Source organism: Pyrus communis, chromosome 13 (assembly GCF_041283825.1).
Source record: "Pyrus communis isolate YQ-2024b chromosome 13, ASM4128382v1, whole genome shotgun sequence".
NCBI lineage: Eukaryota > Viridiplantae > Streptophyta > Magnoliopsida > Rosales > Rosaceae > Pyrus > Pyrus communis.
In genome coordinates this window covers 1,552,357-1,621,426 of record NC_142577.1, presented here as the reverse complement: position 1 = coordinate 1,621,426, position 69,070 = coordinate 1,552,357, and the positions used below count along the sequence as shown (strand labels likewise).

At 40.4% G+C, this 69,070-nt stretch overlaps 1 long non-coding RNA gene and 2 pseudogenes across 1 annotated transcript; 1 reads left to right on the top strand and 2 right to left on the bottom strand.

Annotated features, from left to right (window-relative positions):
• The first annotated feature begins 3,578 nt into the window (after nt 1–3,578).
• LOC148691557 (uncharacterized) lies at nt 3,579–5,469 on the top strand. The gene is made up of 3 exons (XR_015954610.1): nt 3,579–3,906; nt 4,490–4,556; nt 5,402–5,469. It is a non-coding gene; the product is annotated as an uncharacterized LOC148691557 (long non-coding RNA).
• A 13,749-nt stretch (nt 5,470–19,218) lies between these two features.
• Nucleotides 19,219–23,008, bottom strand: LOC148691556 (uncharacterized; annotated as a pseudogene).
• Nucleotides 23,009–59,240: 36,232 nt separating this feature from the next.
• On the bottom strand, nt 59,241–62,207 carry LOC137736535 (pentatricopeptide repeat-containing protein At1g30610, chloroplastic pseudogene; annotated as a pseudogene).
• Between the last annotated feature and the right edge of the window lie 6,863 nt (nt 62,208–69,070).

The following is a 69,070-nucleotide window of genomic DNA, read 5'->3' as shown; positions in this document are numbered from 1 at the left end:
GGAGCCGACACTCCGTCACCTGTCTTGAAGTATACGCTGAGGGAATTCGAGACTCACCAATAGTTGAAGATGAGCACTCGAGAGCAACGCTAGGTAAGCAACCAGGCAAAGGTTCTGGGCAATCAGTTCTAGATCGAAAGTTTGATTTCGGGTTCCGACTGATTGCTTTCTTTCTCCTTGTTTTGCAGGCAAGAGCAAGGGCAAAGGAAAAGACAGGGAAAAAGCATGATATGAGATACCTTTGCTTTCGCCCTTGATGATATGAGATACTTTTGCTTTTGAAGAAGCAGCGAATGAATCAGCACATATATTTGTTGCGCTTGTCTCCACATGCTTCGATCTACCATTTCCTCCTGCCTCATCTGTACTCCAGACATCTGGTATCTTCTTTGGGGGTACATCAATAGTTGAAGATGAGTACTTGAGAGCAGGGCTGGATAAACAATCAGGGAAGAGATTCCAGGCAGTCGGTTCCAAATGGGAAGCTCGATTCCAAGTGCCGACTGATCTCTCTCTCTTTCTTTGTCTTTTAGGGAAGAACAAGAACAAAGGAAAGGACGAGGGAAAGGCATGCTATGAGATACTCTTGCTTTCGACCCTAATGATATGGGATACGTTTGCTCTCGAAGACTTGGTTGAATAGGTGTTCTCAAGGGAAGAAGAAAACTGAGCATATTGAGAGGTTTGGTTGCAGCTACATTCTCGGCCGAGAAGAAGAGTCATCCATTTTTGGATGTATGCCTTGCCATGAATGTTGACATATATAGGAATTTTAATGGCAAGTAGTAGTGCGGGTGCGGCTTTGTCACCCACGCTTGTCAGCAAAAGTGTGGTAGTTGGGATAATGACCTCCACGCGTTTTCAACTTTGTCAGAGATCTTTGACAAAGTTGCACACGTTATCTGAAAAGCTGAGATTGCGTCTGAAGAGCGTTGACGAACTTTACGTAGGAAAATCTGGCTTTTAAGATTTGAAGAGTGGCATCTCTTCGTTTTTTTTTTTTAATTGGTGGTTGTGTTGCCTCTCCTTTTATAGAGGTATCGATCACATCCAACGTGCACACTTTGAAGATTACCTGCTTGTGAAAATCATCTCCGGTGTATTTTTTTTTTTTTAGATTTTACTTCATCCCACCCTTTTCTTTTAACATCTTTGAAAATGGCTAACCCATCTAACATTTGCTTAGATTTGAGTCTCAGCGGTGATACAGGTGCGCCGCGTTAGGGTAATATATGGTGCCCGTCTTTCTTATCTTCTAGTGGCCCTCTTACAGGTGAAGACTCCGTTATGAAGGATGCAACAACGGCTACGGTAGTAGCTAGAAACCTCTTCACTCCTAGAGATAATAGGCTGCTTTTAAGACGGTCCGATGAGTTGGCTGCCCAAGAGTCCCTAGCTCTCAGTGTTCAATGTGCGGGCTCTGTGTCCAACATGGGCCAACACCTACTTGCTCTAACCCGTCAAGTTGAATCATTGACGGCGGAGGTGGAAAATCTTAGACAAGAGATCAAACAGCTTAAGCGCGAGAATAGTGATTTGTACATGCTTGCAAATAATTATTTGACGAGCATGAAAAGGAAGCTTGATCAGCTGCAAGAATCTGAAGGTCGAATTCAAAGTGACCGTCAAAGGTTTGTGGCTTTTTTTCAGAGGCACCTTTTGCCTTCGTCATCTAGCGTTCAACCAAGTATTGAGGCCTCGAATAATCTATCTTCGATGCCTCCTGCTCCTGGAGTTTTGCCAAGTAGTGGGGCTTCACGTGAGCAACCTTTGTGAAAGCTCCATCTTTTGTACGCAATTGTAATTTCTCGGAGATCAATGGACATGCTTTATTTCATTAAATGCATTGTGCTAAATACAGATAAAACATATATATCACCAAGATGTGTTATTTCCTCTTTTTTTTTTTTTTTTTTTTTTTTTTTTTTTAACCACACTTTTGCAAGTGGTGCCGTGACACCATCCTTCCCTTATTTTCTTCTTTGCAATAATTCTGTCGCCACCACCTCTTTTCCTTTTCCTTCTTGACTTGCTAACCGTAGCTTGCAATTTCTTTTTGTGTGCGTGTGCATTGTCCTGATGATGAGTATGACAGACTGGCACCGCTGGGTTCCTAGCTGCACTGCATGTGGACCATTTATTTATTTATTTATTTGCAATCATCTTATTACATTCTTCACTGCATGCGCATTTTTGTTTGCACAGTCATCTCAATTACATTCTTCACTGCATGCGGATTGCTATTTGCACAGTCACTGCAACATTGTTTGCACAGTCGTTGCACTTCATTCGCTTCTCTGGGTTCATGTGCATATATATATATATGTATTTATATGGGATTGAATCGTCATCGCACAACCATTGCACAGCCACTGCATTGCCTGCCTTCTTACATCCCGACTGCCCTGTCCTGCAATCCTGCGCTGCCGGTAACTGCACGCACCGCTTCCTTGCTACACTGCGTTCTCCACGTCTGCTGCCCGTTGAACTGGGTGCTAGACCAAAAAGGGTGGTTGCGAGCGTAGGTTTGAACTGCCAAGGCGAGTTGCTTTCCACTTCTTCAACCTTTGCAGCTCTCTGTGCTATTTGTGGGAGTTCAGTTGCTGTGGATAGGAAGGAGAGGAAACAGTCACTTAGCAAGTTTCTTTGCACAACCTTTGCTCTGTAAGGTTTATTCCTTTTAAGCTGAAGACGATTTTGATATGTACATATGTATATATATATATATATATGTATAAGTCCATGTCAAAATCCATATAGGATTTAACCATCAAGGATTTACAAAAAGAAATTAACCAAATTAAATCAGAAATTAAATTTTTAAAATCTGAAAATACAGAAATTCGTTCACAACTCAGTAGAGCACGTACACAAGCGCTTGTAGAAGAACAAGGTAATTCTTCCTCAAACTCTGATTCCGACGCTCACTCAAAAAAATCTTCTTCTTCAAAGGACCTTGTTTTAAGTCTTTTAGACAAAATTAGAATTAGAAAAGGGTATTCTAAAATCAAAATAATAATTGACGATTTTTCCTTAGAAACCATCGCTTTAATCGATTCAGGCGCAGATTTAAATTGCATTCAAGAAGGGTTAATACCTACAAAGTATTATCACAAATCAACTGAGGTACTTAGCGCTGCTAATCAATCCCCAATGAATTTAAAATATGAGATCCCCAAAGCCCGTGTTTGTCAACAAAATGTTTGTTTTAAAACTCCATTCGTTTTAATTAAAAATATTTCTGATCCAGTTATTTTGGGACTCCCTTTCATTGCATTAATTTATCCTTTTAAAGTTCATCACAACTGTATTTCAACAAAGGTTTTTGGCCAAAAAATTACTTTTGAATTTTGCATAGAAACAGATCTTAAAAAGTTAAAACAACTACAAAAGGATAGTGTTTCAAAAACTGTGACATCCCGTCCCGGAATTAGCAAAACGTACATGTGATTTGACCGTTTTACCCCTAGTTTGTCTTGTTATGTTATTTGGTTGTTTTGTGTGTGTGGCATGTGTTGGACCACACCCACACCTGCACACACACTGTCTCACTCTCCCTCTTCCTCTGTCACTTTCCCTGTCTCTCTCTCTCCCCCGAGTCCTTATTCTTCTTCTTCCTCTTCCTTAAACTGGTACGGACACACACACACCTACCATATTTCGCACAGATCGAGGAAACCAAGGGTGTAGTTGTGATCGTGAGGTCGAGGGGAGCACTGACGTACCATTTTCAGGTAGGGAAACCACCATTTTCAGGTCGATTCGAGGTTTTCCGATTTTTGCACTATTCATGCAAACTCATTCTTGCGTGTTTCTGTAAATTTTAAGCTTGTAGATGTCCTTGTGAGGTCCCAAGGAGCTTGGGAGTGTATCGTTGGACGGATTTGGACGTCGAAATCACGAACTGTAAGTTTAGCCGGATTTTCATATTTTTAGAAAGTTTGATTCCGTTGTTTTTAGGCTCTAAAACTAGTTCAACGTGGTAGATGAGGTTTGGGGCTTCATTTTGGTATAAAATACGTGAAAAATGGATGAAAAACGACGGAGAATAGTGGGTTTTAAACTTTCCCAGTTTTCCGGTGGCCGGAGTCCGGCGAGGGTTGATCGGAGAAGAAAGGAGAATATTTCGTTAGGGTTTAACGGAATATTCCTAACGGCAGTGACGGCGTCAGTTAGGTTTAACGGAATATTCCGTTGGTTTAATGGAATATTCCTGACGGCGTCACTTGACGCCGTCAGTGTGCCTGGCACGTGGCCGCGCGTGGGGGCACGTGGCCGCGCGTGGGGGCGCGTGGGTCCGTGCCTGTTTTGGCGCGTGAGGGCGCGTGGGAGGTCCAAAAATTATTTTAAAAATATGGGTATGCTCGTGAGGTTGTGTAGATCACGTTGGTATATTCATTTGTCCATTTTGAGCAATGTATGAGAAGTTATTTTGAACGGACGGTTATGTGCTTTAAAGTTAACGTTTTTATAGTTAATTCGCATATAGGTGACACGTATCCCGAGGACGAGCGTGCACATTCGAGGCAGGGGGGCTACGACCCTTCCACATACCAGTGAGTGGGCTTTTGTTTTCCGTATATACCTATATACATATTATTTCCCAGAATTTAGTATGAATGCTTCGTTATATGCCATTCCTTGTATGTAACTAGTGGTTAAGCATGATTAGTGGCATATATATTTAATTATATATTCGATTACGCATATGTCATATATATATATATATATATATGTTGGTGCTGTGGAGGCATAGGTAAGTGCCAGGTAAGCGTTAGTTAACGATTGCATTAAATAGTGGTTAGAAATGCTTAGAGAGCTCATAACCTGCACCCCCGGTGTTAGTGCTCCTGCCCAGAGTAGGACACAGTCCTTCACGTGTTGTTCACCTCCCGCACCACACGCTCAGCTTGAATCCAAGTTAGGTGCACAGTCCTGTCGTACAGATCACTATCGGTGGTTCCGACTCGTAGGTGACCCGCGATTATTCGCACAGCCTTCACGTGATCGTAGCACTAGAGCGTTCATATGTATTACACCCAGGCCTGTCGTACAGACCACTATAGGTGGTTCCGACTCGTGGGCAGGTTTAGTGATTGAGTTTGAGATTTGAGCTCTACATTCAGCCGTACAGGTCACTTAGGGGACTCCGGCTGTCAGATTATTATGCTATGGATGTGATTTATACCTGAGCACTTGCATGTTATTATGAGGTTTTGAGATGGCATACCTGTGAGCATGATTGGCATACCCTTGAGCATGACTTAGCATATCTACGTATATGTGTTTATTTTCTGAGAAGTATACAGGTTTTACGGCGAGGGGTTAGAATGTATTTTATGAAATGGTTTTCAAAGAATTTGTTTTTGCCCACTCACGCTTTTGTTTTGCGCCCCTCCAGGTTCTAGTAGCTTAGCGGGTTCGGTGGTTTTCCCCAGAGGACGTCCCGGCATTCTGACAGACACTCACCTATGTAGGGTCACCTTCGGGTGCACTATTGTTGTATCGTTTTTTTGGACTACTGTAGGCTTTAAGCTCTGAATTCAGCGTCTCACTTACACTTGCACTCGTATTTTCACTTTTATTTGCTAGTTTTTAAATTATTCGTACTTTTATATTATTTCCTTTAGCTTCCGCACTGTGCACATGGCTACGTCACTTCCACGTGACGGCCAGCATGCCCTGATCTCGGTTGGGGTGTGTCAAAAACTCTCAACCAGATTACTGCAAAATCCCAACAAATTGCTTTTTTACAGGAAGAAATTCTTGACAAAAGAATTGAAGAATAGTTAACAAACAAATCTTTATTAGATTCTATTCTCCACTTTTCTGATAAGCTCACCAAAGAAATTTGTTCAGATCTTCCAAATGCTTTTTGGCATAGAAAACAGCATATTGTTAAACTCCCTTATATTAAAGATTTTGTTGAATCAAAAATCCCCACCAAAGCACGACCGATTCAAATGAACCAAGAAGTTTTAGAGTTTTGTAAAACCGAAATTAATCAACTTTTAGAAAAGGGAATTATTCGTAAAAGCAAATCTCCATGGTCTTGCCCTGCTTTTTATGTCCAGAAAAATGCAGAATTAGAACGCGGCGTTCCACGATTAGTTATTAACTACAAACCTTTGAATGATGTTTTATAATGGATCTGATATCCAATTCCTAACAAAAGAGATTTGATAAAAAGACTTTCTCAAGCAACTGTTTTTTCCAAATTTGATATGAAATCAGGCTTCTGGCAAATCCAAATTCATGAATCTGATAAGTACAAAACTGCTTTCGTAACTCCTTTCAGACACTATGAGTGGAATGTAATGCCCTTCGGCTTGAAAAACGCACCAAGTGAATTTCAAAATATCATGAATGAGATTTTTAATCAATACAGCCATTTTTCGATTGTTTATATTGATGATGTATTAATTTTCTCAAAATCAATAGATGAGCATTGGAAACATTTGCATGCATTTGTTAGGATCATTAGGTCTAATGGGTTAGTCGTCTCGGCATCTAAGATTAAGTTATTTCAAACCAAAGTTAGATTTTTAGGTTACCATATTTACAGGTCTACCATTCAACCAATTGATCGAGTCATCCAGTTTGCTGATAAGTTTCTAGACCAAATTATTGACAAAACCCAGCTTCAGCGATTCCTTGGATCTCTCAATTATGTTTCAGAATTTTATCCTCATCTTCGTCAACAATGTAAACCTTTGTTTGATCGTCTCAAGGAGAATCCTCCATCATGGACTCAAAATCATACTTCCATTGTCAAACAGATAAAGAATCATGTCAAGAATTTACCTTGCCTTGGCATTCCAACTCCCGGCTCTCTCAAAATAGTCGAGACCGATGCTTCTGATATCGGTTATGGAGGTATCCTCAAACAAAAAACTTCTTCCGAATCTCCTGAACAAATTGTTCGTTTTCATTCAGGAATTTGGAATCCGACTCAAAGTAACTATAATACTATTAAAAAAGAGATTTTATCAATTGTATTATGCATTAGCAAATTCCAAGATGATTTATTAAATCAAAAATTTTTAGTTCGTGTTGATTGCAAATCTGCAAAACATGTTTTACAAAAGGATGTTCAAAATATTGCATCAAAACAAATTTTTGCACGCTGGCAAGCCATATTAAGTATTTTTGATTTTGAAATTGAATACATTAAAGGCAGCCAGAATTGCATACCAGATTTTCTGACCAGAGAATTTTTGCAGGGGAAGAATGGGTTCCAATCCTAATCAAAGAAGGCTTCCAGCCACTCTCACCCAAACCCCAGCACCAGTAAAACAAGAGTCTATTCCCGACTCTTCATCGGCCCTCGCCATTACAAACAGATTCACTCCATTAGGATCCACACTAGGAAATATCCGACCAAATTACCAAACAGCTTTAGCTACTCCTTTTGATCCTTACTCTTCAGTACGTTCTCCAACACCTTCACAACCCAAAACACCTAGCTATGCTAAAACCTCTCCATATATCCAAAACTCCACTACTGAAAAGCTTTTTTGCATACCTCTTGACATTGATAAAAATCAACCTCCAGAACGCATTGCTAAACTGCTTTTGCCCCCAAATTCTCACTATCTCCCAGCAACACCATACAAAAGCCTCAAATACTACCAAGCCATTCTCTCTGAGACCGAAAGCTTTGCCATTAAGCCAATTTACAACACCACTCACCAAAATAAAATTTTATACCATTCACTTCATATTGGAAAATTTCTCATTGAACAAGATTGGGGTCTCCCCCTTTATCATACCAAAACCCTTCACACCCAGCATGTTCTCATACCGAACAACAATTATAATTATTATGATTACATTCAAGCTTGGACTAATATTTTTCTTCATCAGACGGAAGATTTTAGTCATTCATGGTTCGTGACCTTTGATAAAAGTTTCAGATTGAGATTCCCAGCATGGTTTCCAGATTGGTGGGCCACTCATGGCCCAAATATTTCCCTTGTCCCTGATGATCTTCGTCAAGCACTAAACAATAGTTTCAAGACTGGTTTTGACCGAAGCCGTTTTGACAGCAGGGTTTCCTTATTCTCTTTATTCATGGCCAAGTACAAAGTTCCATGGATCTTAAAATGGAATTTCCAGTTAGACAACGGAGGAATTTTCAGGGTCCGGTGGGTGAAATGGTGGGACAAATTCAACTACCAAAAGATTATTGATCTAGTTCGTGCTGAATTTCCCCAGAGTTCGGCTCCAGCAATTGCTGCATCTTCTTCGCAGGCCTTGCCAGACACTCAGCAATTTCCTGATCTCCCGAAAGCTCAAGAACCAGTTCAATCTCTATCAGACATTAGTCCATCCTCCTCCCTCAAAGGAAAGTCCAAGTCAGCCAAATCCTTTAGCTCGAAGAAAGAAAAATCTGCAAAGACTACCCAGCTTCTAGACATGGCCCAGCAGCTCATGGCTGAAGCAGCAATGCTCCAGAAAAAGAAAGGTTCCGATTCGGACTCTGACGCTTCTGATGCAGAATCTCAACCTCCCGCCAATTGGGCTGATCAAGTGGACCTTTAAGACGCACAAGATCCGTTTGATTTTTGAAACTGTTTTTTTTGCCCATGTGATTGTATCAGCCCAACAACATCATCAGCAGTAGCTGCTTTCATCTCTTCCGTAAAAGACAAAGCATTATTCTCCAATAGTGAAAAACAAAAAAGTCACTGTTCATCCAGCTTTTGTAAAAGAATCAAAGCATCTTCACTATTCATTTAACTTTTGTAAAAGAATCAAAGCATCTTCACTATTCACTCAACTTTTGGAAGAGAAACAACGTGACTCCACAGTAAGGATTCTTCAATCAGCCAGCTTTGACAGTTTTCTCCTCATGCCAGCGAGATTCCCGGATCAAGATTGCATTCCTCAATCGTTCTCCTCCCTCTATAAAAGAGGAATTCATCTTCAGAAGAAGGACACGGGTTTTTTAACTCAATAGCTCAGTTCAAGAATACATCTCTCTCCTTATCCACAAAGGACAGAGATTATTTTCCCAAACACTTGTAATACATATATTATTCAGGATGCCTGCGAGCTCCACCTTGTTTACTTGTTTCATCTGCCATTAGGCAATACCTGTTTGTAATCTACATTGCAGTAAGTTTTCAATAAAACTTATTTTCCAAAAATATTTGCATCATTACATTTAATTCATTATTCTTTTTAATTCAATATATTGATATGTTTCTTTGTTTTTATATGCTTTACTTCCGCACTCTGAATTCTATGGAAGGCTTTGCCTCTTACAATATGGAAGGCTATGCCTCCTACCTTTAGTTCCACCTCATTTGGTATCAGAGCCAAGTGGTTGGTAATTGCTTTAGCATCTATTTGATCTATTTCTGATTCATACATTCTTATATTCTATCTGCATTTCTTAATCGTCGGTCCTCAGTTCTTCTTTCTTCCAGCCAAACAGTAAGACGTGGTCCAAATAATAAGTCCCAGGAGAGGCATGAGCGGAGCGCATGAGCAGGGGAAGAGTCTAGACATACGAGGAAGGTGAATCTTTTAAGTCTTGCATATAGCATATTTGTTTTTGTGTGCATCATGAGTAGATTATTTAGATTTAATTCAATAGCCAGCACTAGCTCTAGATCCAACTTAGGAACTATACTTGACATTGTCAATGAAGAACAAAAATTGGATTTTCAAACAGACGAAAGTATTGATTTTTCTGAGTGGAATATTCCAAAGGTTTCAACCCAAAATATTTACAAGAAAAAATGGTCTTTGACCTCTTTTAAATCAGAACATCACGTCAAAACAGTTGAGAAGGCTTATGCTCTTAGCAAAGAACATGAGACTTGTCAATTATTCTCTGGAACAAATCAAAGCGCATCGCAAAAATGGTCATAATTATCTTCATATTGGTTTAGTTCAAATCGCAGTTAAACCATTAACTCGAAAAGGTCTTAACACTTCTATCCTTTTATGTTTACGCGACGCTAGATTTACTGATTTCAACGATAGTATACTGGGAATGATTGAATCTAGCCTTTACAACGGACCTATCCATTTTGATTGTTTTCCCGATCTCACAATAAGTCTTTCCGATCCACATGTTTTAAAAGCTCTTACTCTTAATATCAAAACCTCCGGGTACCAAGTCCTGGAAGGAACACAACCTCTGGCACTTATTTTTAGAATTTATTACAAAGTCACTGGCACAAACATGAATTTTCAAGCTTTGAACAAAAGTCCTCGTGACCACACTCTTTTGATCCAAACAACCCAAGAAGGCGCAAACATAAGAGTACCAAGAACTATTAGGTGGTCAGACATCAGTCTCCCTTCATATTGGTGTTTAATTAATGAAAGTAAGCCGGTTTCCGTCCAAAACAGTCTTGTTAATCTTGACAACATTGAACAATATTTTGACAGCACTGTAAAAATCAATTTTGATAGACTAGCAAGAAAATCTTGTGAATCAGTACATTCACATAAATCTTTTACTCCAAGCAGACAGTCTTTTTCTGGATCCACGTCAACCGATAGATTGGGTCGAGATCAAGATTTAATCAAATCTTTAGTAAACAAAAAGTTAAAAGAGCAGGAAGCTGCACAACAAGATTTAATCAATGATTTGCTCAAATTAAAGTCTGTCGACACTTCTTCACAAGTTGCACATCCTGTTTATCATCCTCCAAACCAAGAAGAACCCACTTCTCCAACTGCTTCTGATTTTGAAACAACATTGGTGAATCACCAATTACTTGTTTTAAACAAACCACATAAAATCCGATGGAGGAAGCTTAAAACAGACATCGCTTCTGAGGAAAATATTCCCAGAAGAAATATTTTTAGAAAAAAGTATTGTGATGAAGAAAAGCTAGCCATATATGCCGAATGGAAAGCTTTTGTGGAACAATACCAATTTGAAATATCTTTCTTTGATTTTATTGAAAAACATTATGAAACCAAAAATAAAGTTACGGTTGTTACCAAAGAAAATTGGGTTAAGGAAGACAAAACTTTGGTTTCCTCTAGTCATCCTCCCAAAGAAACTATTTTAATTTCTACTGGAAATACCAACATTCCCGCAACCCCTTTCAAAATTCCAAAAGAGGATTCTGGTTTTAAACCTGTCATTGAGCAGAATAATTTTACAAACCAAAGTCTTCACACTATTGGAAAACAGTTAGATAAAATTGAAACAAAAATTGACAAATTGTCTCAACCAAAATCTTCTCAAAAAGAAAAACCTTTAGTAAATTTTACTGATACCGCTTCAAGTTCCACTGCTTTAAAATCTATGACTACTTTACAAAAAATTGATCATATATGCTCACTGAGCTCAAAAAAGAGAAAGTTGTTAATGTTTTGCAAAACAATGATGTTTCCATCGAAGAAGGCAACACATCTGATCCAGATTTTTCTCAGGACACAGAAACTAGTTTTGCTATTCAAAATATTGAAAATGCTTTTCAAAACATTGATCTTCAGCCAACTTTTGATTTAAAACGCATTCATACTCATCCTGTCAACCCTACTTCTCTTACAAAAAACTGGTATCCCAGGCCAACTCCCCCTGATCTTCAGTTTGAAGAAAGAAATATCCAAAATCAATTTTCAGTCTCTGCTGACAAACTCTATGAATGGAATATAGATGAATTGTCAGAACAAGAACTTTTGAACAAACTTCAACATATGTCCATGGTTGCTAATAGCTACAGTTCAAATCACAATTTTACACAAACACAAATCGTTGATCTTCTCGTCACTAGTTTCACTGGAATGCTTCATTCTTGGTGGGAGAAGCACTTAACTTCTCAGTCCAGAGATGAAATACGTTTTGTGGTCAAAAAAGATGAGGAAGGACTTCCCATCTTTGATGAAACGATAGGACAAGGAATACCCGACGGAGTAAATACTTTACTTTATACGATTATAGAACACTTTATAGGAACACCCAGCAACGTCACTACTCGTATTCACGACCAACTGAGTAATTTAAGGTGTCCAACCTTAAGTGATTTCAGATGGTATAAAGATGTTTTCATATCCAGAGTTATGCTTAGAGAAGATACTAATCAACCCTTTTGGAAAGAAAAATTTATCAATGGTTTACCAAATCTTTTTGCTCACAAAATCCGAAATGTTTTAGTAAATGAAGAAGGTGTCATACCTTATCATACCCTTACTTATGGTAACATAGTTAATGTTATACAAAAGGAAGGATTGAAAATGTGTATGACATGAAGATTTCAAAACAAGTTAATAAGGATAAATCTATTGCTAAATACGAACTTGGAACATTTTGTGAACAATATGGTTTACCTCCGATTGCTCCTTCGAATAAAAAGAAAAGAGCCCAACAAACCAGCAGATTTTCTAAATATCAGTCCAGATTTTACAAAAACAAAAAATCTTCCAACAAACCTTTTCAAACAAATAAATTTTATGAAAAACCATCTCCAAACAAAAAACCCTTTCGAAAGCCTAAAAAGGATTTTCAAAATAAAAAGGGAAAATGCTACAAATGTGGCAAATTTGATCATTATGCAAATGAATGTAGAGTTAAAAAGGTTATTAACCAACTAAAAATCTCTGAAGAAGAGAAGGTTCAACTTATTCAGGCTTTAGAAATTAGAAATACTGACTCTAGTCAATCTGATAAAAATCCCGATTTTTTCGTCTCTAACTCTAGCAGTTCTAGCGACGTCTCCTCGCCAAACATTAAGTTTGGGTGCACGGACACTTGTTGTAATAAAATTTCAGTGCTTAATAAGCAAGAAGAACAAGAAGAGTTTTTAATGGAATTAATTAGTAAAGTCAATGACCCTGATTTAAAATCTTTTTTCAAATATATATATATATATATATTGGTTTCGACATGCACTTTCTAACATGCACTTATATATATATATATATATTGATTTTGACATGCACTTTCTGACATGCACTTGTATATATATATATATATATATAGATTTTGACATGCACTTTCTGACATGCACTCATATATATATATATATATATGTTGATTGTCTCATCTTTGTGCGTATAAAATATGTAATGTGTGTACCCCACTGATGGTTTCTTAATTTTTTTTTAATTTTTATTTTTGGGAAGGCAGAGCATGATGCTAGGACCCTCATGAAGTTTCCAAAGGTGTGGTAGCTGGTGGCAGAGCGGGCAGGATTGCGGGTGTACATATGCTTTTTTGCTGCCTAGTTTTTGTGCAAGAGACTGTTGTGTAGTGCCTTTTGATCACAGTTTTTTCCCTTGGTGGTGCGCTGCTGTGTGGTGCTGTGCAAGAGACTGCAGCGGGGCTTCGCTGTGTAATGCCTTTTGGTCACAGTTTTCCCTTGGTGGTGACGTCACTATGCGGTGGAAGAAGCTGCTTGCGTAATCGCTGCGGGGTTGCGTAGTGCGATTACATGACATTTTGGTTTTCTTTGCCACTGTAGCGTGTCTTGAAGGACCGTTCTATGGCTGCCCTTTTTGCTGTGCTGCTTAAGTTTTGTGGCTGATTTTGCTTTGTTGTGGTCATGGTATTTTTCAAGTGTTTTAAGAGCAACACCATCACCATTCTTGCGAAGGAAAGTGATTTGCAAGATAGGGGAACAACGCTGAAGATTTACGCCCCACTGACTGACCCTAAGGCGCTTGCTCTTCCTATAAAAGACTACTCCATGCATATTAAGTCGTGGTCTTCTGAAGTATCTTGGGAGGTGGCAGACTTTGTTCGATCAAATATGAAGAAGAAGGCGTGCACACTGAGGATTCTTATCTTGAACCCTTCGCACCATGCTCGTGACAATCATCCGGCTTCGTTTAAGCTTCTTTGTGATCAAATCCGCAGCGGAGCTATGGCTTGGAATGATGCCTTGTCGACTACCGGAGAAGCTGTTTTTGCTGAGTCTTATTGGGAGTGGTTTGAAGATGTCTTGGGCCGATCTAAACATGTGCTTACTAGCGTGGGCCTTTACCATGCCGTGTACACATCTTTGTTCAGTTATGATCTCCATCATTCTGTCCTTCATGCGTTCTTCGAGCATTGGTGTTCAGCGACTAACACGCTTCATACAGCTCAAGGAGAGATGCCAATTTCACTTTGGGATCTCCACAAGATAGGGGGCTTGCAATCCAAGGTAAGTTTTATGACGAGGTCGTTCCTAGTGCGGAGGAACTTTCTTTCTGCAATAGCCGAGGATTGCCTGCGAGTTGTCGCTGTTTATTTTGGGCATATCACAAGCTTTCCCAAGATACTCAAGGTAAATCAGGCGTGAAGATTTCTTCATGGATCTGCTTCTGGTATTGGGAGGACACAAGGTACAAGAAGTCTTTGAAGAAAAGAAGTTGCAACAAAACCACGAAGCCAAAGGGAGACCCATATTCGTCTGGTGCTATTGGTTCAGCTAGGCGCCGCTCCCCTGCCAAGTTGAGAGTGTTTGAGGATCTTGGCATAGCATCAGAGCATGTGGAAGAATCTTACCTAGTTGCTTTCTTAGCTTGTTGGCTTTGTAAGTTTGTTTTTCCAACCGGCGACGTCAACTTTGTTCGTCCTGGGGTTTTCAAAGTTGCTAGCAAGATGGTTGCAGGTGAATCTTTTAATCTTGCTATCCCGGTCTTAGCCAACATTTATAACGGCTTAAGTGTTATTTCGAACTCGGCAAACACTGAAGATCGTGTTGCGGTTCTTCCCTACCACTACATGTATGGTTGGTTGGGTGAGTACTTTGGTACTCATTTTTTTTCTTTAACTCTAGACAAGTCGTGGCCTTTGATGACGAAGTATTCTGGCGTGCTTTCTTCGAAGAGCCTCAATGATTCCCAGGCGCAAGCATTATTTAGAAGCTGTGAAGGCTTGAAGATGGACCATCTGGCGAGAGTTGGCTCGGTGCGGCGAGCCATCATGGATGATTCGCATCTTCGCTTCTCGGACTTATCTTACCTTATAAGTCTTCGCTCGGGGTATGTTTCTTTACGGCAAGAAGACCGATGCATTGTTCAGCAGTATAGTCCCCACCGTTTCAGCAGGCAATTTGGTTTTGTCCAAAATGTGCCAGGCAAACTGAAGGAAAAAAAAAACAATTAAACTCCTTGCAAGCCGTGTATATGCATTAGGAGTCTTGTACCCGTGCATGTACAAATGCTTCTATCACCCTGCCGGCCAAAGACGAGTTCGAGAGTAGTCTAGTAACCCGTGCTTACGTAAGTTGGTGGTCAAAGGTACATTATGAGAACTTGGGGATGGCAAGTGGTACCAATTCTTCTCATTCACGCCTTGATGTATCAAGGGGGGGTTGTTCTGTGGTTCCTACGCAACTGATACCTTTTGATTGCGCGAGTGCTGCTACTTTACAAGATAGACCAGTGATTTTAGTCCTTCAATGCCCACGCTTGTCTTCTCAACATCTGGATGTATCTGAAGAGGCCGGTGATGAAGTTGATTCGCACGAAGATGGACTTGTTTTACGGCAGCCTCAACAAGTTTTAAACAAGCGACGTCTTGAAGGTGCTCAGGCCGATAGCGATGTCAATTTTTGTCATAAGAAGAAAGAAGCATTTAGGCTCCCTCAACTCGATGGCAGTGTGTCGTTTGAGAAAGATGTATGCATCTTCTTCTCTCTTATAACTTCTTCTGCTTTCATTGTTCTAGCTTTTGTTTATAACAGCTTTCTTTGTTTTCTTTAGGTTGGGCCTTCTTGTTCTTTTGACTTGGCGACCACAGGTATTTATTCTTATACGGAGATGCTATTTGGAGGCGACCTACCTACAGGCGGGGAGATTGGGGATCCACCTGGTACAGAGCTTGTCCCAAGTCCGTCAAGTTTCCCAAGTTTGCCGTGTGTAGGTGGAGGCATGCAAGATCCCGTCATGCGTTCTATACCTTTGCCAGCTAGCTCTGAGATCTCTCTAAGAGGGCCAAACCTTAGTGGTACTGAGCAGCTTATTCATCGCATCAATCTTCGTGCGGCAATGGATATCAAGAGCCATATTGAGGGGAGGATTTCAAAATGCCCGTTAGAGGACATTACGTTGCTTAAGGAGGACTTGTCGAGACTTGTTTCTGCAATTGACAATCTTAACATTGATTCTTCATCCTTGAAGATCAAGATTGCTGAACTTATGGCCGCCTCAACTGAGTATTCTTCCTTGCGTGTTATTTCCTCGAAGAAGTTGAGTCCAGATGTTAGAGCTCACCAACTTGCTGCAATAGACTTGTCACTAACCCAAGCTCGGTCTTCTCAGCAAGCTGCTTCGGGAGATTATCAATCCACAAAGACTTCTTTACCTTCCGTCCAGGTACGTCTAGATACGTTGATGCGAGAGAAAGAACAGCTGGGCATCGAGGCATCAAAACTTGAAAGTGTTCTCGGGGAGCAGGGAGCTACACTTTCTCAATGCCAAGAGGAGATTTCACGCCTAGAACAAGAGAAAGACATGGCTATGGAGTTGCCCATCATGTCTCTCACCGAGGTAGAGACTTTGAAGACTTTGGAAGGCTTGCTTGAAGATCGCCTCCGTAGTTTTAGGGACATAGTTTTCGAGTAGTGTCTTCTGCCCTTTTTTTTTTTTTTTTTTTTGTAATCAGACTTTTTCCTTTAAAGAAATAAAATGTTTGCATTCTTGAATTTGCTCTTTATTCTTCAAAGTGTTTGTGTTTTTTTGTTGATGATGTGACTGTACTTGAAGTTTTGAAGTTTCAAGTTGCCTACGTACCCTTGGTTAAGGAGGGATCAAGTCATGACGTAGTTCAAATGAGTGATGGTTTTTTTTTTTTTTTTTTTTTTTTTGATGATTTTGATGATGATTTTGCCGTACACAGTTTATGCTCTTGCAAGCCAGGAGTGTGGTGCGTTTGCTTTAAGGGTAGTAGCACTTCAAAAATCTGCCGTTGATGGGCCGATCTTCAAGCCGTCTTCTGCCATAATTAAGTAGGCGTCGTTGGTGTAGACCTGTTGAATTATGTAGGGTCCATCCCATTTTGATGTGAACTTGCTTTTTGTCTTATGAGTTGTGATGATAGGCCTACGCAATGCCAGCACGAGATCTCCAGCTTGGAAAGACCTAGGGCGGACTTTCTTGTTGAATGCCTTGGATAACCGTGCTTGGTAGCATTCCAAGTGTTGTTGAGCTTCGAGCCTTCTTTCATCCAGTGCTTCCAACTCTTGAAGGCGCAACTTTGCATTTTCTTCATTAGTCAAGCCTTCTTGTATAGCCATCCTTAGTAAGGGGATTTGACTTTCGAGCGGTAGAACAACTTCCACGCCATATACGAGAGAATAAGGTGTAGCTTGGGTGGGAGTCCTATGCGTAGTCCTATATGGCCAAAGTGCTTCACTTATTCTTTCATGCCAGTCTCTCTTTGTTCGACTGATTACCTTTTTCAGGAGGTTGCACAGCGTCTTATTGACTGCTTCCGCGAGGCCGTTGGCCGGAGCATGATACATGGAAGACTTATGCTGCTTGAACTTGTATTTGTCGCAAAGCTCGTCCATGAGTCGGTTTGAGAACTGTTTTCCGTTGTCAGTGATAATGTAGTGAGGCACACCATATCAGTGGATGATATGCTCCTTGATGAAACAAACGACAGTTTCTTTTTTGACTTCCCTTAAAGGTATGACTTCAACCCACTTGGAGAAGTAATCTGTTGCAGCTAGGATGTAAGCTTCTCCTGCAGATGACTTTGGCATAATTGGTACTACAACGTCCAATCCCCATGCGTCGAATGGCCATGAAGCAACTGTAGGGTGTAATGGTTCAGGCGGTTGATGTATGAAGTTGGTGTGGAATTGGCAGGCTTGGCACCTTTTGGCGTGTTCCAGGCAGTCCTTCACCATGCTCGGCCAGTAGTAACCCATTCTTTTAAGCTGGAAATGTAGCTTTGGTCCAGACTGATGTGCCCCACACACACACCTGAATGTGCTTCTTCCATGGCTTGATTAGCTTCTTCCTCGCCTAGGCATCTCAAGAGCACTCATTCAAAAGAGCGTCGGTAGAGTGTTCCTTTGTAGTAAAGGAAGTGAGGTGCTCGTCGACATATTTCGGCACGGTGTCTAAGATCATCTGGAAGCTTTCCGTGCTCTAAGTCGTTGATCAGCGGCTGTCTCCACTCGTCAGCATCGACTGGAAGTACTGAGATGACATTTGTAGCATCAAGTGACATTTCATTAACGAGTGGAATCACCCATCTTTGGCAAACTGGCACGTCTGCAGCTTCATTTTTTCTTAGTGTCATACTCGAGGCTAGATTGGCGAGAGAGTCTGCCATTTGATTTTCCTTTCTTGGCACATGTTCTAGTGTCACAGCCTCGAACTTTTGTAGCAGTTGAGTCGCTAGCCGGAAGTATGGGACGAGATCATCTTTCCTCACGTCATATTCAGTTAAGAGTTGATTAATTATGAGCTTGGAATCGCCATATACCTCAAGAGCTGTGATTTCCATGTTGATCACCATTTGGAGCCCGATGATCAATGCTTGGTACTCAGCAACATTGTTGGAGCATAGCTTAGTCAGTTGGAAGGAGTAAGGTAGTATTTGCCTTTGTGGCGACATGAATACTACTCCTGCCCCCGCTCCGTCTGCTCGTGCGGATCCGTCGAAGAACATCGTCCGTGTAGGGAAGATGTCGATGTAGAACACCTCCTCGTCAAGCAAGTCGTCTGAGATTTTCCAATCAGCCGGGATTGGATGATCGGCAAGGAAGTCTGCTAGCGCTTGTCCCTTGACGGCTTTAGCTGGGACGTAAATGATCTCATATTGATTAAGAAGCAAAGCCCATTTAGCGAGTCGCCCTGTCAAGACTGGCTTAGACATGACGTATTTGACAGGGTTGGCTTTAGCAACCAAGTAGATGGTGTAAGCATGCATGTAATGTCTGAGCTTCTGAATGGTAAACACCAAAGCGAGGCACATCTTTTCTATTGAGGAATAGTTCAACTCAGCGCCGGTGAGAGTTCGACTGAGGTAGTGAAAGTGCTCCTTCTTTCTGGGATTCATTCTCTTGTGCCAAGAGTGCTCCGATTGAACTTTCCTAAGCAGCAATATACAATATGAGCGGTTTTCCCGGGCACAGGTTCCCCTAGGACAGGTGGATTTGACAAATATTTCTTTATGCTTTCAAAAGCATTATGGCATGCTTTGTCTCATACGAATGGAACATCTTTCTTCATAAGACGACTAAACGGTTGACAACGCCCTGCGAGGTTGGAGATGAAGCGTCTGATGAAGGCTAGCCGTCCTTATAGACTTTTCAGCTCATGCAGGTTTCTTGGCTCGGGCATGCTTTGAATGGCCTTGATCTTTGATTGGTCCACTTCAATACCACGATGCTTGACGATGAAGCCGAGGAATTTTCCAGAGGTGACGCGAAACGCACACTTTAACGGGTTCATCTTGAGGTTGTATTTTCGCAGCCTTTCGAACACTATTCGCAGATCCTTCAAGTGGTCTGATCTTTTCTTTATCTTAACCACCACATCATCTACGTAACATTCTACGTTTTTGTGTAGCATGTCATTGAAGATTTTTTGCATTGCCCGTTGATACGTAGCTCCAGCGTTCTTTAGACCAAAAGGCATCACCTTGTAGCAATAGATACCTTTTGGAGTGCGAAAAGCTGTTAGTTCCTCATCTTCGAGGGCCATGCGAATTTGATTGTACCCAGAAGAGCCATCCATGAATGATAATGCCTCATGGCCAGTGGTTGCATCCACCATGATTTCAATGATTGGCAAGGGGAAGTCATCCTTCGGGCAAGCATCATTGAGGTCCCGAAAGTCTACGCAAACACGTATTTGTCCTGATTTTTTAAGGACAATTACGATGTTGGAGATCCACTTGGGGTATTGCACTTCTCAAATAAAGCCTGCTTCGATTAGCTTATCGATCTCGACCTCGATTAGTGGGATAAGCTCAGATCGATAGCGTCATTGAGTTTGCTTTATCGATCGCGTTCCAGGCTTGATCGCAAGATGATGAACAATGATGATAGGGTCCAGGCTGGGCATTTCTTTGTAGGTCCAAGCAAAGACATCTTTGTACTCTAACAATAGCTGATAATACTCTTCTATCTCATCCGTACTTAATAATGCACTTACAAAGATAGGCTTTGGTTCCTCGCTTGTACCTAAGTTAAGTTCCTTGAGATCATCAACCGTGGCTTGCCCCCCATCTTCGAGCTATGGTGGTGCAGCAGTGACATCTTCCTTGGGGATTTCGTCTTCTTTGCCTTCTTGAATCGTGATGTGGAAGACATTTTGGACCTCCTCTTCAGTGCTGTCTTCTCGAGCTTGTTGGCATAAGGATTGTCCGGTGTGGATGATAGTACGCCTTCTTACTTTCAATGGTCCATTTGTGTCAACCTCTAAGATTGCTTGGCGCTTCATCCTTGAAGGAATCAAGCTTCGAACGTCGCCTTTTTTTGCTAACCCATCGAGCTTTTCTTCCTTTGGTGTTGTCTTCCTTTTTCTAAAAGGCTTTTCATTATCTTCAAATCTTTCCGAAGCTGATTATCGCAGAGGAGAGATAGCTGTGTTGCTTTGTTTCTTAGGCTTTAACAACCTTTCAAAGACAGAGCTTTGGGATGTTGGCGCGTTAAGCCTCTTGAAGACAGAGGTTCGGTCTTGACCACCAATGCGATTAAGCACTGAAATTTTGGGGCTTGAACGGCTCATCCTATCGAAGACCGACGTCCGAGAGGCGTGTTTAGGTTCTTCTTGGTCTTGTTCAATGCTCACGCTGACGTATTGAGCGCTAGTATTTTTCGCTTTGTTTGAAATCATCACAGGTGCATTTGGTGTGAAGCCAAGTCCGGCTTTGTTGTTGTCTACTCCGTAACCATGCTCTTTCAACTTCTTTTGAGTTTTGGTGAGGTTACGTTCTTTGTCATTGACAGTGTTTGAAACCTTCTTTCCAGCCGTAGAAGAGGAAGCGAAGTCGTATCCGACCTTCGACATGAGTTTATAGGCGTTTGGGTCGAAACCTTCCTCGGTCCTCTTGGTTGGAAGAAAGCTTGATTCCACCTCCTTTGGTAGAGCTTTTATGAAGCCTTGTGGTAGTCTTGTGACCTTAGCACCCCCTAGCTGTGTCAGAGGCAAAACTGCATTCGTCTTGAGCAACTTCACATTATCCGTGTGCCACTGTGTATCGGTTTTTTTTTTGTTCCAGTTTCGAATGGAGATTAACCATTCTTTCTTCTTGACATCGGGATATACCAGAATATGGGTGTGTTTGGTCCTTTTGAAGGCATCATACTCCCTTTGGTTGTTGTAGGTTTAGCAAACTCGTCATCGTCTTTGCTTGAAGATGGCACGGCTTGCTCTTTTTGCTTTTTAAGCATGGCTTGCCACTCCTGCTTTTTAGGTGCTGCTTTGCCCGTGGACTTGATCTCTTCCGGAAGAGCTTCAGGTACCACGTCTTCGTCCATGTAGAACTTGGCATCTGCAAAGTGTGATTCGGCTTCGGTGAATGGCTTGGTGTCACCTTGGATCACCTTCACTCTTTCTTGGTAAAATTTTAGGCATTGGTGAAGGGTGGACGGTACTACCCCATTTGCATGGATCCAAGGTCTTCCTAGGAGCAAGCTGTAGGAAGTTTTTGCATAAATCACGTGGAATATCGTGCTTGATTTGAGCTCATCAATGGTCATCTCTACTCGGATCATGCCCATCGCCCTTTGTCCTCCTTGGTTAAAACCCTGGATCAGCAGACGGCTTAGGGATAGTTCATTCACCTTAATGCCAATTATGGTCATTGTTGATGTTGGCATGATGTTTATGGCTGACCCACCATCCACAAGCATGCGGTTGACTTTGTGTTCCCTTACGTACCCCGAGACGAAGAGAGGACGGTTGTGAGGCTTTGATCCCAGCAGTAGGTCTTCGTCAGTGAAGTTAATTGCGTCATGGGTGGTACAACATGTGGCTGAAGCTTCGAGCCTTTGTCGTTACTTTCTTGCACTTCATGGTCGCCGGGACTTGCCAAGACTGCTGCTAGTGCTCTTCGCATCTTTTTTGGCAATTGTAGCGCTTCCTCGATGCTAAAGTGTGTTGGCAGACCTTCTTCAGGTGTGAGGATCTTTTCTACCTCAGTGGTGATAGCTTTGCCTTTTGAGGGCTCTTCTATTTCTACTTCAACCATGTGACAAGCGACGGTAGTGCACTGTTGGAAAAAGTCATTCGGGAAGTACTCGTGCAAGGAAATGGGAATGCGTGGCTTCTGCTCCATAGGTTCCCTAGCATATGTTGTCTTATCATCCTTTATGTTTCTTTTAGGCTTCCCATTGTTGCGGCTGTGGTGATTCCTTCTTTGTTCCACCTTTGGCTGTATGACTCGTGGTCTTGGTTTCCTTGTCTTTTTGTAGGTTACCAATGTCCATCCTTCTTCATCATCGGCATGTGCATCTTGGTCGCTTCCCCCCAATGATGGTTATGTAGGAGGTGCCGTGCAGCTTAAGCATTCACGGGAATGGTCAGGTGTCGCTTGGAGAGGCACAAGATCGAACGATCCAAACACAATTATAGTGGTATGTGTTGCGGCCGTGTCCTCAAGGTCGAGCTCGATTTGCCCTTGTTATGCTAGCTTTATGATAAGTTCTTTAAGAACGAAGCACTTGCTAACAGGATGGCTCACAATACGATGGTACTTGCAGTACCTAGGATCGTTTATACGATTCATTTCTTCAGGCCGCTTGCATTCGGGTAGCTCAATCACCTTTTTTTCCAGCAAGTCATCTAACATGGTAGCCATGTCAGAGTCAGGAAAAGGGTACGTTTTCTGTTCCAACTCTTTCAAGGTGCTCTTGTATCTGTCTTGGGTGCGAGAAGGCTCACCTTTCTTTATCTCCTTCGCTTTCTTCTTGGAGGAGATCTTAATGGGCGCTGATGAGGTCTTGATGGGGTTAGTGTTGACGGTGAAAGCTTCCTTAACGGGCTTTTTCCCAGTCTTGTCTACATTTGGGGCGAATACTTTATCCTTCTTGAAGTTAGTAATAGGATCATTTTTCCCGTGATTAGCAATACTCAGCTCCATGTCGTGGGAACGAGTTGCCAACTCTTCGAATGTTCTTGGTTTTATGCCTTGGAGGATGTAATGTAACCCCCAGTGCATGCCTTGAACGCACATCTCAATGGCAGAGGTTTCAGAAAGCAGATCTTTGCAATCCAAACTTAAGGAGCACCATCTATTGATGTAGTCGACGACAGGTTCATCTTTCCACGGTTTTGTACTGGTCAGCTCTAGCATGCTTACAGTACGGCGAGTGCTGTAGAAGCGGTTGAGGAATTCCCTTTCTAGCTGGTCCCAACTGTTGATAGACTCGAGTTCGAGGTTAGTGTACCAGTCAAAAGCGTTACTTTTTAGTGAACGCACGAATTGTTTGACGAGGTAATCCCCCTCTGTCCCAGTATTGTTGCAAGTTTCGATGAAATGGGCGATATGTTGCTTCGGGTTGCCTTTTCCATCGAACTGCATGAATTTTGGGGGCTAATAACCTCTTGGCATCTTCAAAGCATCAATCTTCTTAGAGTAAGGCTTTGAGTACAGTATAGAGTCGTGTGAGCTTCCTTCAACTATGTCTTGATAGTGCTTGCAATCATCTCCTGTAGCTGTTGGATAAAGAGAGATCCTATGAACGCCATTGCATGGTCTAGCTTCAGCTTTTCTTCGACTTTCTCTGCTGGAGGCTCCTCTTCTTCGTCGACTTCTTTCTTTAATAGGCCAACATTTGGGTCGACTTTTACGTCGGGCCACGCATCTAGTTGGTTGACAAGTGCGGCAATCTGCAAGTCCTTCTCTTCCACAGTTCGTGTGAGCTTTGCGATTGCTTCATTCATCTGAGCTAGCTGCTCCTCGATTGAAGTTACTCCAATGGTCATGACTTGCATGGTTGTACTCCCACTCGAATCAACGTCAGAGAGTAGGGACTCTGAGTATTTCCTCGGGCTCTCCCCTCTTGACGCCCTTAGCGAGGCTAGGGTGATCACAGGCTCGTGCCTCATGTGTTCTTGTTCTTTTGACAGAGTTAATGCAGGGGCGGAAGCCGCGGCAAAAAGAGCTCTTGCCTTACTTCGGGTTGTGATGCCTGAAATATCACCACTTGCGGCGATGATGTTCTTGTTCTTCGCTTTGATTGCAGGAACAGCTTGATCTTTTCTCGATGCCATTTGCGTTTTTCGATGATTTGAGGATAGAGATGAGAGGTAGAGATATCCCACCGGGCGTGCCAAATTTGTAAACACAAAAAATTCCTGAAACAAGAAACAAGAATACGTGTACAAAATATATTTTTTGTATTAATGATTTTTGGGGTTACAATCTCTTTGTAATTTGATCCTCCGATTCTATCTTCGAAGGGTGTAGGTTTGTGGATGAGCTATTAATCCAAAGGGCCGTCGGGGCTTGATCTAGGGATGAACAGTTGATGAATGGATCTTCAAGGGGCGTTGGGCTTGATCTTGAAGAATAGGTGTATGGGTTTGTCGAGGTTGTTGATCCAAAGGGCCGTTGGGGCTTGATCTTAGGATGAACGGATGATGAATGATGAACACTTTCTTCAAGGGCCGTCGGGGCTTGATCTTGAGTTGGTGGAAGTTCTTCAAGGGCCGTTGGGGCTTGATCTTAAAGGAGGATTTGACGAAGAACAAAGAGTGCTTTCTTGATCCTTCGGGATTTTCTTGAGAGCTTTAGAGTTTCAAGGCTTCAAGGTTTTGGTGTGATGTAAATTTACAGGCCAAGAGAGTGAATCACCACCATCTATTTTTTTGGTGAAGTTAGTGGAGTTGGTAGGTGAAGTAAATGTATAATGTAGGTGAAATGAATGTGTGATGTAAGTGAAATGAATATGTGATGTAAGTGAAATGAATAAATGTTGTAATTTTAATACATTGGTTAACATTTATTTCACTGAAATTTCGATGTCTACAGTGATGAATAATAATCATCTCGAAAGACTTGTGGTGAGATTCAAAATTGAATAACCAGTCCTATAAGTATTATTGAGGTGGATGGTGGTTAAATTATGAAATATGTGGCAACTGGACCCTTGTGATTACGTGGAATTGATGATAGGCGAGTAGTGAGTCACAATCTAAATAGAATGACATAATAATATAGACGGTGATCACATTGACGGTTGATACAGTATTCAAAAGAAAAGTCATGCGTGGACATAGCACTACTTTTATGTTTAATCATTTGATTGTACTTATTTTCACATATGTTGTATTATGGTCACTCACACGGGCTTCTTAGCTTATTTGGAATGAGGATGCTTCGTTGGATGCGTGGGCAAACGATAAAGGACAAGATTAGGAATGAGGATATCTGAGGTAAACTAGGAGTAGCCGAAATTGAAGATAATATGAGAGAAAATTGGTTTAGATGGTGTTGACATGTGAAATGAAAACCTACAGATACTTCGGTTAGAAGTTGTAATTACGAGACAGATACTCAAAGTCAAAAAGGTAGAGGAAGACCTATGAAGACTTGGAACAAGACCTTAGGAAAAGATTAGAATACTTGAATCTAATGGAAACCATGGCACAAAATTGAGTTCAATGGCATTCTAGGATTCATATGGCGGATCCCACTTAGTGGGATATAGCTTTGTTGTTGTTGTTGCAATGTTGTTTTGAATGTGATATATAATGTTCTAATGCGTAGGTTTTATCTTATTTATTGCAACCTGAGGGATTACAAGAGTGGGTTATTGGTTGGAGGTGGTGGTTGTTACTTTAATCGTGAAGTTGCATAGGTTCTTTTTCGATGTGTCATCCTTTGTTTTTGTAAACACTCAACGGTGTTGTTCAAGCTAGAATATCCCTCGCATAACTCCCTCTGTCTTGCTTGTCGAGCGTCGGGCAAGGTTTACTGCCTGATTTTCTGCATTATAAGTTTGGAATTAGTATGAAAGGTGCATTTGTAGGGCCTCTGGCAAGCCCTTAGGCTCTCAATCAAAGCTAAAGAAATGATAAGCGTGCCATTGTTAGCTTTGTCTAATGGATTGAGTTTTTAGTATTTAAATAAGTTGATTACTTGCGCTACAAGTTACATAGACTTCTTAGTTCAAATGGATTGTTTACAGATGGGTTTAGTCTGTAAAAAGTTCTTTTCTCTAACTTGTAAACAAGGATTTTTGGTCAAAATATCATATACTCAGTTATAGGAAGATCTGTGTTTATTAAGTTTGTCGACTTTCTTGGAACCAACTTGATTAACAACAAGATAAAGGAAAGCAATTAGTTTAAAGTATCTAAACATGTGAAACTTTGAAATAAGCATTGAAAACCATTATAGAGAGTATAGAAAGTAAATAAAAGCCAGATCTACTTCACCAAAATGTAAATAAAGGAAGTTCAGGCAAGGTTTAAAATTGGTAAGCAAGGTTTGTCACCTTGTTGAGCACCTCTTCTTGTGTTTACAAAATAAACACTTTCTTTAAGGGAAATAATACTAAAGGTTTACAAAAGGGACTACACAAAAGCATGTAGCAGAGCTTCTAAAAATGATAAAGGATAGCTTTGCTGTGAAAGAGATACAAGGGAAATGAAAGAAAATAACAAGATTTTATGGGTTCTTGCTATTTTGTTCAAAGTGTTGAGAGTCTTTTTCACTTACTTTTCTCGCTGCTTTTATAGGCTTTTAGCCCGAGTGTCTAAACTTCCTCTTTCTAGTGCATTTCTCTCCCACGTGATTACCTTCGGTAAGGAGTGAATCACCTCTTAATTTTCCGTTATTTACCCATTTCTACCATGGAAAAGTACCTTTTAGCCAAGGCCTGATTGCCATGTACTCCTTGCTACTTCAATTGTAGGGTTATTGCCTATTAGCTACCATGCAATAATATTTAAATAATTAGTAGGTCCCTGCCTTCACCAAAGTAGCCATCAACATAAGTTTTAAATCCTTTTTGCAAGTTTAGGCTTTCTTTTACTCAATTTCTTCTATTTTGTCTTGTCTTAGTTGATTCCTTACTAACCAATTTTCTCCATGGCCCCTAAATTGTGTCCTGCATGTGAATCATGTGAAGGTATTGTCAACCTCTGCCACCTACTAAATGGCCTTCACTGCCCCCCGAGCTGGTCTCAATTTGCCCATCATCATTATAGAAGATGGGTTCATTCATTCGGGCATGCTTGGACTTCCAAAGTACTAGTTGTAGTGGAGAACAACATGCTCGCTGCAAATTGGTTCGCCCCAAACCCCTATACCGCTGAGGCAAGAATCTTAGCATCCAAGTCGTCCAATTTCAAAATGGGTTTTCATTCCATGAGGGATACAACATGGTCCAAATGGGTGGATGAGTTAGAGCCCATCTTCAAGAAGAAATAGTTGTCAAATGGCATTTATGAGCTCATCATGATGACTAAGACCACCATTCCTATCAAGCATGAACTTTTCTTTACAACACTGCTTTTTTGGAACATAGGGACCAACATTTTCGACTTCAGGATGGGTCCCATATCTCCTACTATTCTGGACATGGCCCAAGTTTTTGGTTTGAGGTCGTTGGGTAGGTGTGTAGATCTCACACCACCGTTGAAGCTTCAGTGGCCTCTTTGGCCATCACCAGCTTGGAGCATAACTCCATTACCTTTAAAAGCTATGAGACCTCATTTGTGGGCTTCATCTCATTTGCCAAGAACAAGTATAGCCCGCCATCTCCCACTACTGATAGAGTTCAGGAGCACATGTACTTCCTTTTATATTGATTGAACAAATATGTGCTCCCAACAAATCTAAGGGAGTAAAGCTGGAATGGATCCCTTTGGTGGAGGCCTTGCATTCTTTTAATGACGTTGCTGCTAGGCCCTTTATCCTAACACATCTTTACCATCTTCTTTATGGGATGACCATAGGCCAGCCCTTTGAAACCAACCTTAATGGAGCCACAACAATGATCCAACTTTAACTACAATGGGGGCTCCTAACTTAGAATTTCCAAAAGGAGCAGCTCATGCCTAAATTCTCACAGAGACCCTTGGAACCAGTCATTCTGCCTTGGCCTTCCTATATTTCTTTAAGATTTGTAGGACCATGATCATTTTGGAGTGAGGTGCCTCTATTCTTAAGAGGTACCCTTTGTTTTCAAATAACCTATTTTAAGACTCATTTGGGGAAGATGTCAGCAATCAATGCAAGGAAAACTTCATCAGTTGCATTTAACCAAAAGACTTGTCTTGGGTAGCAAGAGGTGACTGCTCCAACTATGAACGAGGCTTGGAAGTTTATCATCCCAACTTTTATGGCAGGCAACTAGGGTTGAGGCAAGCCATCCATGTCCTTTTCTTTTACAGTGTTCATTGTGGGACCTCCTACCGCTTTCACTCTCCCTTAGAAGTCACCATTCGGCCTAGTTGGTGAAGTCTTAAGGTTATGACCAAGATAGCTCATAAACCCACTACCCTAAATTTTGAGTGCACCCTCACATTCACCACTTGGTGGGAGACAAGTGGACTCTGAAATATGGTCGAGATATCAGAGAAAACCATGACTAGATCTTTAGGCAAGTCTTCTTCAGGTCTTTTCCTAAGAAGAAGTAGTTTGACAACTGAAAGGAAACTATCAACCAAAAGAATTAACTCTTGCTGATAGGTAAACATTATTGATATCTTTCTGCATTAATCTCATAAAACTCAGCACACTAACTATTTTTTCTCTTTGCAACTTAAGACAATCCCGAGGAAGCAGTTGTTGGGCTAGAAGAGGATGATGCAGATAAACTGGTCTTTAGAGAAGCTGTTACAACAGCAGCCAGGAAAGAAGTAAACTCTAGCCATGCTCCCGGTGACACTGAGAACATCTATGAGATATCCAGTGAATCAGAGTCTAAGGCTGGGCCTGGACCAAAGACTAGAACTTCTCCTCAAGCAAGTTCTTCTGTTATGTTTTCTTCCGATTCTGAGTCCAAGAGACGATCAAAGGCCAAACATGATGTCCCTACTTCAAAGGCTTCCCATTCTAGGAAAAGGACCAGGTCTCAAACTTCCCAAACAACAGTTCCTCATCAAGCAGAGGCGGGCATGAAAAAGCTAAAGTCAGCCAATAAGCAATCCTATCCCTATCCAACCTCTTTCTTTTTATTATGACCAGTTAGTTTACTATGTTATTTATGTGACAGGACCTACTGCCAGCAAGAAGCTTGATTCTCCTCCAAAAGAAACAAAGACTAGATTGGAGGAAAGTCAGAGTGATAGGGACGTCCTCTTAAAAGTCTTAAAGGATTTAAAGGTAACTTCTGTTTTAGATACTGTTGCTACATTCCCTCTAAGCTCTGATTCTTTTATAAACATGAGTTACTTGTTCTTTTAACAGGCTTCTAAAACAGGAAGGTCCCCTCAAGCTTAGCTTATCTCATCTCCTGCCCAGCCGATGCACACTCAGTCCCCCTGGTTATCTCAACAACTCTTACCTCTTAATTCAACCCTACAACACAAGATATGGTGCACTGTGTAGAAGATGAAAGCATAACCTCTATAAGTGCCTTGTTTTCTTGTGCAGTTTTGAGTTGTTCATTTTTCTAAACTAATCTTTTATCTACTACCTTTGCTAGTCTTCCCCTCTCCTTGAAGTCACTAGACCCAAAACTCCAGTTGTTGATGTCCTAAGAGTGCTCAAGATTCAGTGACCTCAAAGGCCACAATAGTTCGAAGGGTCCCTATCAACCCAAAAGCTCCGGACAAGTCTGTACCTATAGAAGCAACATCACCTATCCTTCTAACCAAAGATCAGGATTAGCCTAAGGTAAAGAGATCTTCCTACACCTTTCTTTTCTTTACTATTGATTAGAGTTATATCCTGATTTGTTCTATTTATGGTTTCCGAGTCTCCAGTGGTGATTCGGGCAACACTTATCAGTCAAACATTGGTGAAGTTGCTTCTTTCAAACTTGTTCGGGCTGCTGGGGTCACTGGTTTTCCCATTCCTCACCCAAGGATGGCTATATCTACTAGATCTTCTTTTGCTTTAGGCTCTTCAAAGATGCCTTCTCCCTTGGCCTCACTCCCAGCCACTGCCTATTTGCATGAACTAGTTAGGGAGTTCGGGCAATTTAGAACAAAGTTGAGGTCTCCTAGGTGCCCCTTTGAGCCTCAACACATCCAGGAATATAGGAGAATCTTTAGAGAATGGATGCAGCATGACTCCTTTGCTACCTTTAGCCTAAAATCCCTCCAAGAGGCCGAACGTGCCTTGATTGAGCTATATCAGCTCAAACAGATGACAAAGGTGTAGTATGAATCCTTCTAATCCTTCTTTGAAAACCTAAGGTCTCTGAGGGGCCAACATCAGAATGTTGAGAGACAGGCTTAGAGGGTGAAATGCCACAAGGAAAAACACACTCAATCCTCAACCAACCTACAACAATTGGCAGAGGAGTAGCAATGGAGGATAGGATCATGGTGGTAGCTTCAAAGATTAATAAGCTAGAGTAATAACTGTCTACACTGAAGGCTAAGCAGATGCACCTTTTTAACAAGCTTTATAGGAAGATTGAAGAGGTCAAGAACATGTATCAAGAAGTGGAGGATTTTGAATCCCATCTTGCCAACAACAATATTGTCATGGAGGAGCCTGGCCACATCTTTACTATCATCCAGACTTATCACTCTAGGATAGATGCTTTAGCTAAGGATGTAGTCCTACAATTAAGATCTCTTGCACTTCCCAATTTTAATTAAAGCTTCTTTTGATTCGCTACCATCCTCTAGCTAATACTTTTATTTATTTACATTCTTATTTCTACTAAAATCTCAACCAAACAAAAGAGAACAAATGAAACTACTTTGAATACAACTATCAGTTCAGCAATTCATCAATCTAGATTACATCAAATGGCAATCTCTAGTATCCCAAAGAGTTAGGTGATACTTCCTCAAGTACTTGTTATTGATTGGATGTTTCTGAAATCTCTTTCTACCAAGTAATATGCCCTCTTGTCCATAACTTTGGTAATTGTAAAAGGACCCTCCCAAGTGGGGATTCATTTCCCAAATCCTCTTACTTGTGCCACCAAGGGCAATATTGCCTTCTACACCAATTCTCCTTCCTTAAATGATCTCAACCTCACTATTTATTGTAAGCTCAGGCCACTGCCTCTTTCCCTTCTTGGATCTTGTTCAAGGTCTCCATTTGGGCAACATCTAGATCTTCAATCCCTTAACATACCCTGAATATATTCATCACTATTTTGTAGGCTGAATTGGTTTTGGAGTCTTACATAAATCACATTGATCTCTATAGGAAGTACAACATCATGCCCGAATGTCAATGCATAAGGGGTAGTTCCAATCCCTGTTCTTTTTGAAATTCTGTAAGCCTAAAGAGTGTCTCCCAACTTCTCATGCCAACTTTCTGGGCTCTCTGCGGCCATTCTTTTTATGATATTTACCAATATCTTGTTGCTAGCTTATACTTGACCATCAGACTAGGATAATAAGGGCTAGATTAGATCATATTTATGTTGAACTTGGCCGCAAATTGCTCCACCTCCCTTGAAATGAATGGTGGTCCTCTATCTGTGACAATTGTTTCAAGAACACCATACATGTGTAAGATCTTGGTCTTAATGAATTTTTTCATAGTAGCTGAATTGATGGTCCTCACAGCTGAAGCTTTTACCCACTTGGTAAAGTAGTCAATTACCACAATTATGAAGGTGTGCTCTTTGCTAGAAGCTAGATTTATCCGCCCAATAAAATCCATAGCTCATCTTTGGAAAGGCCAAGGTTTCACCGTTGGATTAAAAGGCATGGATAGTATGTGCTGAAGAGGTCCATGTCTCTGGCATTCTTCACATCCTTTAGCATAAGCCTTACTATCTTCTTCCATTTTTGGCCAGAAGTACCCATATCTTCTTAGTAACCACCTCATCTTTGTTCTTACTTGGTGTGCTCCACAAATGCCTTCATGTACTTCAGCCATTACCCTCATTGACTCTTCCAAACCCATGCATTTTAATAAGAGTCCATTTGGAGTTTTTTCTCAACAAAGTTCTATCGCACATAACAAATTTAGATGCTTATCATCCGAGCCTCTTTCTAGTGGCGAGAGAAGGGTTTTTCAAGTACTGGATGATAAGTGTCCTCTAGTGCTCCATTTCGGGCTCTTCGGTCATCACATCCAAGCTAAATCCTCTCTCAAGGATGGTAGTGAGACTTGTCCTCTGTACTTCTACTTATAATTTACGCATTCCTTCTTGGATTTGTGCTCCAAAAGCCAATTGTCCCATCTCATTTGCAGTCAAGTTTGATTCTCTATGAATATGGTTAATTGAAATTTCATTTCCCCAATATCCTAATAGTTAAGTAGCAGCCATATAATACCTTGACATTGTGATATGCCTGCAATTGTATTCCCCATTTAATTGGTTAACACCAACTTGGAGTCACTATACACTTCCACTTGGTGTGAAAATTATGTTGACACACAAATTAAACCCTATTTGTGACAATTGTAGTATATATGCAAGTAGGGATCGTTCTAACCGGGAATTAACTAGGGATGCTAATCTACTCTAAACTGACTTAGAAACACAAAATTTAACTTTAAAACACTTACCTAGACCTATATGACTCAAAACAACTTTAAAAGACTCAAAACAGCCCAAAACACTCAAATAGACTCAAACTAGACTCTAAAGGGTGATTTGGACGAAATTTAACTAACTTAGACTCAAAACACTAATTTGGACAGATTCAAAGACATTTCTAACTAATCTAAGATACTTAATAAAATGGGGAATTGATTTGGACGAAATTAATTAAAATGGACAGATTGTAAACTAGACAGATTAGGCACTAAACTAGGTGAATTGAATGGGAAAAAGGCTAGTTAGGGGGTTCTTCTCCACACATGCACATATGTAACATAAATTGATTTCCAGATTTTATTCCTTTTAAACCATGAATGACAATGCCCCAAATTAATTGTGAAAAGCACAAATTAACTCTCAGATTTTCCTAGTTTCATTGAATTGGATGGAATACGCATCTACAATCAAATTATTCTTATCAAATTCCCTACATGAACTGCATAATAGAGATAAAATCAAAGATCATTAAGCTTTTTGAAAACCCTAAGCATTGACTAGGCCTTCGTAACTATGAATTGCATGATACTCTTGCCTAGAATTTACTTAATACAATCATGACTAGTGATTTCCACTACTTATGAATATAAGGTCATAACGATTAGGTGAAATTTCCTTATATCCTAGCATCAAATTCATGTATGAAAACTAAGTATGCATCCTTAATCAACACACAAGAACAAGTTCTTAATAAATCAATTAAGTAAATGACATCCACAATTCAAGAAACAAAATCTAGAGGAAATCAATTCATATAAAACATATGCCCATGGTTTCGAATTCACCCCTAACTAAGAAAAACTTAGTTACACATGTTCATAACAATTGAAAAGCAAATTAAAATAAACATGGAAACGAAATAAGGGAAGAAAGAACTCTGAAAGTCTCCAATGGATGTAGATTTCTTGCGGCACAAGATGGTCCTTCTCCTATGGAAGCCACGACACTTCTTATTCTCCCTAGAACTTGCGGCACAAAGTGTATTTTCTGAATGAATGGTGGCTGCTATGAATGGATGAATGAATTGAAGGATGGATGGCTGCCTAGGGTGTCTAAGGGGTGCGGCAGATGTGTATGGATGTGGAGGGAGGTGTATGGAGGTTGAAGAATGGATGATAGGGGTTGCGGCACAAGGTTTCTGAGTTGTATATAGGGTGGTACGAATTTTTGGCTGAATTTATGTTTATATAGTCCTAGAGTTAAGTAGATTAGGGTTAGTCTTAACAGGTTTTATGGATTAGGGCCCTAGAATTCGGCTATAGATGATCAAATCCATCTAGGAGGGGGTTTTAGCCCACTTAGTTTCATAATAGGCTTGTGTAACCCAAATCCAAAAGGGATTAGGCCCTAAAAATCAGAATCTAAAGGGAATTGGGCTTAGGAAGGTGCGGCACAAGTGAGGGAAAGGGTGGCTTGGCTTGCAAGGCAAGGCAAGGCCTTCTAGAAAGGTTTGGGGTGCCACTTTTCTAGGGTTTCTAGAAAGAATGGGTTTTGTGGCTGATTTGGGCCTTCTAGACTAGGTTGCTTCTGGAAATAGGTTCTAGAATTACCTATTTAGGTCCCCTTGCAATTAGGATTAAGATATGATAAGGTTTGGATAGGATAAGATGAGATAAGGTTTGGATAATGTTTTGGATAATGTTGGATAAGGTTTTGGATAGGGTTTCCTCTTTTGAGCTCCTTCCTTATCCACTTTGTCCCAAGCTTAGTTCCTTCCTCTTCTTATCACATTTCTAGCCTCTTGAAGTCCAAATTCGTCCCTCCATGTTGACCCATATGTAAGCTATCCACATAGTGTCCAAAATTGCTCCAAAATGCACTTTCTTGGTACTTTGACCCATAGGACCTACAAACACACGAAATTAAGTTGTAATACGATATTAACTAGGAAATAATAGCACAAATGCACAAGAATAACCTAGCTAAGTCGCCTAAATATGCTTCTATCACCACTTCAGCTGCTCCCAACTCCATTAAGATTTCTAAGCCAATAATCAATGCCTCATACTATGCCCTTGTTGTTTGTGGTATCTCCTAAAATGAGTAACAATGCTAGACTCCTTGTGGATCAATAATGATTATCCTAGCCCCTGTAGCCTGTTGTGTGCAGGATCCATTGAAGTATAACTCCAGGGGATGATCCATAGGCTAGCTATCATCTTTACTTCTTATTGTATCCATTCTTCTTTGCCCGACTGCGTTTTATTGGATGGGATCCATATGTTAGCTACCTCTAATGAAACAGGGATGTTAATTAATTCCTCTTGGGATTCCTGGTGCTCAGCCAAAAAGTCTGCAATTACTTGTCCCTTCATTGCCTTTTGGGGCATATATGGAACCTAATTCTGATAGTGCTAGTATCCATTTCCCAATCCTTCCAGTTAACATTGGTATAGACATCATATATTTGATTACATCAGACATCGTATATTTGATTACATTAGTCTTGGCAATTATGTGGATGTGGCAGGGCAACATGTAATGCCATGATTTGCTAGTAGTGAAATATAAGGTTAGACACAACTTCTTAATTAGGGTGTATCTTGTCTCCACATCAGAAAGGATTCTACAGAGGTAGTATCATGCTTGTTTTTTCCCCCTTCATTATTTTAAGCCAACAAACTCCCTATAAATCTCTCAGATGTTGAAATGTAGAGCTTCAAGGGCTTTCCTCTTTGGGGAGGCATGAGTATTAGAGGAGAGGCTAGGTATGCCTTAACTTTATCAAAAGCTTCCTAGTGTTCCAGTCTCCACTTGAACTTGTCTTGATTTTTCAACCTCAATAAATGGGTTAAAGGTTGGATTTTGTCATCAGGTTGGCAATAAACCTTCTTAAGAAGTTAATTTTTCCCAACAGTCTTCGCAGCTGCACTTTGTTAGTGGGCATAGATGATTCCATTTTAGCTTTGGCTTTGTTTTTGTCCACTTCTACACCTCTTTGATGGACCAAGAATCCTAAAAAGTTGCCCAACCTCACCCCGAAAACACACTTTCTGGGATTCATTTTTAGTTTATGGGTCCTTATTTCAGCAAGGCTTGCCTGAGATCTTCTAAGTGTTATTCCTATGACTTAGATTTAACCATAATGTCATCAATGTACTGAAGGAAAAATTTTGTCCTAGCTAAGAACATGTAAGAACATTTGAATACATATGCAAACTAATAACACTTTAAAGTAGGCATGCATTCAAAAACAATTCATAAAACCCATGACTTTCAAAGCCTAGTATATGGTGAACCATAAGACTCTTTAACAAAATTAAAGAGAATAAGAATTTAGAGATTCTTTACCCTTGAAGCTCATCCTTGATTGCACAAGGGATTCACCCAAGTGGAGGGCCTTCAAGTCACCTCCTTGCTCCTTGAATCTTCCTTGTGATTTCCTCCCTTTTAGTGCTCCTTTTCTTCTTTGAGGATTTGAGGATTTGTTCTCCAAAACACCAAAAGTTTGGTGTCTCTAAGTCTCCACACCAAAGATGTTGTGTGAAGATGAAATGGATGACTTAGGGAAGAAAGATTGCTAAATGTTCCTCACCTAAGGTAATTTGTTCTCAAAGAAAATGAGAGAGTTTGTTTCACCCAAATTCAATTAGAACACCCTTAGGGTGAAATGGCTATAAAGATGTCTTTATACCACCTCACAATGGAGTGGCAAACTTGCAATTAAGCCAAGTTCACTACCCTTGAAGCTTATGGCCGGCCATATGTTGTTGTTGGGCTTAATTGCCCATTTTGTTTTAGTTGTCATACAACTTAAACATAATGGGCCTTGTGGCCCAAAACGTTTTTGTGCCCCGAAGCCCAAAACTAACTTAAACGCCCAATACGAACGTTTCGTATAATTAATTAACTATTTAATTAATCTTGACCATTCTTCAATTAAACCATTTAATTGCTTATCCATTTCATATAATTTCTTCACTTATATCTTTACTCGGTGTACGATCCATTAGGTTCCAATTAGCGAGGTAGTGGGCGATGTTACTCTTAACGATCGATTGTGAATTGAAACCACATTTCAATTCTCTCTTAAATTAGTGTTTGCTAATCTTTAGGGCTTCCACAAACCATGGGTGACGCCTAGCAGCATGTCATGGTTACCCAAGCTAAGTAGAAGTGGTTGGAGAACCTATCCAGTTACAACTACAATGTAATACAGTCCTTCTCTAATACAATACTCTTAATCACATTGTTTAAGTGATAGTTTGTTTCATGTCTACTATCCAATGTGATACTTCTCTATATGATTCAATTGAATAAGATTTGGAACATCTTCCTTAGTCATATTCATATGCTTTGGCCAAAGACTCTCGAATCATATCTTAGAGTATTCTCCTTCCATCATGGAAGGTTAGAGATCCCTTGTTGTGCATTCATATGCCTACATGACTAGATAGCTTGACCCCAACAATGCCGTGGACACTCCAATGGAATGTCGTTGACATAATCAAAGATCAAGGACCTAACCATTAGACATCAATGATGCCTCAGGTCAAAGGACTACTTGGCATATTGCAACTATTGAGTTCTCACATGACATGTATGTTCGAACTCTTGTTTGATCGTTGTTCAGTGTACTCGATTACTCTTTCGAGCACCTATGTGTTTGCCTTAGTGTCCAACACCAAATGAGTTGAGACTAGTTCATACTCACGCTTGAGTCGACATAACACATACTAACCTTAGCGGATTGTCAATGCCCAATTGGCAATCCTATGGCTAGGAACGTTTTAGGAATGAACATAAGAGAAAGGTCTCGTTAATTTAACTAACTTAAATCACTTGTCTCTTAGATCAAATACATTCCTTGGATTCCCTTATTGCTTAAACACAAGATACTATAAATAGTGATTAACAATAAGCTTTGCCCTCTATTAAACATATAAAAGTTTAACACAATAAGTATTCCAAAAAGCTATTACATCAAATGAGTGGCTTTGTGGGCATACTTCCAACAATCTCCCACTTGCACTCAAAGCCATCCTCCCATGTATCTAATACCCATCTTTTCCATATGGCGGTCAAGTTGGATTTGAGACATTGGCTTCGTTAGTGGATCTGCTACGTTATCGGCTGAAGCAACTTTGAGGATGTTGACTTTCCCATCGGCAGCATATCTTCTAATGATATTAAAGCGCCTATCAAAATGCTTGTTCTTTTGATGTGCCCTGGGTTCCTTGGCTTGAGCTATCGCCCCATTATTATCACAGTACAAAGTTACTGGTGACGTAATGGTTGGAACCACTCCAAGTTCAGTGATGAACTTCTTCATCCAAAACGCTTATTTGCCGGCTTCAGTTGCAGCGACATATTCAGCCTCTGTCGTGGAATCAGCAATTACACTTTGTTTCTTGCTTTTCCAGCTGACAGCCCCACCATTCAGAGTGAATACATATCCGGAGTTGGAACTTCTATCATCGACGTCAGATTGGAAATCTGCGTCTGTATAGCCTTCCACTCGCAACTCTGTCGCTCCTCCATAAACGAGGAACATGTCCTTAGTTCTTCTTAAGTACTTAAGGACCGTCTTGACAGCTGCCCAGTGTTCTGATCCTGGGTTAGATTGATATCGACTAGTAATGCTCACAGCATATGCGATATCAGGCCTTGTGCATATCATGGCATACATGAGACTTCCTATGGCGGAAGCATAAGGAATAGTATTCGTTTGCCGTATCTCTTCAGGAGTCTTAGGTCCCATGGACTTAGAAAGGTGAATTCCATGTCTCACAGGAAGAAAACCTTTCTTAGATTGTTCCATCTGGAACCTACTTAGCACCTTATCAATGTACATAGATTGGGATAATCCAATTAATTTTCTGGATCTATCACGATAGAGCTTTATCCCAAGTACATAAGATGCATCTCCTAAATCTTTCATGTGGAAGGTTTTGGACAACCACACTTTTACAGAAGAAAGTACTGCAGTGTCATTCCCGAATAGTAATATGTCATCTACATATAACACTAGGAATACAACTGCTTCCCCCAACGACTTTTTGATAAACACAATTGTCGTCTTCGTTCTGAATAAAACCAAACGATTTGATTTCAGTATCAAAACGAATGTTCCAGCTCCTGGAGGCTTGCTTAAGTCCATAAATGGACCTTTGAAGCTTGCATACCTTAGTCTTTTCAGACTTGGACACGAAACCTTCGGGTTGAGCCATATAAAGCTCTTCCTCTAGGTAGCCGTTCAGAAAGGCTGTCTTCACGTCCATTTGCCAGATTTCATAATCATGGTACGTAGCTATAGCAAGCAAAATCCGAATAGACTTAATCATGGCTACAGGAGAGAAAGTTTCTTCATAGTCAATCCCTTCTCGTTGCCTGTAACCCTTGGCTACTAGTCTAGCCTTATAAGTCTCCACGTTCCCATTAACGCCTATCTTCCTCTTGAATACCCATTTATTTCCAACAGGTATTATAGCTTCTGGAGGGTCTACAAGAGTCCAGACCTGATTTTGATACATGGAATCCATCTCGGATTTCATGGCCTCATGCCATCTCTTTGAATCAATGTCGGACATTGCTTCATTGTAGTCTCTAGGGTCCTCCTTTGTGTCATTGTCACCTAGAAGGTGCAATTCCGCAAAGTCATTGTCTAAGCCATACCTTCTAGGTTGCTTACTAACCCGTTCAGATCTACGTGGAGCTAGGGGTTCAGGAACAGGGTTGTCAACTTGTCGAGTGCTTGTTTGTGGTTCATCATTAATCTCATTAATTTCCTTCAATTCTATCTTGCTAGTTCCTTTAAGAACTAATTCATCCTCCATGAATATAGCAGTTCTGGCGACAAAGACTTTCTGGTCGTCAGGGTGATAGAATTCGTATCCATAGGTTTGTTTAGGATACCCCACAAAATAGCATTTAACGGATCTCGCTTCAAGTTTTCCAGCATCTTGTTTCTTAACGTATGCTGGACAACCCCAAATCTTAAGATGTTTAAGACTTGGCTTCTTTCCATACCATATCTCATATGGGGTTTGTGGAACAGATTTAGAAGGCACTGCATTTAGCAAATAAGCTGCTGTGTGTAGTGCATATCCCTAGAATGATATTGGTAGATCAGTGGAACTCATCATAGAACGAACCATGTTCATCAAGGTTCGGTTTCTCCTCTCAGAAACTCCGTTATGTTGAGGAGTTCCTGGTGGAGTCCACTGTGATACAATTCCACACTCTTTGAGATAATCTAGGAACTCGTCACTCAGATATTCACCCCCTCGATCCGATCTTAGGGTCTTTATCTGTTTCCCAGTTTGCTTCTCAACTTCATTCTTGAATTCTTTGAACCTTTCAAAGGATTCTGACTTGTACTTCATAAGATACAAATAGCCAAACCGAGAGTGATCGTCGGTGAATGTGATATAGTAGGAGAAGCCTCCTCTCGACGTAGTAGACATAGGTCCACATACGTCAGTGTGGATTAACCTTAGAATTTCAGTGGCACGCTCTCCTTTCCCAGTGAATGGAGATTTGGTCATCTTCCCCAGTAGACAAGGTTCACAAGTTCCCATGAGGTCATTACCTAATGGGCTAAGATATCCATCTTTCGACATCTTGCGAATCTTATCCTGGTTTACATGTCCAAGTTTAAGATGTCAAAGTCTAACTTGGTTAACTTCTTCTCTAGCCTTTTTGGGTTTTGAGGTATTCCCGCTTTCAATACAGTGCATCCCACTATTCGTCTCTAGGTGAAAAAGTCCCTCTATCATATTACCATGAGAGATAATACGACCGTTCAAGTATAAAGTGCAACTTATTTTGTCAAACAATACTGAGTGCCCATCTCGTAAAAGCTTAGAGATAGAAATCAAATTCTTTATACATGAAGGAAAATATAAACAATTTTTAAGTTCCAGGACTTCCCCAGAGGGTAGGTTAAGCATGTAGGTGCCTATTGCTTTTGCAGAGATTTTAGCGCCGTTCCCAACTCGCACAACCATCTCCCCATTGCGTAGTGTCTTGCTCCCTACTAGTCCCTGCATTGTATTACAGATATGTTAACTAGCGCCTGAATCAAATATCCAGGAATTGGAGCTCACTGTAAAAGCACTTTCTATGACCGAAATAGTCTCTTCAAAAGTTCGTGTCATAAGGCTCGCAATGCGCACCCTGTATTTCTTCTTCCAACGTTCATCCCTTCCACAATGAAAGCATGTTCCTTTGGATTTCTTTGCCTTCTTCTTAAGAAACCTTTTCCTTGTTTTTGCATTCTCACTCCCACTGTCCTTTTTGAAACATCTTTCAAATTTACAGCACATGTCAATCATCTCGTTAAAAGTATGATCGAATCTATTCACTTTATAGTTTACAATAAACTTAGTGAAATCATCCGAGAGATATGCAAGGAAAAAGTCTTGGGCCATTTTGTCAAGTATAATGGTGGGTAGTATTTTAGGCATGTCGTTAACTACATAACATAACAGAAATCGTATTAGATTGTTGATTAACTACTTGATTAGGTCTTGAATCAAATAGTACCACCCATTATTTTTGGCAAACTCCACATCCCTCAATGGAATTCGAGAGTTATATTGAACTCTTAGCGGGGCATGGGAGACTCACCATTACCAAGCCCACCTCACGATGATACGATGTTGGTTAGCAAAAATAATGATGAGAGAATAACGCTTTATTCATTTACAACGTTTGTAATTACCCATCTTGTTTGGCCTCTAGAGAATGTTGCCTCACGATGATACGATGTTGGCATTATTGCACTTAGTTAAGTTATTCCCACCATGCTTAGTTCGTGTAGGGGTTCAAGAATAACCTCACGATGATACGATGTTGGCTATCCTCATTGCCTACACTTACCTCATCATATGTTTATGGACTCCTCCTGAGTGTAAGCATGCACTTTGTACTCCCCCATGATAGGGTGAAGCCGGTGTACAAGTCACAAACGATTGGAGCCCACCACGGTGGAAGGCCCACGAAGAAATTTTCAAAACATCTCTCGTTTATCAACTTAATATTCGTTTGAGGGAGTAGTTTTGGGCTACATCAAAAACATTTTAATCATATTAAAAGAACATGGCCCTATCATAACTATTGGTCCAAGTTAATATGATTTAGTAGCATATAATACTCCCACTGTTTCGTTGAAACAAGCGAGACTATATGGAACTACTAACGAACGCATTGCATCCTCATACGGACTATATAGTCATATTAGGTTTTAGGATGATTATGAACCGTTTGATTTGATCCAACACGAGCCTTGTGTTGGACCTTGGGTTTAAGGTAGATAGTTGTTGATTTTAGTTACGCGTTTAATCCAATTAAACCGTTATTTCCTATTGGGCGTTGGACCCAACTATTCCAATTTGCATACATATAAACAAAGAGGAATACATGAAATAATAAGAAGGGCTTATGCCCTTTTACAACACAAATAATGGGCTTATGCCCTTTACAACAACTTGAACTAATCAAATTACATTCAAATCTACTTTACTTAAAACCCAAGCATTCATAATGTAAATCGGCCAATCACATAGCTCAATTATCGAGGCCTTTGGTTCATAATCACCCTTTTCTTAATTAACTAAATTAACTAAGAAAGCAACTTTAAACAATTGGTTTTTGGATCCATAGAATTGATTTAAATGGAACTAAATATAATGAAAATCAAATTCTCATTAAAGAGACAACAATTTTTGTTCTCATTTTGTTTTTGGGCCAAAAACAATGACCACAACAATTTGGGTCACTTTGTTAAAACAAAAAACTTTTGGGGTCAAAATGCAAATACACAAAAGTATCAAAACTTTATATAATTGCACAAAAGTCCCTCCATCACCTTTTACCAAAGGTGGCCGGCCATAGTGTTGTAAAATTGAAAAAATTCTAAAGTTTTGTGAGTGGTTTTTGGTAGGTGAGACAAAGGTGACTTTGATGGTTTGTAAGAAAATGTTTTTTATAAAACTTTAAAATTCTTTTAGTCACATCTCACCAATAACTATCACCCACCATTTGAAAATCAAAACTTTATGAAAAACATAAAACTTTTGAATCAAAACTTCAAAACTTTTTGTTCTTGGTAAGAACTTCTAGAAACATGAAGAACATACATGAAAACTCATAATAGCTCCATGGATGTTTTCTTTCACCAAAAACTCAAATTTTCACAACTCAAAAGAGGGTTAATATCCTAGGGTACTTAGGGGTTCCAAAAGGCACTTTAAAACCATTTTAACAAGACTAACAAGAACCCAAAAAATCACCCTTTGGATTTGGTCGAAAATCCCAAAACACTTGGCACCAACTTTTAGTTCCATTATTCATGCTTTAATGAAATACATCTACAACATTTGAGATGCTAAATTTTCAAGTAAAATTTATATTCAAAGCAAGAACAAAGCTTGTAACATTTACCACACTTAAATCACAAAATATGGAAAAATCACAAAACCCAAAAGGATCCACCATAAACTAGGCCTAGGCTCTTGATACCACTTGAAGGAAAAATTTTGTCCTAGCTAAGAACATGTAAGAACATTTGAATACATATGCAAACTAATAACACTTTAAAGTAGGCATGCATTCAAAAACAATTCATAAAACCCATGACTTTCAAAGCCTAGTATATGGTGAACCATAAGACTCTTTAACAAAATTAAAGAGAATAAGAATTTAGAGATTCTTTACCCTTGAAGCTCATCCTTGATTGCACAAGGGATTCACCCAAGTGGAGGGCCTTCAAGTCACCTCCTTGCTCCTTGAATCTTCCTTGTGATTTCCTCCCTTTTAGTGCTCCTTTTCTTCTTTGAGGATTTGAGGATTTGTTCTCCAAAACACCAAAAGTTTGGTGTCTCTAAGTCTCCACACCAAAGATGTTGTGTGAAGATGAAATGGATGACTTAGGGAAGAAAGATTGCTAGATGTTCCTCACCTAAGGTAATTTGTTCTCAAAGAAAATGAGAGAGTTTGTTTCACCCAAATTCAATTAGAAACACCCTTAGGGTGAAATGGCTATAAAGATGTCTTTATACCACCTCACAATGGAGTGGCAAACTTGCAATTAAGCCAAGTTCACTACCCTTGAAGCTTATGGCCGGCCATATGTTGTTGTTGGGCTTAATTGCCCATTTTGTTTTAGTTGTCATACAACTTAAACATAATGGGCCTTGTGGCCCAAAACGTTTTTGTGCCCCGAAGCCCAAAACTAACTTAAACGCCCAATACGAACGTTTCGTATAATTAATTAACTATTTAATTAATCTTGACCATTCTTCAATTAAACCATTTAATTGCTTATCCATTTCATATAATTTCTTCACTTATATCTTTACTCGGTGTACGATCCATTAGGTTCCAATTAGCGAGGTAGTGGGCGATGTTACTCTTAACGATCGATTGTGAATTGAAACCACATTTCAATTCTCCCTTAAATTAGTGTTTGCTAATCTTTAGGGCTTCCACAAACCATGGGTGACGCCTAGCAACATGTTATGGTTACCCAAGCTAAGTAGAAGTGGTTGGAGAACCTATCCAGTTACAACTACAATGCAATACGGTCCTTCTCTAATACAATACTCTTAATCACATTGTTTAAGTGATAGTTTGTTTCATGTCTACTATCCAATGTGATACTTCTCTATATGATTCAATTGAATAAGATTTGGAACATCTTCCTTAGTCATATTCATATGCTTTGGCCAAAGACTCTCGAATCATATCTTAGAGTATTCTCCTTCCATCATGGAAGGTTAGAGATCCCTTGTTGTGCATTCATATGCCTACATGACTAGATAGCTTGACCCCAACAATGCCGTGGACACTCCAATGGAATGCCATTGACATAATCAAAGATCAAGGACCTAACCATTAGACATCAATGATGCCTCAGGTCAAAGGACTACTTTGCATATTGCAACTATTGAGTTCTCACATGACATGTATGTTCGAACTCTTGTTTGATCATTGTTCAGTGTACTCGATTACTCTTTCGAGCACCTATGTTTTTGCCTTAGTGTCCAACACCAAATGAGTTGAGACTAGTTCATACTCACGCTTGAGTCGACATAACACATACTAACCTTAGCGGATTGTCAATGCCCAATTGGCAATCCTATGGCTAGGAACGTTTTAGGAATGAACATAAGAGAAAGGTCTCGTTAATTTAACTAACTTAAATCACTTGTCTCTTAGATCAAATACATTCCTTGGATTCCCTTATTGCTTAAACACAAGATACTATAAATAGTGATTAACAATAAGCTTTGCCCTCTATTAAACATATAAAAGTTTAACACAATAAGTATTCCAAAAAGCTATTACATCAAATGAGTGGCTTTGTGGGCATACTTCCAACATGTACACCTCCATATTATGCCCGATCAGATCATGAAAAATAGCATTCATAGCCCTTTGGTATGTGCACGAATGTTCTTTAGCTTGAAGGGCATTACCACATACTCATAAGCTCCCACGTGCCTTGGATGCCTAAATACTGCCTTGTGTATGTCTTCTTTAGCCATTTTAATCTGATTATAGCCAACATTTCCATGCATGAAGGACAATACTTTGTGCTTTGCAACTGCATCAATGGACGTGTCAGCCATAGGCATAGGGTATTCATCTTTTGGGGTTGCTTCATTAATATTTCTATAATACTAAAGGTTTACAAAAGGGAATCGGTACTACACAAAAGCATATAGCAGAGCTTCTAAAAATGACAAAGGATAGCTTAGCTGTGAAAGGGATATAAGGGAAATGACATAAAATAATAGGGTTTTCTAGGAGGTTTTGTTGTTTTGTTCAAAGTGTTGAGAGTCCTCACTTGCTTTTCTCGCTGCTTTTATAGTCCCTTAGCTCAAGTGTCCAAGCTTCCCCTTTCTAGTGCATTTCTCTCCCACGTGATTGCCTTCGGTAAGGAGTGAGTTACCTTTTGATTTTCGGTTATTTACCCATTTCTGCCATGGAGAAGTACTTTTCAGCCAAGGTCTAACTGCCCTATACTGCTTGTCACCTCAATTGTAGGGTTGTTGCCTATTAGCTACCATGCAATAATATTTAAATAATTAGTGGGCCACCGCCTTCACCAAAGTAGCCATCAATCCAAGTTTTACATCCTCTTTTGCAAGCCTGGGCTTTCTTTGACTTAAGCCCAAAAACAATTATTAGCCCAAACAAGTGTATTAATTTGTGTGACTTGCTTTAATTTCGGTCTCCATTCAAATTGGAAATCATACGTCACTTGTTTTTCATCTTTGAAGATGTGCAATGCAAATTATTATTTCGGTCTCCATTCAAACAACATATGCACAAACTAAGTTTAATCAAAGAAAATGTTGAGCCAACTGCAAAACTGGGAAAGGAAAGGCTAAATTGATAAACCAAATAAGCCTCCAATGGTCTATATAACAGATGTTTTGTATATATTGAGTAAGCCAATATGTGTAAATTTTCCCAACAGCTAAACGATCTCTATATATAACCTCCAAAGCATAAGAAGACTAAACATTCTAATTTTTCAGATCAAACAGTACATTTTAGTTTCATATCTTACTGAACGAAAAAAATAAAAAAAAATAAAAAATAAAAATAATAAAAAAAAGAATTTTAGCTTCTGTTAGATAGCATTTACAATGCAAGAAGATTGCACATGATCCCACTAGGACCGATATCGTAAGCCTAGCTAAGAATACTACAGTAATGTAATGGTTGTCTCTGGAAAGACCAATGCACGCATTTCTTTATCCTAATTCCTTACAGTCAATTGGACACACTTCAGTGTACTAAACTACCAATAGACACAAAGTAGTCTAAAAGACCACACACCCACTGTAGACATTGAAATTTCAGTGAAATAAATGTTGACCAATGTATTGAAATTACAACCTTTATTCATTTCACCTACATCACACACTCATTTCACCTGCAACTTCCACTTACTTCACCAACCTTACACACTTATTTCACCTACATCACACACTTACTTCACCTACCAACTCCATTTATTTCACCTATAACATCCACTCAATTCACCAAAAAATGAATGGTGGTGATTCACTCTCTTGGCCTATAAATAGCCTTCTCCATCAAGAGGAAAAGGGGAATTTACATCACACCAAAACCTTGAAGCCTTGAAACTCTAAAGCTCTCAAGCAAATCCTAAAGGATCAAGAAAGCACTTTTCGTTCTTCCTCAAATCCTCCTTCAAGATCAAGCCCCAACGGCCCTTGAAGAAAGTGTTCATCGTTCATCATCCGTTTATCCTAAGATCAAGCCCCAACGACCCTTTGGATCAACAACCTCAACAAATCCACACATCCAATCGTTCTTCAAGATTAAGCCCAAAAGCCCTTGAAGATCCGCTCATCCATCAACCTTCAAGATCAAGCCCAAAAGCCCTTGAAGAAATCCACACAACCATTATTCAAGATCAAGCCCAAAAGCCCCCTTGAAGACCCGTTCATCAATTTTCAAAGATCAAGCCCTGAAAGCCCCTTGAAGAAACTTCCCTCAACCTTCAAGATCAAGCCCCAAGGTCCCTTGAAGAAACTTCAAACTGTTCATCCAAGATCAAGCCTCGACGACCCTTGGATCAATCGCACATCCACAAATCAACACCTTACAGAGATCGAATCAGAGGATCAAATTACAAAGAGATTGTAACCCCAAAATCATTAATTAATACAAAATACATTTTGTACACGTGTTCTTGTTTTAGGAATTTTTCATATTTACAAATTTGGCACGCCCGGTGGGACAATCTCTACCTCTCATCTCTTTCTCCGTTCAAGAAAACCAAAGCACACCTCCAAAATCAATGGCATCAAGCAAGGGACAAGTCATTCTTGCAACCACTAAGGGAAGAAGCATAAGCACTTCCGCCACGAATGGAGCATCCATTGGTGCCACAACCACTCCTCAACATGACGTTGCAAAGTTGATACCGCTAAGCAAGCAAGAGGAGCATCAAAGGCGCGAGTCGGTCATCAACCTGGCCTTGCTGGGGGCACCGAAGCATGCTGCTGAGGTGCAAAAGATGACATCCCAAAATGACCAATGGGGTTCTTCATCAGCACCCTGGATGTCTGAAGGAAAGTCGTGTCTATTGGTTGCACAAGCCATGACCATCGGCATCACCTCTGTTAAAGAACAACTGGCTTAAGTGAGTGAAGCAATTGTAAAGCTCGCACGGACTGTGGAAGAGAAGGATTTGCAGATCGCCGCATTCATCAACTAACTAGATGCGCGGCTCGACGTGAAAGTCAACCCAAATGTTGGTCCATTAAAGAAAGAAGTCGACGAAGAAGAGGAGCCTCCAGAGGAGAAAGTCGAAGAGAAGCTGAAGCTAGACCAAGCAACGACGTTCATGAGATCTCTCTCTATCCACAGCTATAAGAGATGATCGCAAGCACCATTAAGACACAATACAAAGGAAGCTCATATGACTCCGTACTGTACTCAAAGCCTTACTCCAAGAAGATTGATGCTTTGAAGATGCCAAGGGGTTATCAGCCCCCAAAATTCATGCAGTTTGATGGAAAAGGCAACCCAAAGCAACATGTCGCCCATTTCATTGAAACTTGCAACAATGCTGGGACGGAGGGAGACTACCTCATCAAACAGTTCATGCGTTCTCTGAAAGGCCTTTGACTGGTACACCAACCTCGAACACGAGTCTATGAACAGTTGGGATCAGCTAGATAGGGAATTTCTCAACCGCTTCTACAGCACTCATCGCACTGCGAGCATGCTGGAGCTGACCAGTACGAAACAGTGGAATGATGAACCTGTCGTCGACTACATCAATAGACGGCGTTCATTAAGCTTAGATTGCAAAGATCGGCTTTCTGAAACCTCCGCCATTGAGATATGCGTTCAAGGCATGCAGTGGGGATTACACTGCATCCTTCAAGGCATCAAACCACGAACCTTTGAGGAGTTAGCCACCCGCGCCCATGATATGGAGTTAAGCATCACCCGTCATGGGAAGAAAGAACCGATCGCCGACTACAAGAACAACAAAGTTTTGGGGCCAAAGGTGATCGACCTACTTGAGTGCAAACAGCCGGAAGAGATGATCGACCTACTTGAGTGCAAACAACCGGAAGAGATGAACCGTACTGACAGTCCAAGGTACTGTAAATTCCACCGCTTCATCAGTCATCCGACGGAAAAGTCAAACTATACCACCATCACTTTTGGCTCAGAAAGGGATAATCGAGCTAGATCTTAATGATGTGGTGAAGTCAAACTATACCACCATCACTTTTGGCTCTTTCGACTCAAAATCTTCACCTCAACCGCTAGGGGTATGCTCCAAAACCATGTCAGTCAAGTCTAGTGAAGTTGAAGGATGGACCTATGTCACTCCAAAGAAAATGCATAAGAAACATACGTCTCCTCCACCAGTTCACCAATCGGAAAGTGGGCAAAGTAGCTACCGTCAACCTTCAAAGCTACATGAAAGTGTTGAGAATGATGAAATTATGACACGAAGATCGTCCGTTGCCATCACAATGCGTGATTTCTTCCCCAAAGACTTCTTCAATCACTCGGTCAAGACTCCCTGCCATAAAGATTGCAAGGAATGCCTCTCTAAGATTGTTTGACAAATTCAAAAAGCTCCTCGTTCGCACGAGCCTAAAAGGCGACAAACAAACGCTCCTTGCCTGCACAAGCTGAAATTGCAAATGGCACCAAAAGCTCCTTACCTGCACGAGCTGAAACTGCAAACAGTACCAAACGCTCCTGGCCCGCAAGAGCATAAACTATGTATGGTAAAATCATCATCAAAATCACCATTAAAATCATCAAAAAAAAAAAAAAACCATCACTCATTTGAACTACATCATGACTTGATCCCTCCTCAACCAAGGGTACGTAGGCAACTTGAAACTTCAAAACTTCGAGTATAGTCACATCACCAACAAAAACACAAACACTTTGAAGAATAAAGAGCAAATTCAAGAATGCAAACACTTTATTTCTTTAAAGGAAAGCGTCTGATTACAAAAAAAAAAAAGAAAAAAAAAAAGGCAGAAGACACTACTCGAAAACTATGTCCCTAAAACTACGGAGGCGATCTTCAAGCAAGCCTTCCAAAGTCTTCAAAGTCTCTACCTCAGTGAGAGACAAGATGGGCAATTCCATAGCCATGCCTTTCTCTTGTTCTAGGCGTGAAATCTCCTCTTGGCATTGAGAAAGTGTAGCTCCCTGCTCCCCAAGAACACTTTCAAGTTGTGATGCTTCGATGCCCAGCTGTTCTTGCTCTCGTATCAACTTATCTAGACGTACCTGGACGGAAGCTAAAGAAGTCTTTATGGCTTGATAATCTCCCGAAGCAACTTGCTGAGAAGACCAGACTTGGGTTAGTGACAAGTCTATTGCTGTAAGCTGGTGAGCTCTAACATCTAAACTCAACTTCTTCGAGGAAATAGCACGCAAGGAAGAATACTCAGTTGCGGTGGCCATAAGTTCGGCAATCTTGATCTTCAAGGATGAAGAATCAACGTTAAGATTGTCAATTGCAGAAACAAGCTTCGACAAATCCTCCTTAAGCAACGCAAGGTCCTCCAACCGGTATTTTGAAATCTTCCCCTCGATATGGCTCTTGATATCCATTGTTGCACGAAGATTGATGCGATGAATAAGCTGCTCAGTACCACTAAGGTTTGGCCTTCTTAGAGAGATCTCAAAGCTAGCTGGCAAAGGCATTGAACGCATGACAGGCTCTTGCATACCTCCACCTACACACGTCAAACTTGGGAAACTTGGTGGATTTGGAACAAGCTCTGTACCAGGCGGATCCCCAATCTTCCCGACTGTAGGTAGGTTGCCTCCAAATAGCATCTCTGTATAGGAATAAATGTCTGTGGTCGCCAAGTCAAAAGAACAAGAAGGCCCAACCTAAAGAAAACAAATAAATCTGTTAGAAACAAAAGCTAAAACAATGAAAGAAAAAGAAGTCACAAGAGAGAAGAAAATGCATACATCTTTCTCAAACGACACACTGCCATCGAGTTGAGGGAGCCTAAACCCTTCTTTCTTCTTATGACGAAAATTGACATCGTTGTCGACCTGAGCGCCTTCAAGTCGTCGCTTGTTTAAAACTTGTTGACGCTGCCGCAAAACAAGTCCATCTTCGTGCGAATCAACTTCATCATCGGCCTCTTCAGATACATCCAGATGTTGAGACGACAAGCGTGGGCATTGAGGGACTAAAACCACTGGTCTATCTTGCAAAGTAGCAGCACTTGCGCAACCAAAAGGTACCAGTTGCATAGGAACCACAGAACAACCCCCTTGATACATCAAGGCGTGAATGAGAAGAATTGGTACCACTTGCCATCTCCAAGTTCTCATAACGTACCTTTGACCACCAACTTACGTAAGCACGGGTCACTGGATTACTCTTGAACTCGTTTTTGGCTGGCAGGGTGATAGAAGCATTTGTACATGCACCGGTACAAGACTCCCAATGCATATACACGGCTTGCAAGGATTCTAATTGGTTTTTTTCCTTCAGCTTGCCTGGCACATTTTTGACAAAACCAAATTACCTACTGAAACGGTGGGGACTATATGGTTGAACGATGTATCGGTCTTCTTGCCACAAAGAAACATACCCTGAGCGAAGACTAATAAGGTAAGACAAGTCCGAGAAGCGAAGATGTGAATCATCCATAATGCATCGCCGCACCAAGCCAACTCTCACCAGATGGTCCATCCTCAAGCCTTCACAACTTCTAAACAGCACTTGCGTTTGGGAATCATCGAGGCTCTTCGAAGAAAGCACGCCAGAATACTTAGTCATCAAAGGCCCCGACTTGTCTAAAGTTGAAGGAGAAAAATGAGTGCCAAAGTACTCACCCAACCAACCATACACATAATGGTAGGGAAGAACTGCAACACGATCTTCAGTGCTTACTGAGTTCGAAACAACACTCAAGCCGTTATAAATGTTGGCTAAGACCGGGATAGCAAGACTAAAAGATTCACCTACAGCCATCTTGCTAGCAACTTTGAAAACCCCAGGACGAACAAAGTTGACGTCGCTTGTTGGAAAAACAAACTTACAAAGTCAACAAGCTAAGAAAACAGCTAGGTAAGATTCTTCCACATGCTCTGATGCTATGCCAAGGTCCTCAAACGCTCTCAACTTGGCAAGGGAGCGGCGCCTAGCTGAACCAATAGCACCAGACGGATATGGGTCTCCCTTTGGCTTAGTGGTTTTGTTGCAACTTTTTTTCTTCAAGGAGTTCTTGTACCTTGTGTCCTCCCAATACCAAAATCGGATCCATGAAGAAATCTTCATGCCTGATTTACCTCGAGCATCCTTGGAAAGCTTGTGATACGCCCAAAACAAATAGCGACAACTCGCAGACAATCCTCAGCTATTGCAGAAAGAAAGTTCCTCCGCACTAGGAACGACTTCATCATAAAACTAACCTTGGATTGGCAAGCCCCCTATCCTGTGGAGATCCCAAAGTGAAATTGACATCTCTCCTTGAGCCGTATAAAGCGTGTTAGTCGCTGAAGATCAATGCTCGAAGAACGCATGAAGGACGGAAGGATGAAGATCATAACTGAACAAAGATGCGTACACGACGTGGTAAAGGCCCACGCTAGTAAGCACATGTTTAGATCGGCCCAAGACATCTTCAAGCCACTCCCAATAAGACTCAGCAAAAACAGCTTCTCTAGTAGTCGACAAGGTATCATTCCAAGCTATAGCTCTGTTGCGGATGTGATCATCAAGAAGCTTAAACGAAGTCGGATGATTGTCACGAGCATGGTGCGAAGGGTTCAAGATAAGAATCCTCAATGTGCATGCCTTCTTCTCTGTATTTGATCGAACAAAGTCTACCACCTCCTAAGATACTTCAGAAAACCACGACTTAATATGCATGGAGTTGTCTTTTGCAGGAAGAGCAAGCACCTTAGGACCAGTCAGTGGTGCGTAAAGCTTCAACATTGTTCCCCTATCTTGCGAATCACTTTCCTTCGCGAGAATGGTGATGGTGTTGCTTTTAAAACACTTGAAAAATAACATGACCGCAACAAAGCAAAATCAGTCGCAAAACTTGAGCAGCACGGCAAAGAGGGCAGCCACAGAACAGTCCTTCAAGACACGCTACAGTGGCAAAGAAAACCAAAATGCCACGCAATTGCACTATGCAACCCCACATTGATTATGCAAGCAGTTTCTTGCACCGCATGGCGACGTCACCACCAAAGGAAAACTGTGACCAAAAGGCATTACACAGCGAAGCCTCATTGCAGCCTCCTGCACAGCACCATATGGCAGTGCACCACCGAAGGAAAACTGTGATCAAAAGGCACTACACAGCGAAACCCTGTTGCAGTCTCTTACACAAACACTAGGCAACAGAAAGCACATGTCCATCCGCAATCTTGCCCACTCTGCCACCAGCTACCACACCTTTGGAAGCTTCATGAGGGTCCTAGCATCATGCTCCGCCTTAAAAAAAAACAAAAAAACAAAAAAAAAAATCGTAGTATCACAACAAAGAAATCCATTAGTGGGGTACACACATTACATATTTTATACGCACAATGTTGAGACAATCAACATATATATACATATATATATATATATATATATATATATATATGCACAAACATGGAGTCACGGGACAAGCTATGAGACAATCACCTATATATATAAGGCGCACACACACACACGGTGATGAGATATATATATATATATATATATATATATATATATATATAAGGTGCGCACACACACACATGGTGATGGGACATTCAACGTCCATGCAAACATATATATATATATATATATATATATATATAAGTGCATGTCAAAATCAATATATGTATATATATATATATATATATGTACATATCAAAATCATCCTCAGCTTAAAAGGAATAGACCTTACAAAGTAAAGACTGTGCAAGAAACTTGCTAGGTGACTGCTTCCTCTTCTTCCCATCCACCGCAATTGAACTCCCACAAATAGTACAGAGAACTGCAGAGGTTGAAGAAGTGGAAAACAACTCGCCCTGGCAGTTCAAACCTACACTCACAACCACCCTTTTGGTCCAGCACCCAGTTCAACGAGCAGCAGACGCGGAGAATGCAATGTAGTGAGGAAGCAGTGCATGCAGTTACCAGCAGCGCAAGATTGCAGGACAGGGCAGTCGGGATGCAAGACAACAAGCAATGCAGTGGCTATGCAATGGTTGCGCAGTGACGGTTTGATCCCATATAAATACATATATATATATATGTGCACATGAACCCAAAGAAGCGAATAAAGTGCAGCGTCTGTGCAAATAATGTTGCAGTGACTATGCAAATAGCAATCCACATGCAATGAAGAATGTAATGGGATGACTGTGCAAACAGAAATCCACATGCAGTGAAGAATGTAATATGATGACTATGCAAATAAATAAAATAAAATAAAATAATATGTATATATATATATATATATATGTATGTATATATGCGTGTGTGTGTGTGTGTGTATCAATTATAAAGGCTTTGGGCACCATGTGAAGGTAAAAAAAAAAAAAAAAAAAAAAAGGAGGCAGCAATGATGATGTTAGGAAGCACTTTCAAAGGCAGCACCAGCTGCCAATTGTTTAAATTAGCAGATTGGAGGGCATTCGGCTCTCACAATGCCAAAAGCTGAAACTACTCACAATTGCGAGTTATTGTTAGCAAGTCAAGAAGGAAAAGGAAAAGAAATGGTGGTGATAGAATTATTGCAAAGAAGAAAATAGGAAGGATGGTGCACGGCACCACCTTGGAAAAGTATGATAAAAAAAAATATATATATATATAAAGAAAAAAAAAAAAAAAAAGGGAAAGTAACACATCTTGGTGAGATATATGTTTTTTATCTGTATTTAGCACAATACGCTGAAAAATAAAGCATGTCCTCCGAGAAATTACAAATGCGTACAAAAAAAAAAAAACAAAAAGAAAAAAAAAAAAAGAAAGAAAGAAAGAAAAAAGAGGGAGCCTTCACAAAGGTTGCTCACGTGAAGCCCCACTACTTGGTGAAACCCCAGGAGCAAGAGGCATTGAAGATAGATTATTTAAAGCCTCAATACTTGGTTGAACGCTAGATGACGAAGGCAAAAGGTGCCTTTGGAAGAAAGCCACGAACCTCTGATGGTTACTTTGAATCCGACCTTCAGATTCTTGCAGTTGATCAAGCTTCCTCTTCATGCTCGTCGAATAATTATTTGCAAGCATTTGCAAATCTCTATTCTCACGCTTAAGTTGTCTGATCTCTTGTCTAAGATTTTCCACCTCAGCCGTCAATGATTCAACTTGACGTATTCAAGCAAGTAGGCGTTGGCCCATGTTGGACACAGAGCCCGCACACTGAACACTAAGAGCTAGGGACTCTTGAACGGCCAACTCATCGGACCGTCTTGAAAGCAGCCTATTATCTCTAGGAGTGAGGAGGTTCCTAGCTACTACCGTAGCCGTTGTTGCTTCCCTCATCACAGAGTCTTCACCTGTAAGAGGGCCATTAGAAGATAAGAAAGATGGGCACCATATATTACTCTGACACGGCGCACCTGTATCACTGCTGAGACTCAAATCTAAGCAAATGTTAGATGGGTTAGCCATTTTCAAAGATGTTAAAATAAAAGGGTGGGATGAAGTATAATCTAAAAAAAAAATACACCGGAGACGATTTTCACGAGCAAGCAATCTTCAAAGTGTGCATGTTGGATGTGATCGATACCTCTATAAAAGGAGAGGCAACACAGCCACCAATTCAAAAAAAAAAAAAAAAAAAAAAAAAAAATCGAAGAGACACCACTCTTCAAATCTTAAAAGCCGGATTTTCCTGCGTAAAGTTCGTCAACGCTTTTCAGACGCAATCTTAGCTTTTCAGATAACGCGTGCAACTTTGTCGAAGATCTCTGACAAAGTTGAAAACGTGTGGAGTTCACTATCCCAACTACCACACTTTTGCCGACAAGCGTGGGTGACAAAGCCGCACCCGCACCACTACCTGCTATTAAAATCCCTATATATGTCAACATTCATGGCAAGGCATATATCCAAACGCATGACTCTTCTTCTTTGCCAAGAATGCAGCTGCAACCAAACCTCTCAATATGCTCAGTTTTCTTCTTCCCTGAAAACACCTATTCAACCAAGTCTTCAAGAGTAAACGTATCTCATATCATTAGGGTCAAAAGCAAGAGTATCTCATAGCATGCCTTTTCCACGTCTTTTCCTTTGTTCTTGTTCTTCTCTACAAGACAAAGAAAAAGAGAGCGATCAGTCGGCACTTGGAATCAAGCTTCCCATCTGGAACCAACTACCTGGAACCCCTTCCCTGATTGCTTACCCAACACTGCTCTCAAGTACTTATCGTCAACTATTGATGTACCCCCAAAGAAGATATCAGACGCCTAGAGAACGAATGAGGCAGGAAGAAACAGTAGATCGAAGCATGTGAAGACAAGCTCAACAAATATATGTGCTAATTCATCTGCTACTTCTTCGAAAGCAAACGTATCTCATATCATCAGGGGTGAAAATAAAGGTATCTCATATCATGCTTTTTCCCTGACTTTTTCTTTGCCCTTACTCTTGCCTGCAAGATGAGGAGAAAGAAAGCAATCAGTCAGAACCCGAAATCAAACTTCCGATCTGGAACTGATTGCCCAGAACCTTTGCCTGATTGCTTACCTAGCGTTGCTTTCGAGTGCTCATCTTCAACTGTTGGTGAGTCTTGAATTCCCTCAGCGAATACTTCAAGACAGTTGACACGATGCCCTCCCTTGTAGAACCGTATAATCCAGATAGAGGAGTTTAAGTCAAATCCAAGCTCGAAATAGTTGTTCTAATCAAAGAGCTCGAGAAGCCTTAACAACCTTCCGCTGGCGCTGTCGCCAAAGAGCAAAGCCTCGCCGCGCGACGCCATCAAATCGCCAGTACTTCTTTAAAAGTAAAAGTATCTCATATCATCAAGGTCGAAAGCAAGAGTATCTCATATCATGCTTTCTCCATGTCCTTTCCTTTGTCCTTGTTCTTACCTACAAGGCAAGGAGAAAGAGAGCAATCAGCCGGCACTTGGAATCAGCCTTCCAATTTGGAACCGACTGCCTGGAACCTATTCCCTGATTGCTTACCTAGCGTTGCTCTCGAGTAGTCTTCTTCAACGGTTGATACACTTCCAGAGAAGATACCACGTTTGCCTGCAGAACAACTAAGACGAGTGACAATGAAACATCAATCTTATGGATCCTCAGCAAACATAACAACTGCACGTGCTGATTCATCCCTAACCCTCTTCAATATGAATTAGAAAGATTGAACAAAGAAACAGGTCATCACCTCCATCTCGTGCTTGCTTGCCATGTGTCTGAATCCTGAAACCGCTCGTGGTCCTATTTTCATTCAAGACCAAGCCTCGATGGCCCTTGAAGAAATCACAAGTCCGATTCAAAATCAAGTGTTCACCACCCTTGAATCAATTTCAACTCCAGATAAAAGGAGTAAGTTCAGACCTTCGGAGGAGACCAAAAAACCCTCCAGCCCAGTTCAAGATTAAGCCTGTGGAAAATCAACGATTGGAGGAAACCAGAAAATCTTCCAGTCGAATTCAAGATCAAGCCCCGACGGCCCTTGAAGAAATTTCCAGCCCAATTCAAGATTAAGCCTCGACGGCCCTTAGATCGACATCTACATAAAGGGACTTCAAAACGCATCTTCTACACGTGACAAGCACATGTATACGACGCGCCTTGAAGTGGGGGCATTTGTAGACATTGAAATTTCAGTGAAATAAATATTGACCAATGTATTAAAATTACAACCTTTATTCATTTCACCTACATCACACGCTTATTTCACCTACAACTTCCACTTACTTCACCAACCTCACGCACTTATTTCATCTACATCACACACTTACTTCACCTACCAACTCCATTTACTTCACCTACAACATCCACTCACTTCACCAAAAAATGGATGGTGGTGATTCACTCTCTTGGCCTATAAATAGCCTTCTCCATCAAGAGGAAAAGGGGAATTTACATCACACCAAAACCTTGAAGCCTTGAAACTCTAAAGCTCTCAAGCAAATCCCGAAGGATCAAGAAAGCACTCTTCGTTCTTCGTCAAATCCTCCTTTAAGATCAAGCCCCAACCGCCCTTGAAGAACTTCCACCAACTCAAGATCAAGCCCCAACGGCCCTTGAAGAAAGTGTTCATCGTTCATCATCCGTTTATCCTAAGATCAAGCCCCAACGGCCCTTTGGATCAACAACCTCAACAAATCCACACATCTCATCGTTCTTCAAGATTAAGCCCAAAAGCCCTTGAAGATCCGCTCATCCATCAACTTTCAAGATCAAGCCCAAAAGCCCTTGAAGAAATCCACACAACCATTATTCAAGATTAAGCCCAAAAGCCCCCTTGAAGACCCGTTCATCAACCTTCAAAGATCAAGCCCTGAAGGCCCCCTTGAAGAACTTCCACCAACTTAAGATCAAGCCCCGACAGCCCTTGAAGAAAGTGTTCATCGTTCATCATCCGTTCATCCTAAGATCAAGCCCCAATGGCCATTTGGATCAACAACCTTAACAAATCCACACACCCAATCGTTCTTCAAGATTAAGCCCAAAAACCCTTTGAAGAAATCCGCACAGCCATTATTCAAGATCAAGCCCAAAAGCCACCTTGAAGACCCGTTCATCAACCTTCAAAGATCAAGCCCTGAAGGCCCCTTGAAGAAACTTCCCTCAACCTTTAAGATCAAGCCCCAATGGCCCTTGAAGAAAGTTCAAACCGTTCATCTAAGATCAAGCCTCGACGGCCCTTGGATCAATCGCACATCCACAAATCAACACCTTACAGAGATCGAATCAGAGCATCAAATTACAAAGAGATTGAAACCCCAAAATCATTAATTAATACAAAATATATTTTGTACACGTGTTCTTGTTTCAGGAATTTTTCGTATTTACACCCACAATCCCACAAAATGTTCAAAGTAGTCATGAAAAAGTTGAAGAACATAGAATTTGACGACAAGGTTCCGCTTTTTCCCAAGTACGACTTCTCTTCCCCTCTTCCACTCTTCATTAATTTATTTCCATTAAAATTGTTTATGCGCTTTTGATTATTTAGATGGACTTTCTATAATTTCCAAGGATTTAAATTGTTTCCAACGTTGTGTTTTCATTTCACTGTTTTGGTGAAGTCTGATTCCTTTTTTCAAAATATATGATTCGGTTTGTAGGTGAAAGTTTTTTCAGTAAGAAAATAGTTACCTCGCAAATTGGATCCATGTTTGAACACTTTCACTTACGGTGTTGGATTCCTTTTTCTTAGTGCAATGTTTATTCGGAAACCTAATCCAGCAAACAATCAACAAGTTTGCTGTAATTTCCTTACAATTTAAGAATTAGCATGCACGGTAAGTGCATAGTAAGTAATCATACTCCTAAAAGAATGCAATATCTACTTCTTAAATATCCTCTGCAATTCTCCCGGTTTAATATTCTCTTACCTAGTGCTTAAGTTTTATATTGCTTAGAGCTAATTTGGTATCGTTGTGTTTTTTTAAAAAACTTTCTGCTGTGTTGTAAGAATAAACCGCCGTAAAATAAAACAATTGAGTGTTTGGTAAACTTTTTTTTTTTTTTGAATGAATGAATGAATATTCTGTTTTCTCTCTTATTTTTCTTAGGCCGGATAATACATCTTTGAATTGATAGCTGGTTCCGTTTGAGTTGTAGATACAGTTTCACGTGTAGAACCTGCAGCTCCTGCTAAACGGATTCTATCAACTTCTCCACAAGCTGCCATAAGGTTTTGAAATACAGGGTTCGACCTATCACTTCTGTTAACAAGAATGCTACCCTCGTCAACCAACCGTACAAAAGTGTCATTCTGAAACCTTTCCGCGTTTTCCTTGAACAACTTCAACCACGCTGTCTTCGAGAATGCCTGCAGCTCAACTAGATTTTGAGTGGTAATACAGGAGAGAGCAGCAGCATAGTCATCTTTCTCTAGCTTTGTGTAGAACCGTTCCTTCACGAGAGGAGGTGGTCGAATCCGGTCTGCCTCAGTCAAGTGCATCCAGGTCATGTCCAGCAGCTCCGCCTTTCGAGCTTTGCAAGCGTCCAATATCATCCGAAGATGGCGTTTAGCATTGAAGTGAAACCCATGGTGTAACATCCCTTTGTATACATACTCGAAATCATCCCACCTCTTTTCTGTGACCCAGGCTTCTAACAAGGTGTTGAAAGTGTTGCTATCTGATATTATCCGAACCTTAAAATCGGATCTGCTCGTGATATTATTCCCATCATCTAACATCCTCAGGAACAGATCTTTTGCTTTTTCAAACATTCCGTGGTCCAAGTAAGCTTTCAGCATTATGTTGCAAGTAACAAGATTTGGGGAGCAAACGTTCTCCATTTGTTTGAAAACATAGGCCGCATTTTCAATGCTTCCGGCGTCCAAACAAACTTGAATTAGACCAGTGTACGTCACTACTAGAGGCTTGTTTGCAACCTTACATATCTTCTCAATCTGCATTAGTGCTTCTTGGCACCTTCCAGCACTGCAAAGACATCGAGCAAAGTCATAATAGAGAGCCCCATAACCTACTATCCTTGTCTTTCCATGTTGTGAACAACCGATACAGCCTCATCTATTTTACCTCTCTCCAAAGAGTGTTCACAATTACTCGGTAAGTTAAAACATTTGGGATAGAAGATTTCTGCACTTTCTTGAAAAACTCATGAACCAAGTTGTACTTGCCACATGCTAGCATCACCTCCATGACAAGTCCATATGTTGTTGTGGCTGGCTGTAGGCCTTGTTGCTTCAACTGCTGCAAAACCCAAAATGCTCCTTCCCATTGTTTGCGCTGAACACAGGCATTTAATACCGCATGAAAGACAACAATATCTGGTTCCAGCCGAGGATCCCACTTCCCAAGTGCCCCAGTTTTGAACTTCTTCTTAGGAGGAGATCGCATAGTATAAATTACATCAAAAAGTTCCCTCATATGTCCTGCCTGTCCAAGAGTTACAGCAATAGAATGATAAGCTACCAAGTCAGGATACGAGGACATTTGTTCCAGCATTGCATGAAATACATTACGTGCTTCCACAGGCCTCCTTGCCTTTCCAAGTACATCAAGTGCAGATGTGTAAATGTATCTGAGTTTGTGGGAATTGAAACGTTCATGCATTTGAAGCCACTCAATGACTTGTAGCACCCATCTCCAGTTTCCTTGTTTTCCCAATAGCTGGATAACTCTCAATATTGAATGATCTGTGAACATCTACTCAGGCATGTCAATGTCTGCACCATTCAGCCACTTTGCTAGCTTCTGGATTCTCTGCTCCATTTCCATTTGTGAAACTCGTTGCTTGTCCATAATATCACCGAATTCATCAAAATTCTGAAATGCTGCTCTTTCCACCTCCAAGATTTTTTCATTAAATCTTTTAGGGAAATCCCTACCACTCTTAGTTACACTTGTTGGAACAATACCTCTATCAGTGGCTTTATCAGCATTGCTGTGGTTCCTTTCAACTCCATCTTCATTTCTAACACCAAATTCCCTCTTTCAACGGCTTTATCCCTTGACTTGTAAACTCTCGGGCTATCTCTCACATTTCGTGCAATTGTACTTTTACCTTTGAAGTCTACTTCCTGTTCTAGCCGAGCAGTAACTCCCGGGCCATCTTTTGCATTTCGTACCGTTGTACTTTTACCTTTGAAGTCCAATCCTGGTTCTACCCTACCAGTATATTTTGACCATCTTCCATCTCTTGTCTTTCGCCTTATCATCTTCTTATCCTTTTCATCCTTCTTGTTCTGTCTGCTATCATATTTGTCCTTAAACCCTTTAACTCGTTGACTTTCATGCATGCTTCCATTTCTATTTCCAAGCGACTTGTACCGATTCTCAAATTTTGACGCCTTCTCTTGATTCAAATTGCCTTCAGGCTCCCCCAATTTTGCATCCTCTTCACTACCCTCAGACACCAGTCTCCTGGAAACACCTCTACTCCGCACAATATGCTTCAGATTCTCTTCTTTCGACCTCTGCTGCTTATCTCTATCACTTCTACGCCTAACAGTCCCCATAACCTTCAGCACTGATCAAATGACGGCTTAAATTCGAATTCCTTCTCTAAAATTTCAGACCCTTCCTTCGACACAGCACTAATAACAGTCCTAGAATTCACAAACCTAATACCGAAAACCCGATTCCTCTTCACACTCTTCTCATATAACCCAATACCGAAAATGGGTCTCCGAAAAATCGAAAACCCAGATAAAGGAACCGGATTTGGGCAACAATTCGTAGCAAAAACCCCATTAATCTGAAAATTGGAGACACCCGGTTGAGCATTTGCCATAACCATCACCTCCATTTCTCAATTCATCCAACAAAGTTCACATAGTATAGTATAAAGTTTGAAACTTTCCTTCTCAAGTGCTCAGCTACTGAGTGAAACAATTTTAGGAAATACAGAGAGAGAGAGAGGAACTGCGAACTTGAGATTGAAGAAGTAGAAGAGCTCGAAGCAGAAATGGCGACCATGACAGCAGTCCAAGTTTTTGGAGAAGAAGCTCTTGATTTGTCGTTCGAGATAAACCCCTTTTTGGTAAACTTATTTTTGTAAAATTGCTTTTAATAAAAAAAATGTTCGAGTTCTTGATAAACTTTCTTAATATTACATAATTATCATTTTGTTATTTTTATGTAATTATTGTGTATTAAAAGTGAAGGTAAAATAGAATAAATTGAAATATAATTGTCATTTTGCCAAAAAGTACAAAATTATTATTTTGCCCTTCCTTTTATCAAGAGTGTGTCTTAAAAATAAGAGCAAAATTGAAAATAAAATGGCAAAAAATTAACAATTAGGGTTTTCTTAATATATAGTATAGATAATTTATTCTATTTTTTATTTATATCTCGCTTATTCTGAAACTCTCATCTCTCTCATTTTGTACATCTTTTTCCGTCGTATTCAACTTCTTCTTTTGTTTTCGAGCAAATTGCTGATTTGCCCCTTGAACTATCATCTAACTTTTGATTTTCCCTTCTGAACTTTTTAATTAGAAAATTAAGGACTTAAACTAATTTTTTTGACCGCTTTGCCCCTGCTGTTAATTTTTCATTCATTCCATCCAAATTTCTGTTAAATGGAAGTATGTGCACAACATGTGTGGATAGTTCCGTCGCCTCATTCTTTAAAATAATTGAAAATCCTAAATTTTTAAAATATAAACCTATGCAAATATGTGTGATTCTATAACTTTTGTGTTTGAAGGTTTAGTGAAGCAACGTTTTTGTCCACAAATGAGAGTTATGTAGTTTGCACATGATAATAGTTAACGTTAATTTGGATGAAATCTATAAAAAAAATTAACAGTAGGTGGGAAATCGGCCAAAAAAAAAAATTAGTTTAATTTCTTAATTTTCTAATTAAAAAATTTAGAAAGAAAAATAAAAAATTGGGTGATAGTTCAGAGCAAAATCGGCAGTTTACTCTTTTTTTTTTTCTGTCTTCCTTCGTCTTCTTCATTCATTTACCCAGAAAAAATTCCCACGAAAGACTGCGTCCCTCCGCCGCATCAAAACCCAAAACTCTACTCCTTCCCCACTCCCCCCCCCCCCCCTCTTTTTGTTTTTTTTTTTTTCTCTTATATTACCAAAAATCTTCGCGCATCCTAACCATGGATTCCACCAGCTTTTGCAACCAGCAATCATCGTTGTCGGATCGACTGCTCGGCCACTTCTCCTTCTCTGCCCTTATCCGCCGCAGCGGGCTAGGAGCTTAACGAGGATGAGGTTTTCTGGACCACCGACTTCACCGAGCCAAACGCCGACACCCCAAACCCCCGACTCAGTCTGACTCGTCGCGTCCCTCCTGAAAGCGGGTCAATCAACACGAGTCATGTACCGGAAGCGGACAATTTCGTCATCGTCAAAGCCCATCCATTCATTTCCGAGTTCGAGAAAGTTCCAGAGCTCAGGTCTATGAAGGTGCCGGTCTTGTCCTCGGTGGTGGAGAAGCACCGCAGAAACGACGATTTGGCTTAGCGACCAAAGACGACCCCAAAGGTGAGGACAGGATCAACATTTACAAAATTTTAGTGAACACTATTGTTCACTGGTGTTTACTACTTACTAACTTGAACCTCGAGCCACTATCATCTTCTTTATCAGGAGATTTCCCAGACATTCATTTTTGTTTTCTTTTTTATTCGTGAATTTATTTATTTATTTTTATTTTTTCATCTTCTTATCTTTTTTTGAATTTACTTTTATTATTATTTTAGTGTTCAAGTAAACAAATAAGTGGGAGTTATTGTTGCCATATATGAATTTTAATGGAAAACTTAATATGTGTGACATTTTAAATAAGTTGGATATTTGTTTGGAATGTTTAAAAAAGTCGAAACTAATGACATTAAAAAGTTGAAGAGATATTGATAGGGAAAACGGAACGTTACCCTTGTGAGTTACCCTTGTGATGAAAAAATTCAAATTTAAACGCTTGTGGTAAAGGTCCAATAAGAATCCAACCCAAAACTAACATTTTCCGTCAACTCTCCATCCAGGTTTCATAACCAAAAGAAAAAAAGAAAAGAAAACTCATTCATTCATGGCTTTGAATTCTTTGCTCCATGCTTCGATTCTGTTCAAAGCCTTTTTATCCATGAGAACGATTAGATAATTTTGTTTCTTGCTGCTCTACAATCTAATTAACATTGAAAATACTAGTTATCCCTTCTTATGTGGAAACTTTTAATTGAATTTTTTTTTTTTGGTCAATGATTGAATTGCTTGTTTGGTAATTTTATAGAAAACTGGATTTAATAGGTGATATTGGGAACGACAAAACTCAAGATCTTAGCTGAAATTTTTGGAAAGAATTTTGCAGTCTGATTGAAAACGGAGAATCCGAATTGGTTAACAGAAGCTGGGTAGTAGTGTGATTGGTTTGAATGTTGGTGAGGAGTGTTTCGAAATGAAACCAATTTTCAAAGTATGGAGGTTTGTTCATCAACAATAGGACGAACAGAAGGGAAGCTGAAAAGCTGGAGAGAGAGAGAGAGAGAGAGAGAGAGAGAGAGAGAGAGGGAGGAAGCAGGTCTAAAGTCTAGAGAGAAAATAAGAAAGATGGGATGCAGTAAAAAAAGCAGGTAGGCAGAGACAGAACCCAAGTGGGCGATGAACTCTCCGAAAAATAAAAGACGGGTGGGTCGGGGTTAACGGTAACACTAATGTTGGGTTTGAATTTTAACTGACTTCACCATGAGAGTATGAATCCAATTTTTTTTCATCATAAGGCTATCTTTTGACTACCTTATTACTACGGGGAGTATTAATCCAATTTAGCCTAATTATTAAAGCTTTACTCCAAATAAAAATCCCCGAGATGGAACAAAATTATAAAATAAAACTTCCAACAAAAATAAAATTACTAAAATAAACCATATAATTGCAATTTATCACTTTCATAAGAAGATGAGATTGTCGCAATGGTTCTTCAATTTTAACCTAATTGGAGTAATAATCTATCAACTAAAAATCCATGACCATTGATCATTAACTCATCAAAACGTGTAGCTCTGGTCATCTTTGTCAACTCCATTAGAACTTTCATTAAAACGAGTCACGTGCCATACATGTAAGGTTGAGCATGTGAGGCTGAATCAAGGGATGTAGAAAACCAAATGAGAAAGTAAGATTATGACATTTCAATCCCCCTTAGATGAAAAAGGGCTGAAACTTCCGATTCGAAGACCAAGTCATAGATTGCTAAAGCTGTTTAATAAGTGGCTAGTAAGAGAAACTTCACAAGATACATTAGGACTTATATTAAATGGTTGCACTCTTAATTGCACCGATATCTTTTGTGATAAAATGCAAAATATGTCGAGTTGTGTAGGTGGTTAAATTGAGACAATATCGGTGTGACTAATAGTGGACTACAAACTTAGTTAAGTTGGGACATTGTGAATACATAGGTGAGGCAATCTGGCCCATATTATATATAGCTAGCTAGAGTCGCCAACGCTATATATATAAAATTAGGTTGCTGTCCATTTTAATTAGGTAAATCTGCGTCAACTTGTCCTCCTGCAAGAAGTTGAGCTGTAGACATCGAAATTTCGGTGAAACAAATGTTCACCAACGTATTAAAGTTTTGACCTCTTCCCAGAAGACTTCTTCAATTACTCGGTCAAGGCTCCTTCCTATGAAGATTGCGAGGAACGCCTCTCCCAGACCGCTTGACAAATCCACAACAACAACCAAAGCTCCTCATTCACACGAGCCTAAAAGGTGACAACCAAACGCTCCTTGCCTGCACGAGCTGAAACTGCAAACGGCACCAAACGCTCCTGGCCCGCAAGAGCATAAACTGTGTACGGCAAAATCATCATAAAAAAAAAAAAAAAAAAAAAAAAAAAAAAGAGGGCAACAGAATTATTGCAAAGAAGAAAATAAGGGAAGGAAGGTGCACGGCACCACTTGCAAAAGTGAAAAAAAAAAAAAACAAAAAACAAAACAAAAGAAAAAAGAAAAAAAAAACGAAAGAAAGGAAATAACACATCTTGGTGATATATATGTTTTATCTGTATTTAGCACTATACACTGAATAAAATAAAGCATGTCCATTGATCTCAGACAAATTACAAGTGCGTAAAAAAAATAAAAAAAAATAAAAAAAATAAAAAGAAAGATGGAGTTTTCACAAAGGTTGTTCACGTGAAGCCCCACTACTTGGCAAAACTCCAGGAGCGGGAGGCATCGAAGATGGATCATTCGAGGCCTCAATACTTAGTTGAACGCTAGATGATGAAGGAAAAAGGTGCCTCTGGAAGAAAGCCGCAAGCCTTTGACGATCACTTTGAATTCGACCTTCAGATTCTTGCAGCTGATCAAGCTTCCTCTTCATGCTCATCGAATAATTATTTGCAAGCACGTGCAAACCTCTATTCTCGCGCTTAAGCTGTTTGATCTCTTGTTTAAGATTTTCCACCTCTGCCATCAATGATTCAACTTGACGGGATCGAGCAAGTAGGCGTTGGCCCATGTTGGACACAGAGTCCGCACACTGAACACTGAGAGCTAGGGACTCTTGAACGGCCAACTCATCGGACCGTCCTGAAAGTAGCCTACTATCTCTAGGAGTGAGGAGGTTCCTAGCTACTATTGTAGTTGTTGTTGCATCCTTCATCACGGAGTCTTCACCTGTAAGAGGGCCATTAGAAGATAAGAAAGATGGGCACCATATATTACCCTGACACGGCGCACCCGTATCACGGCTGAGACTCAAATCTAAGCAAATGTTAGATGGGTTAGCCATTTCCAAAGATGTTAAAAGAGAAGGGTTGGATGGAGTAAAAAATCTCAAAGGTCCATTAAAACAAAATACACCGGAGACGATTTTCACGAATGGGCAATCTCCAAAGTGTGCATATTGGAGGTGATCGATACCTCTATAAAAGGAGAGGCGACACAACCACCGATTCAAAAAAATTGAAGAGACACCACTCTTCAAATCTTAAAAGCCGGATTTTCCTGCGTAAAGTTCGTCAACGCTCTTCAAACACAATTTTGGCTTTTCAGATAACGCGTGCAACTTTGTCGAAAGATCTCTGACAAAGTTGAAAACGCATGGAGGTCATTATCCCAACTACCACACTTTTGCCGACAAGCGTGGGTGACAAAGCTGCATCCGCACTACTACTTGCCATTAAAATTCCTATATACGTCTACATTCATGGCAAGGCATACATCCAAAAACGCATGACTCTTCTTCTCGGCCGAGAATGTAGTTGCAACCAAACCTCTCAACATGCTCAGTTTTCTTCTTCCCTGAAAGACAAAGAGAGAGAGAGATCAGTCGGCACTTGGAATCAAGCTTCCTGTTTGGAGCCGACTGCCTGGAATCCCTTCCCTGATTGCTTATCCAGCCCTGCTTTCAAGTACTCATCTTCAACTATTGATGTACCCCCAAAGAAGATACTAGATGCCTGGAGTACAGATGAGGCAGGAGGAAACGGTAGATCGAAGCATGTGGAGACAAGCACAACAAATATATGTGCTGATTCGTTCGCTGCTTCTTCAAAAGCAAAAGTATCTCATATCATCAAGGGCGAAAGCAAAGGTATCTCATATCATGCTTTTTCCCTATCTTTTCCTTTGCCCTTGTTCTCACCTGCCAATACAAGGACAGAGAAAGCAATATGTCGGAACCTCCACTCAAGCTTGCCCTGCCACCAAGAAGTGATGGTCCATTCAAATGCAAGGTTTGCATTCCACTCCTGTATCAGAGGACAAATACTACAAGAGAAGATGCCAAACCTGCATAAGGAAATACCACTTCTGCAAGGGGAGCAAGTAAGGCAAGTGAAAATGATACATCGAAGCATGTGGAGACAAGCACAACAAATATATGTGCTGATTCATTCGCTGCTTCTTCAAAAGCAAAAGTATCTCATATCATCAAGGGCGAAAGCAAATCGTTGCTCTCGAGTGCTCGTCTTCAACTGTTGGTGAGTCTTGAATTCCCTCAGCGCATACTTCAGGATAGGCGACGGAGTGTCGGCTTTTTGCACTGAAGCTGCCAAGCATAGATGAATTGCTGAGAAGTGATGCCTTGAAAGACCATTTAAAGGCAAAGGGTTGCACACCACCTCGGCTATGTAAAAGAAACAAGCAGAGAAGAATGCGGTACAAGGAGCTGGAACAAACTGCTGGAGCACGACGCCTTCCCCTGTACCACCATCCAGACAGAAGAGTTTAAGTCAAATCCAAGCTCGACATCATTGTTCTAATCAAAGAGCTCGAGAAGCCTCAACAACCCTCCGCTGGCGTCGTCACCAAAGAGCGGCACCACTTGCAAAAGTGAAAAAAAAAATAAAAAAAAGACGTCGTTAAATCGTCAACACTTCTTCAAAAAGCAAAAGTATCTCATATCATGCTTTCTCCATGTCCTTTCCTTTGTCCTTATTCTTACTCGCAGGGCAAAGAGAAAGAGAGTAATCAGCCGGCACTTGGAGTCAGTCTTCCGATCTGGAACCGACTACCTGGAATCTATTCCCTGGTTGCTTACCTAGCGTTGCTCTCGAGTAGTCATCTTCAACGGTTGATACACTTCCAGAGAAGGGACCACATCTGCTTGGAGAACAGCTAAGACGAGTGACAATGAAACATCAATCTTGTGGATCGTCAGCAAACGCAACAACTGCATATGCTGAGTCATCCTCTAACCCTCTTCAATATGAATTGGAAAGATTGAACAAAGAAACAGGTCATCACCTCCACCTCGTGCTTGCCTGCCATGTGTCTGAATCCTGAAACCGCTCATGGTCCTATTTTCACTCAAGATCAAGCCTCGATGGCCCTTGAAGAAATCACAAGTCCGATTCAAAATCAAGTGTTCACCACCCTTGAATCAAATTAAACTCCAGATAAAAGGAGTAAGTTCAGACCTTCGGGGGAGACCAAAAC